The following is a 72,089-nucleotide window of genomic DNA, read 5'->3' as shown; positions in this document are numbered from 1 at the left end:
CCCTTGCTCCTTGTCCACTGCATTGTGCATTTGACAAACCGGCCCCCTGGCACCCCCAGGAAAGGAATGGCCGAACTTAGTCGGCGTCATAACCTTCAACCACAGACGTATGTCTTTCTTGTCCCACCGAATTGCCGGACGACCCCCCCTTCCTATGCCTAAACTGTTTGTCGTAACGGAGCCAAGCCTGAGCCCCCTACACCCTATAAGCCTCCCCAATCAAATCCAAACAACAAAAAAGAGGAGAACAATTCTCAGGCACCTTCTCTCCAACCACACTAGACAAAATATCGAATGCCTGAAGCCAATTAGCTAATCTGTGCGGAATCAATCGCCATCCTTTCTGGGCTCTTTGCTTTTCCAGACCCCCCTGAGGCAAGCGGGCTGCACAGCCACGGGGGCTTCTGCCTGGGGACACCCACCCCCCACAACCCCCACCGACTGCCTGATGCACCATCCATACTGATCCATCACTGTTGTTCCGGTCAGGGTGCCCGAGGTACTGGGCATAGCTGACAGCCTCGGGCGACGGGGGCTGCTGCCCAACAACCCCCCTCCAGGTAACTCCCACTGTCACCCCAAGAAGAGGAGGCAGACCGCCCGGCTCCATGACGGCCTGCCGTAACGTCATTGTTCATCGCCGACCCGGTGAGTGCAGGCCCCGCCTCCCGCTCTGCTCGGGGAGAAGGACTTGCAGCCACCACTGGACCCAGCCCGGCTCGTGGATTCCTCCCAGCCCGGGGCCTGCCCGCACACTTACCAGCAGGCACCCGACCCGGAGGGTCCCTGGAAGGGGCTCCGTCGCCAGCGCTGGGTCCTGGGATCTGCGTTGGGGTATAAATGCTTGGTGGCCCTTGACCGTCGCCTCGCATGGGAAGCGACACCAGCAGCCGACCCGCTGCTTCCACCGATGATCCCCGCGACCTGCTCCTCAATCCACGCAGCAGGCTGCAACTCCGCTGCAGCGTGCAGTCTCTCCAATCCAGCTGATATGGACTCCATGCCATCTGGGCATGGGACAGTCTCTGCGGCTCCGTAGCGGGAACTATTATGAATGAGTCACCGAGGAGGAAAAAACCTAAACAAGCTAAGCCCAGAAAAACCAGAGAGGTTGGTAACTATACAGATTGCAGATCCCTGATCCTAACCACACAACTAGCAGCAGCTGTGGAGCGTACCTACGATGAACCTAGATGCCTCGTCACGGCCGGAGGACTAAATAAGCCTAAAGCAAGAAAAGGGGAAAACTAACTGCCCCAGAGCAGACCCCAAAGGAATAGACAGCCCCCACACATGTATTGACAGTGAAACAAGATGAAAACAAAAAACACAAGCAGGAAAATAGGCTGAGCAAACGATGGGGCCCAAACTAACTAGAAAGGAGAGGAAAGGAAAGACACTGTCTGCAATCTGCCCAAAACTCTACAAAATAATGTCCAACACTTCTGATAACAAAATTAACCCTGAAGTCACTAGACTTCTCCCACTATATCAGCACTCTGAAATATTCTGAGGCAGAGCAAAAAGAGGCCAATCTAATAAGGGACAAAAAGAAAATTGGCAAATACAGATAAGTAAGAGTGGAAATTCAGCACAGCCCCAACCGGGGATGGCTGACAACACAAAAAACTGAATAGACCAACAAAATCAAGTGTGAACATTAGCAGAAAAACTTAGCTTGAGTTGACTGGAACAGAGCTGAAAACCAAGACCTGACAAGCAGAAGGAATCACCAGCACCAGAGTAGGGCGTCGGCTGTCTTAAATCCAATCTGAGATTCCTGAGGTCCAATCGTCATCCTCATTATCAGGTGGCAGAGCTCTACTGATTAAATCAGACCATATATATATGCTGGTATTTTGAGTCCATTTTCACAAAAATTATTAAGTATGGTGGAAGAGGCCGTGGACGTGGGCGTGGGAGGCCAGCAGGTACTAATGTTAGTGGTGGTACATCTGCTGGTAGTGCCAAAAGCACAATAGCAGCTAAGGCAGGAGGTGTTGAGCCTGCATCATCATCTGGCACAAGAAGGCATTTAAGGCTCCCTTTTCTTGGAGTAGGTAAACTGCTTTTAAAGCCGGAGCATCAGGAACTGGTTTTGCCTTACATTGCTGAAACAGCCTCCAGCTCTATCACCTCCTCTTCTGAAGTTTTAAAAATGTAAGCACTGAGTCGTCAATGCAGGCTTCTGGTCAGGAACCACCCCTTTCCTTGTCTCCTTCACCCCCACTAAAAGTGAAGGATGCAGCAGCCCACACTTCAGATTACTCCATGGAGCTCTTTTCACATGCCATGCCTGTGTTATCAAGTGAAATCCTGAATTCCCCAGTCCAACATGAATCGGAGACGGAGTGCACTGATGCACAGCCACTGCTAGATGATTCTGCTGGTACATTGACCCACCACACTACATTCCCCTCACACTCTACAGAGCCAGAATGTGACACTGATGAAACTCAGGTGCCCCTTCCCGCATACTATACCACCTTATACGGTGACACAGAGGAAGGTGCAGATGAAAGTGCCGGTTCCCTGAGCAGGTGGGGGGTTCTACTCGTGGGCGACTGCAGTGGCACAGGGCCCCTCATAGTACACAAAAGTGTCTTTGCCGGTGAGAGGGCCCACTCGCCATCAGACATACCGTCGTACTATGAGGGCCCTGTGCCAGTGCCACCACCCACGAGTGGGCCCCCCATGCTTGCTCAGGGCCATAGCACTTGCAATACTTACCTCTCCCTGCTCCACCGCCGCGACGTCTTCTGCCTTTCCTGATAGTGACATTCAGTTTAGAGAGCGCAATGACATCACGTCTGTATGCCCTCTACCAAAACAGTGCAAGTGCAGAGAGCTTGAAGATGGCAATGCTGAGGAGTCCAGAGTAGAGCAGTGCCCAGCGAGGAGAGGTATTTAATTTTTTTAAATGTTGGGAGCATTTTTGGGGGGGCAATATACACTGGAGAATGATATATGCGGCCTTTCATTCACTGGAGCATCATCCATTTGGCCAATCATGTACTGCAGCATTCCAAATGGAGGACATCAGACACTGGAGCAGCATTTACGGGGCCCATTATACACTGGAGCATAAGAAATGGGACCCATTATATATGCAGCATTATTTGGGCCCATAAGACAGTGGAGCATCTTCCATGGGGACAAACATATACTGTAGCATTATGTGGAGCTCATCATATACTGTATGGAACATTATATGGGACTAGAGATGAGTGTCTTTGCCTTTTTTAGGGTGGAGTCGGTTTTCATGAAACCCGACTTTCACAAAAGTCGGGTCAAACGAAATCGGCCGACTATAGGGAAAAGTCGGAGGCCGACTGAACCACGAAACCCAATGCAAGTCAATAGGGAAGCAAAGTCGGCAAGGAGTGGAGGACAGTAAACACACCTACAGTTCCAATTTCAATGCCAAAAACATCAATTCTTATTACTGAAGCTTGTCAACCTTAATTTACTTCATAATAATTGTTATGCATTGAAAACTGGTGGTTATTTGGCTAAAGTTGTGGGGGGGTAGGGCTGGCACCAGGTTTTTGTGTGCCCTGGGCCAAAGAGTGTTAGTGCGCCCCTTTAACACATACCACAACTCATGATGCTCCGAAATGACACAGAAATATAGGTATAGTACAATGACAAATACTTCACTGTACAATAGCTCAAAAAAAGGACAGTATTACTCCATACAGTATTATGGCCACCACATTGTGCGCCATACAGAATAATGAGCCCCATATATTTCTCCATACAGAATAATTGGTCACATATAATGTTCCATACAGTATATGATGAGCTCCATATAATGCTACAGTATATGATGGTCCCTATGGACTATGCTCCAGTGTGTTATGGGTCCAAATAATGCTCCATTTATAATGGGCCCCATTTCTAATGTTCCAGTGTATAATGTGCCCCATAGATGCTGCTCCAGTGCCTGATCTGCCCCATTTAGAATGCTCCAGTATATGATGGGCCCCATGGATGATGCTCTAGTGTCTTATGGGCCCAAATAATGCTCCATATATAATGGGCTCCATTTCTAATGCTCAAGTGTATAATGGGCCCCGTAAATGCTGCTCCAGTGTCTGATGTCCCCCATATGGAATACTCCAGTATATAATGGGCCTCATGGATGATGCTTCAGTGTATGATGGGCCCTAATAATGCTCCATTTATAATGTGCTCCATTTCTAATTCTCCAGTGTATAATGGGCCCCGTAAATGCTGCTCCAGTGTCTGATGTCCCCATTTGGAATGCTCCAGTATATGATGGGCCTCATGGATGATGCTCCAGTGTATGAGGGGCCCTTATAATGCTCCATATATAACAGGCTCCATTTCTAATTCTCCAGTGTACAATGGGCCCCATAAATGCTGCTCCAGTGTCTGATGTTCCCCATTTGGAATGCTCCAGTATATGATGTGCCTCATGGATGATGCTCCAGTGTATGATGGGCCCTAATAATGCTCCATATATAATGGGCTCCATTTCTAATGCTCCAGTGTATAATGGGCCCCATAAATGCTGCTCCAGTGTCTGATGTCCCCCATTTGGAATGCTCTAGTATATGATGGGCCTCAAGGAAAGGGGTTGCTCCTGACCAGAAGCCTGCACTGATGACTCAGTGCTTGCATTTTTTGAAACTTCAGAAGAGGAGGCGATAGAGCTGGAGACTGTTTCAGCAATGTAAGCCAAAAATAGTCCCTGATGCTCTGGCTTTAAAAGCAGTCTACCTACTCCCTGAAAAGGGAGCCTTACAGGCCTTCCGGAGCTACACCATGATGCAGGCTCAACACCTCCTGCCATTAGCTGCTATTGTGTTTTTGGCACTACCAGCAGATGCACCACCACCACCATCAGTACCAGGTGGCCCCGCACGTCAGCATCCTCTTCCACCATACTTCCTCATGTTTTGGAAAATGGACCCAAAATACCAGCAGATATATGGTACTGTATCAGAAGCGTACAGCTCTATACAGTCTAGGGATAACAGTAAATCTCCATATATATTTCATGAGTCATACACAGACGCTCACAGGCTCAGTATGGATTACACAATAAAATAAAAAGTTGAAAAAGTGTACAGTATCACCAAATTCAAGGTATATATAGTATAGTGTAAACATTCTGAATCTCCGTATATATTTCAGGAGGCAGACACAAATGCTCTCAGGCCCAGTATGGATTACACAAGAATATGAAAAGCTGTAAATGGGTAATGTAACACAAGCATACAGCTGTATACAGTGTTGGGGTAATATTAAATCTCCAAATATATTTCCGGAGTAACAGATAGACGTTCACAGGCTCATTATGGATTACACCAGAATCTAAATAGCAAAGAAGGTTACTGTATCAGAAGCATACAGCTGTATACAGTGTTGGCCAAATTTGAAATCTCGGTATATATTTCCGGAGGCACCCTCAGACGCTCACTTAGTCTGGATTTGACCATAATAAAAAATATTGTAAAAAAGGTACTGGATAACAAGATAGCAAGTATATATATTATAGGGTACAATTGAAATCTCCATATACATAGTCCCATAATCACTCTCAGACGCTTTCTCAGCATGGATTTGACAGTAATACTAAATGTCGAACAAAGGTACTGTATAACAAGATACAAGCTGTATCGAGTATTGGGTAAAAATTGGTATCTCCGATTAACCGTATATATAGAAGGCGTAAACCACACACGCTCACTCACTATGGATGATACCGTAATAAAAAATTGTGAACAAAGGTACTGTATCAGCACATACCAGATGTATTTAGTCTAGGGGTAACTGTAAATTTCCGTCTATACTTCCAAAGTCAGACACAGATACTCACAGGCTCAATATGTATTACACCAGAATTTAAAAAGTAGAAAAATGGAAAGGAATTCGAAGCGTACACCAGTATACAGTGTTGTGGTACTTTTAAATCTTCGTATATATTTCAATCTCAGTAAGCCAGTCCAGACTCTCCGCTACTGGAAACTGCATGGATACAATACAGATGGAAAGTCGAGTGTTTGCAGAAATTTGGGAATTACTCATCGCGGGAAAACCTCCCTGTAGATGTTGCAGAGGCGATGCAGACCCTCAACTATTGTGTCTGTGGAGACAGCGAAAACGGTTCTTTGAGAAGAAAGGATTGCTTTATCACAGTAGCGTGGATCACATCAATGTTACTCGTCTCCATCAAATTGTGATCACAGGGAGAGATGTAGACATTGTCCTCAATGCCTATCATTAATGCCAGCGCCACCCTCCTCCCCCAATAGATGCCAATCCGGGTCAAGAACTGGGTCATCAATCACCTCCTCTTCAAAGTCATTTGCACCTTCTTTACCTTCCTCTGTGTCACCGTGTAAGGTGGTATAGTATGCGGGAAGGGACACCTGAGTTTCATCAGGCTCAGTAGACTGCGAGGGCAATGTAGTGCTGTGGGGGAATGTACCAGCAGAATCATCTAGCAGTGGCTGTGCATCAGTGCACTCCATGTCAGATTCATCTTGGCCTGGGGAATTCAGGATTTGACTGGATAACCCAGGCATGGTATGTGAAAAGAGCTCCATAGAGTAATCTGAAGTATGGGCTGCCGCATCCTTAACTTTTGGTGGGGGTGAAGGACACAAGGAAAGGTGTTTTTCCTGACCAGAACCCTGCACTGACGACTCCGTGCTTGCAGGTTTTGAACGTTCAGAAGAGGAGGCAATAGAACTGGTGGCTGTTTCGGCAATGTATGCCAAAACCTGTTCCTGATGCTCTGTTCCTTTCCTACTCCAAGAAAAGGAAACCTTACAGACTTGTGACTGTAATGCTAACAGGCAGATATACAATACTGTTTGAGAATTGGACAGCTCAATACGGTGTATGGAGAAATGGAAATGTCCGTATATGTATTTAGTGAGTGTCACACACACACACGCTGACTCTATATAGATGTGACTGTAATGCAAAAAGCAGATATACAATACTGTTTGAGAATTGGACAGCTCAATACGGTGTATGGAGAAATGGAAATGTCCATATATGTATTTACGGAGTGTCACACACACACACACACACGCTGACTCTGTATAGATGTGACCGTAATGCGAACGGCAGATATACAATACTGTTTGAGAATCGGACAGCTCTATACGGTGTCTGTATGGAAAATGTTAAATCTCCCTCTATTTTTATACGGAGTGACACATGCTGTCTCTGTATAGTTTTGACCGTAATCAAACTGCAGATATATGAAACTGTTTGAAAAGCGGACAGCTCTATAGGGTGTAGGTCTGGAAAAATGGAAACTCTTCTCTGTTTGTTTTTCCAGAGTCACACACAGATAGCATGTATTTGTCCGTGATACCAGCCGGTACACGGTAGTGTGTGAGGAGCAAACACCGCTATACGGTGTATATCTGGAAATTTTTAAATCTCCGTCTATTTTTATATGGCGTGACACACGCTGTCTCTGTATAGTTTTGACCGTAATCAAACAGCAGATATACGAAACTGTTTGAAAAGCGGACAGCTCTATACGGTGTAGGTCTGGAAAAATGGAAAATCTCCTCTTGTTTTTCCAGAGTCACACACAGCTTGTATTTGTCCGTGATACCAGCCGGTACACGGTAGTGTGGGAGGAGCGTACACCGCTATATGGTGTGTGAAAAAATGAACGCTCGGTAACTGACCAGAACAAAATAATAAAAGTTGGAGGGCTTTGAAAAAAGCAGTTTGAACAGCAGTGTGCACACAGCAATGCAGCTATCAGGTAGCCTTAAAAGGCAGCCTAATCACCACCAGCGCAGCTGCACACAACAAAAATCCTCCCCTTTCACTGCACACTAACTGTACAGTGAAAAGCGCTATCAGCAGAAGCTATCTATTTCTTCCTTGCCTAACACTCTCCCTATTCAGAATCAACAGCAGCACCTCTCCCTATTCTAAGATTGGCAGAAGTAAGATGGCTGTCGGCGGTCACATCTTTTATAGCCACTGTGATGCCACACAAAGCCAGCCAATCCCTTCAATGCCCTTCTCTAAGATGGTGATGGCCGCTGCCCATGTCATCACGTTGCCCACAGTGTGCGTCCTCCATCATTGGCTGAGAAAAGGCGCTGGAAGCATTATTTGAAACGCGACTTTGGCGCTCGGGTCGGCGACCTCATTGCCGACCTCATGCTATGGTCGGGTTTCGATTGGCGAAACCCGAATTTAGCTAAAGTCGGCGACTTTTGAATTTGACCAACCCGTTTCGCTCAACTCTATATGGGACCAAATATTCTGTATGGAGAAATATATGGGGCTCATTATTCTGTATGGCGCACTAGGTGGTGGCCATAATACTGTATGGAGTAATATACTGTCCGTTTTCTGAGCTATTGTAGAATTTAAAATAGGTATCAGTCATGTCATGTAAGCAGTGAAGTATTTTTCATTGTACTATACCTATATTTCTGTGCTGTATCGGAGCATTATGAATTGTGGTATGTGTTAAAAGGGCGCACTGCCACTCTTTGGCCCAGGGCACCCAAAAACCTGGCGCCAGCCCTACCCCCCACAACTTTAGCCAAATAACCCCCAGTTTTCAATGCGTAACTATTATTATAAAGTAAATTAAGGTTGACAAGCTTAAGTAATAAGAATTGATGTCGTTGGAATTGAAATGGACACTGTAGGTGTGTTTACTGTCCTCCACTCCCTGCCAACTTTGCTTCCCCATTGACTTGCATTGGGTTTCGTGTTTCAGTCGGACCCCAAATTTTCCCTATAGTCGGACGATTTCATTCGACACGACTTTTAAGAAAGTCGGGTTTCATGAAACTCGACTCGACCCAAAAAAAGGCAAAGTCGCTCATCTCTACTTTTAGTCAGCAGTGTCCTGTTTTTCTCACCTGTAAAATGTAAGCTCTTGTGGTAAGTAAAATCCTCTCTCTCTTTCTCCATCGTATATTTTCCAAGTAATTACAAGTTTTCTAATATTGAAATTTTCATAAATGTATTCACTGCAAATCAAATCAATTTAACAGGCTGAAAATGGTAATGTTTTCTTTTGCCCTAGTGGCATCTAAATATTTTAATTGAGATATTTATTTACCTATTATTAGGCTAATTTGCTGTGATTCTGAACTCAAAAGAATAGACTCAATAAGAAAATTCTTGAATTTAAACAGAAAAATTTGAGGCGGCAAAAAAGCACAGCCACACATTATATAATTTGTATTGCAAAGTCACCAACATAAATTGATATGCTGCAGAACTTAATTTATGTTGCAGATTTTCTCAGCAACATGTGGATGAGATTTTGTGAAACCTCATTCACAATGCTTCTACTGTGTACACTGAAGAAATCTAAAGAAAATTAGCAATAATTAATGCTTTCCCAGTGTTATCAAGCCACAGGTGACAACATCTTCAATTGAATGGGTGTAAGGTGAGTATCTTGGTTGTATACTATTTTCTGTTTTTACAGGAGACAAGGGCTTCAATGAAAGGGATGTAAGGTGAATATAAAATAGTTTTTATTTTTATTTCCAATAAAAAGAGTCTTTGTCATTTATTTCAATTGAAAGACTTTATTCTGGCTATGTGTTTATTTTAAAACTTACTATGGGGTTAGTAATGGGGGTATCTTAGAGACCCTTCTCCATTACTAACCTGCGAGCTTGATGTCAACAGCCATAAAACAGCCATTACCCCAGTTGTTACCACACCAGGGCAAGTGGGAAGAGCAAGGAAAAATGCCAGAATTTAGGCTGGGGGGCAATATCCCTGTACCCTTAACAGCCTGAGAATGCCAGTTCTGAGCTGTCTGCTTTAGTTTGGCTGGTTGTCAAAAATGGGGGAGATCTCACACTACTTTTTAAATTATTTAGGTCTCTTCTTGATAATTAGCCATGGTAAAGCTGACAGCAGTTTCAGCCTGTAGCTGTCAGTTTTGCCTGGATAGTTATCAAAAATAGAAAAGATCCCACGTAATTTTTATTTATTTATTTATAACACAGGTGACGGCTGATGAAAACTCCCATCAGCAGTGCCTGCTCTTGCTGTTATCAGCAACAGCAGGCATAGGCTGATGGGATAAATACTCTCTTTTCATCCAACGCCTCTGTGACTGGCGGTAAACTTTTTACTGCTGGTCACAGTTGAAGGCTCACGCTGTCATCTGACAGTGTTAAAACCGCAGCGCTCTCATCGGTAGTAATAATCTTGCCGCTGCTGTTTCTCACACTGTCATGCAGATGAAAGTGTTGGAAAAACCCGATATTAGGGGTGCCTAACCCAAGCAGTAACACTCGAGAAGTCTGTGTTCGGAGTCCTTGCCTGAACACTAGGTGTTCAGTACAGACCTCAAACTTTACTGTTCGGGTTTACCCATCACTACAAAAGATCACTAAAATACATTTTTATATTGTGTTCCTCTTTCTATAGCAATTATTAAGTAGCCAAAATGTTTTTTTGCTAGAGGATGGGAATAGAAACAATTTGTACTGTCAGCAACATTTTTTCCCTGCTTTTTATTTTTTTACTTATTTCAAACTTTCTGCTCACCATAAAATCATGAAAGACCTTTCTGAGACATTTAAAACTGTAAATACATTTTTATATTGCTGATTTCCCCATTAATTGGGATTGACAGATTAACAAAAGTTACCAGATTATTCCAACCTTCTGGCTGCAAACTGGGTTTGTTACAATTCAGTGTCTCCTAATCCTTACCGGCATGTTGCGATCACATGCTCAGTGTTTCCCAAATATTACATAAGGTGCATGTTCAATGCTGTGCATATAGTGATTAGGAAGGCAAATATGGTAATAAACCATCTTAAGATTACTGTACTTGTTTTTATTATGTATACCACTCCTCACATGTAAAGCGCCATGAAATAAATGGCGCTAAAATAATAAATAATAATAATAATAACAGAAAGGGAGAGAATCTGCAATTAGTTAGGAAGGGTGGGGGAGAGGTGGAAAGAAAGGCACTAATTTTTCAGTGGGGAAGGTGTGGAGGCACTAATACCTCCAGTGTGAGAAGTTTGATATGAGGAGGAGCTATAATTCTTACAGTGTGAAAGGGCGTCATTTCAGACATTATCCGAAATGTGGCATATCTCTGATGTAAATAGCTTTTCTCCTAATCTAGGGCTGTTGTTGTTATGCAAATTTCAGGTTTTATGAGGGGTTTATTGGCTGACACCACATGACCCTAGGATCTATTTTCGTGTCTATTAGGACATTGGGACAAGGCAGCACGGTGGCTCAGTGGTTATCACTGCAGCCTTGCACAACATCTACAAGGAGTTTGTATATTCTCCCCATATTTGCGTGGGTTTCTTCCAGGTACTCCAGTTTCCTCCCACATTCGAAGACATACTGATAGGGAATTTAGATTGTGAGCCCCAATGGGGACAGTGATGAAAAGGTGGGCAAACTGTAAAGCGCTGCAAAATATGTTAGCGCTATATCAAAATAAAGATTATTATTATTTCTTTCATTCTAGGGTCAGACAAACAGATCAATTGTTAAGTTGTATCAGTTATGCATAAAAGACCCCAAATGAACCCATACTACAGTCATGGTAGAAAGTGTTGGCACCCTTGAAATTGTTCTGTGTATTGGAATAACACAAAAAAACAGGAAAAAAAGGCAAATTGGACATAATTTCACACATTCCCCAAAAATGGGCCAGACAAAATTGTTGACAGCTTTCCAAAATTGTGAGTAAAAAACTTTGTTTCGAGCATATGATGCTCTTTCAAACTCACCTGTGACAAATAACAGGTGTGGGCAATATGTAAATCACACCTGAAACCAGATAAAAAAAATAAAAAAAGGGAGAAGTTGACTCAATCTTTGCATTGTGTGTCTGTGTATGCCACACTAAGCATGAAGAAGAAAAAGAGGAGAGAAAAACTGTTTAAGGACTTGAGAACCAAAAGTGATGAAAATTAGTAACAATATCAAGGTTAAAAGTCCATCTCCACAGATTTTCATGTTCCTTTGTCCACTGTGCACAACATAATTGAGAAGTTTACAACCATTAGAACTGTAGCTAATGTCCCTGGATGCGAACAGCAGAGAAAAATGTATGAAAATTTGCAGCACAGGATAGTCTGGATGGTGATTAAGCAGCCCCAATCAAATTCCAAAGAAATTCTTGCTGTCCTGTAGGCTATGGGTGCATCAGTGTCACCGCAAACTATCTGTCAACATTTGAATTAAATGAAACGCTATGTCAGGAAACCCAGGAGGACCTCTCTGCTGACACAGACAAAAAATAGCTAGATTGCTGTTTGCTAAAATCTTTCTTGAAAAGCGTTTGTGGCAGATGAGACCGAGATAGAGCTTTTTGGTAAAGCATATCATTCTACTTTTAACTGAAAATGAAATGGGACCTACAAAGAAAATAACACAGTACCTGCAGTCAAATTTTTTGTTGCCTCTGGCACTGGGTTTCGGGTCCACTTAAATTTTTTGGATAGAAATTATTTTATCCAAGTACCCTATTTTATTATCATGCACTATTGCTATTTATTTGTTTACGGCAGATTATTTGCTCACTTGGTTTTTATCTTATGTTTTGCCTGCTTAGTGGCCAGTGTGAACATGCACCTACACATTGCTTGAATTCTAATTGATATTCCAGTTAATTTCTTAAGGGTTTTTTTTTAAGTTTTTGCCCTCTGGGCAAAGAAGGATGTGGGCTCCCTATTTTTTATTCTCATTTCTAAAGCTCCCCATGACTAGGTGTTCATTAGTTGTTGTCTCAGTCCTTCTCAGCCTCTATTCACATTTATGCAATTTGACGTATGGTAAGGTTCTAATACTAGAGGTTAATACTAAAGGTTAGGACTGTCCTTAATAGGTTCACCATGATGTGGTGGGATGGCTTTTACTTTTTTGTCAAAATTATGTTCACTGAGTCTTTTTTGTAATTATCATGCACTATTGCAATTTATTTATTTACTGCAGGGTATTTGCTCACTTTGTTTTTCTCTTCGGTTTTATCTGCTTAGTGGCCAGTGTGAACATGCACCTACACATTGCATGCTTAGCAACTTGTATTCCAGTTAATTTCTTTAGGGTTCTGCTCTAAGGTGAGTTCAGAAATTCGCTCCTTTTTTGGGAGACTTCCAGAAAATCCAGCACAGTACATAAATATGATATCTATATGTATATAAATACTTCATATCTTTGTATCTCAATATCTAATGTATTAGCCAGAAAAAAAAATACCAGTCCTCAATGAGAAGGTTTTTAGATTTTGAGATCATAAAATAAGTCACCATTACAATATGTAATTGTTTCGCACAGCAATTGCAAAGCACTACTTGTTATACGTGTCTTTGATTTAGGTTTGTGGAAGCCAACATCTGAAAACGATAGCTTATTCTCAGAGCGATGAACATGCTAAACCATCCATATGCTTCTGATGCTTGGATAAGTTGTCAGAGAGTGTGATGGAACTTTCTTAGCAGGCATGCAACTTAGTAGCGCTCAATATTCCATTGAGATATAGATTCCATAATAAATATAAAGGCTAGCTTTTTTCTGATACAGCCAGAAATTAATTAAATGAAAAAATTTTCTTGGTATATTTCCACTTGGAAAGAACCAAATATGAGACTTGCACTCAGGATATTATTTTTTTAAGTAATAGCTTAAGAGCGGTGTTAGATAACATATACCTACTTTAACATTAGTGTTAAAGAGTGATCTTTGACAATAAGGCTCTTTCTGCATATGCAACAACATTGCCATTTATTTTTCCAGAATGTATTTTAGAGATGTGCCAAAGAGCTGCTTGTTAGAACATTTTCATGTAATAATTTTATGTTTTACAAGATACAGTAGATACTATACTTTTCACATGGCCTACCTGACTTCTGCGCCTAGAGACATCAGTGGTAGCACCAAGTGGAGGAATTTTCCTATCTACATTACAGGGATGCATAAATATAGTCACTCAGACATGTGCCCTTACATTAGTGTAAATGTGTCTTTCCAGTGTGCAATACTTGTAAATCTAGAAAAGGGCAATGAAGCAAGGCTGTAATTATTTTAGCAACACGACAAGACTGACAAGCATAGATAGTTGCTGAAAAGGATAGAAGAAAAGAGTGAATTATCTGAAATATTACATGCAAATTCTATGATGGTGTGATATCTGATCAGTTAGAGAGTGGCCACAAGGACTCATAGAAGCACAAAACTATACATTTAGAAGTTTGGTATTGTGTAAATGCAAAGGAATATAAATTGTACAATACTAAATCTGATGCCATACATTGCCTTACATATTTAGGAAAATTAAGGCACAGATGATTGCTTAAAGTAACACAGGAAATTCAGTTTCTAGCTCCACTCCAGTCCCCTTCTGAATCACATGACTAATCTTAATCTTTGCCATTTGCCACAAGGTCTACTGCATAGAGTACTAGCTGCTTTCCTAATGTACCATATATACTCATGTATAAGTCGACCCAAGTATAAACCAACCCCCCTAATTTTGCCACCAAAAACTTGGAAAACTTATTGACTCGAGTATAAGCTGAGGGTGGGAAATGCAACATGCTCCATATTAATATATGCCCTATATAATGCTGCACAGAGGTTATTGGTGGCCCATAGCATGCTCCATATTAATATATGCCCCATATAATAATGCTGCACAAAGGTTATTGTTGGCCCATAAAATGCTCCATATATGCCCCATATAATAATGCTACTGCTGCGATTTAAAAAAAAATGACATACTCACCTCTCGTTATGGCATCCTTATGGCATGTCTGGCTCACCCTCCCCCAGTGCTACTCACCCTCCTGGCATCTGCATATCCAGCTCTGCTACATCTCAGTCCCGGGATCTGTATCTCCCTTCCTGTCTTCTTCCTGTGCTGTTCACATGGTACCGCTCATTAAAGTCATAAATATGTGGCTCCACCCCGATGAGAGTGGAGACACGTCCATATTCATGACTTTAAAGAGCGGTACCACGTGACCAGCACAGGATGAAGACAGGAATGGAGAGACAGACACCAGGACTGAGATGTAGCAGAGCCGGCTATGCAGATGCCAGGAGGGTGAGTATCATGTCTCCTGCTCTCCTTCCCTCGCTGGCTTTCAGGTGTATGACTCGTGTATAAGCCGAGAGGGTCTTTTTCAGCCCAAAAAAGGGGCTGAAAAACTCGGCTTATACACGAGTATATACGGTAAGTTTATTAGACTGAGAAACAAGGCTCCATACACCGTACTTAACATCGAGAAAGCAACTTCTGGTCCACACATTTCCAAGGTAATTTGATTTGAAGTTTTGTTGTCAAACAGTCAGATGTATCCCAAACAAAACCAATAAAAATTAAACCTCAACTAAAAGAAAAAGAAAAATAGAAAAGTTATGACTTTCAGACTAAAGAAATTTAAACCATTTTTTATGCTTTTTTTTAATTTTTTTTACTTGGTAAACATAAAAAATAACCATATGATTCCACAGGTCAGTACAAGTAAGCAAATACTAAACATGTCTTTTTTATGTAGCCTTTTTCCAAGACCAATAATGTATCTTTTTTATGGAACCTGTGGCTGGGTGATGGCTTATTTTTTGTGCTTTGAGCTGATGTTTTTATTGATATCATTATGGAGTAGATACGATGTTTTGACGGCCTGTCATTGCAGCAAAAAAGCATTATTTTGACGCTTTGATTTTTTTTTCATTACGCTATTTGTGTATACTGAGGCATTAGCAGATATTTTTCGGGGTGCAACTGAGCCCAAACACATCTGGTCTCGCATGAGGGGTGTTCACACTGGGATGCATTGAGAGTGTGCTGGCCAGCCCGCCTAATCGAATAGTAGGGGCGTGAATAATGTGCTAGCTGCACCCTGTAGTGCATTTGTTCCAAGATCTGGGCAGGTAAGTGTTGCTGCCTTTTTGTCTGCTGTTTGAATCAAATTTTTGGAGAGTTTGAGTCTTCTTTAGTGGCTTTGCTAATTAGTTTAGTGTAGGGACTCGTAAGCGTGGGGACTAGAGTTGAGCGACTTTTGGTTTTTTAGGGTCGAGTTTCGTTTCGTGAAACCCGACTTTTCCAAACGTCGGGTCGAGCAAGATCGGCCGATTATAGGGAAAAGTCGGGGTCGTCCCGAAACACGAAACCCAATGTAAGTCAATGGGGAATAAAAGTCGGCAGTGAGAGGAGGACAGGAAACACACCTACAGTGCCCATTTGAATGCCAAAAGCATCAATTCTTCTTACTTAAGCTTGTCAACCTTAATTAACTTCATAATACAAGTTACGCACTGAAAAATGGGGGTTATTTGGCTAAAGTTGTGGGGGGGAGGGCTGGCTGCAGGTTTTCATGTGCCCTGGGCGAAAGAGCGCCCCTTTAACACATACCACAACTCATCATGCTCCGATACGGCAGAGAAATAGCTGTATAGTACAATGAAAAATACTTCACTTTTTACATCTCATGACGAGGCCCATCTATTTCTCCATACAGAATCATTGGTCCCATATAATGTTTGAAACAGTATATGATGAGCTCCACATAATGCTACAGTATATGTTGGTCCCCATGGATGAAGCTCCACTGTCTTATGGGCCCAAATAATGCTCCAAACATAATGGGCCCCATTTCTAATGCTCTAGGGTATAATGGGCCCTGTAAATGCTGCTCCAGTGTCTGATGTCCACCTTTGGAATGTTCCAGTGTATGGTGGGCCCCATCTATCATTCTCCAGAGTACAGTGCTCCCCAAAAATTGCTGTCCCAACATTGAAAACAATCAAATAAGTCTCCTCGCTAGGGAATCCCTGTACTTGTCTGGACTCCTCGTCGTCCCCATCTTCCATCTCACTGCACAGTATTTCAACTTTGCAAGTGCTGTGATACTGAGCAAGCAGGGGGGCCCACTCGTTGGCGACGGCACTGGCACAGGGCCCCCGATAGTACGGTGGTGTGTCTGATGGCGGGTGGGCCGAACCTGCACTTTCATCTGCAGCTTCCTCTTTGTCACCGTGTAAGATGGAACTGTATATGGGAAGGGTAACCTGAGTTTCATCAGGGTCAGATTCAGGTCGTGTAGCGTGCGAGGGGAATGTAGTGGTCTGGGTCAATGTACCAGCAGATTCATCGAGCAGTGGCTGGGCATCAGTGCACTTGTGTCGCCCCCAGGAGTACGGTCGCCACAGTGGCATTACCTTCTTCCTAGGGAGTGTGATGTCATGCTTGGGAGCAACGAACGATCTCTCTAGCAGGTTAACTGATTGGGCGGCGTTATTCCCACGAGTCATGACCCTCCAAACAGCGTTCATGAAGGCAAAGTGTTTGTTTTACGTGGGCAGTATGGTTGCAAAGCTGAACCTTAAAGGAATGTCCAGAAGGGCACCACCAGGAGTGGAGCCTACGGTTAAATTCGACTCCACCTGGGAAACCTCAACCATGCCAGCTACAGAATAGATGCACACATTGCAAGCTTAATTCCGTTAAAGAACCAGACTCCGTCATGCCCCGCGGTCCGAGTCCGGCTTACTAGAGGGACACGTGAGGCTCTGGCACATGAGATTGGCCAATAACTGGTGTGTCATGCCCTTACATGTCCGTGGCTGCATGTGCGCTACACTGAAAAGGCCAGCGTTTGTCGCTTACAGGTGCAGATAACCCGCTGAACAACGTTAGTGATGGGGATCACTGATTACAATTATTACCCGCGAACAATGATTTCCCAGTAAGTGCAGGTCAACCGCAGTTCCGGAATTAGGCCTAACCGTCATTCCTGAAAAAATGAAAAACTTACGTGGGCAAACCACAGGTGCTGTAGCTTGCTTAACAGCTCGCCAGCCGTTCTCACGCCCAGTATGGATTACACGTGATTGCACAAAGGTGAGAAAGGGTACCGTATCCCCAGATAACATGTATGGATAGCGTACACATTCAAAATATATGTCTATACATCAGGAGGCAGGCTCAGACGGTGTTAGGCCCAGTATGGATTGCACGTGATTGCACAAAGGTTAGAAAGGGTACCGTTTCCCCGGATAACATGTATGGATAGCGTACACATTCAAAATATATGTCTATACATCAGGAGGCAGGCTCAGACGGTGTTAGGCCCAGTATGGATTGCACGTGATTGCACAAAGGTTAGAAAGGGTACCGTTTCCCCGGATAACATGTATGGATAGCGTACACATTCAAAATATATGTCTATACATCAGGAGGCAGGCTCAGACGGTGTTAGGCCCAGTATGGATTGCACGTGATTGCACAAAGGTTATAAAGGGTACCGTATCCCCGGTTAACATGTATGGATAGCGTACACATTCAAAATATATGTCTATACATCAAGAGGCAGGCTCAGACGGTGTTAGGGCCAGTATGGATTGCACGTGATTGCACAAAAGTTATAAAGGGTACCGTATCCCCGGACAACATGTATGGATAGCGTACACATTCAAAATATATGTCTATACATCAGGAGGCAGGCTCAGACGGTGTTAGGCCCAGTAAGGATTGCACGTGATTGCACAAAGGTTAGAAAGGGTACCATATCCCCGGATAACATGTATGGATAGCGTACACATTCAAAATATATGTCTATACATCAGGAGGCAGGCTCAGACGGTGTCAGGCACAGTATGGATTTGACGGCCCAGACTACACAGCGGAGGAGCAGGGAGAGGTAAAGATTGCAAATGCTGGGGCCCTGCCCAAGCAAGGGGGGCCCACTCGTGGGCGTCGGTACTGGCACTGGGCCCCTCATAGTACGGCGGTGTGTCTGACGGCGGGTGTGCACCACCACCATCAGAGACACTTGATTGCACTATGAAGGACCCTGTGCCAGTGCCCACGCCCAAGAGTCGGCCTACCCACCTGTCCAGGGCAACGGCACTCGCACGGTGTCATGCGCTAGGTGGTGACCCCGGCCATGGGGGGGGGAGGCAGCACAGTTAGGGAGTTTTAGAAAGTGGCATATGTTGGTGTTGGACATTCAGCTGATGCAAAAGGTGAAATAGGTCAAGTCCCAGGAAGAGGTGGACCAAAGCAAGCCATTTTTCTGTCACCCTGTGTCATCAGGGGAAGGTGGGACAAAATCCTTGGAAACCCATGCATGGTTCATTTTAATGAAGGTTAGATCATCCACATTTTGGGTTGACAGACGGGTCCTTTTTTCTGTCAGGATTGATCCAGCTGCACTGAAGACTCTTTCCGATAGCACACTTGCAGCTGGGCAAGCGAGCTCCTGTAAGGCATATTGTGCCAATTCAGGCCAGGTGTCCAGTTTAGCGGCCCAATAGTCAAAGGGGAATGACCTGTGTGGGAGAACATCGATATGGGAGGAAAAGTAGTTTTTTAACCATAGTTGACAACTGCTGTCTCCTGTCACTTTCCATCGATGCAGTATTACCAGTTGTGTGAGCGGTACTTGAAAAATCAGTCCACAACATTGTCATGAAACCCCTGTCTCCAACGCCACTTCTGCTGTGTGCACCACGAACACCTCTGCCAAGCTGCCCCCGGCCCGTACGGCTCGTGTGAGAACCATCACCGCTGCTGTGTGCTGGGAATGCCTCAAGCAACCGATTTACCAGAGTTGCTTGTTTATTAGCCAATATTAGGTCAAGGTTCTCCTGTGGCATGATGTTTTGTAATTTGCCTTTATAGCGTGGATCCAGGATGCTGGCCAACCAGTAGTCGTCATCGTTCATCATTTTGGCAATGCGGGGGTCCCTTTTTAGGATCTGCAAGGCATAATCTGACATGTGGGCCAATGTTCCCGGTGTCAATGATGCACTGCGAGTGCTGGTTGGAGGAGCACTTTCTGGCAAATCCACATCCCTCCAGTCACGCACAAACCCTGTACCAGACCTTGCCACGCCAACATTTTCACTTGCCCCACGAGATGCATCCTCCTCCGCTAAGTAATCATCCCCATCATCCTCCTCCTCCTCCTCTTCTTCCTCCACCTCGTCCAGGAGAGGTCCCTGAGCAGACAATGGCTGAATGTCATCAAGGATTCCCTCCTCCTCTTCCTCCTCATCAACATTGGCTGCAGAAGCCTGCTCCTTAAGGTGCTTCAAAGTTTGCATGAGCAGACGCATAAGTGGGATGCTCATGCTTAGGATGGCGTCGTCTGCACTTACCAGCCGTGTGCATTCCTCAAAACACTGAAGGACTTTACAGAGGTCTTTCAGCTTCGACCACTGCACACCGGTCAACTCCATGTCTGCTCTCAAAGTGCCTGACCGTGTATCCTCCCACAAATGCATTATGGCCTGCCTCTGCTCGCTCAGCCGCTCCACCATGTGCAGGGTGGAGTTCCACCTTGTTGCAATGTCGATAATGAGGCGGTGGTTGGGAAGGTGGAGCAATCGCTGCAGCTTCTGCATACGAACGGAGTGTACAGGCGACCGGCGGATGTGCGCGCACAGTCTTCGCACCTTCTGGAGCAGGGCTGTTAACTCCGGATAATTTTTGAGGAAGCACTGCACCACCAGGTTCAAGGTGTGAGCCAAGCAAGGTATGTGGCTGAGTTTTGAAAGGGCTATGGCTGCCACAAAATTACGCCCGTTATCACTAATTACCTTGCCTGCCTCAAGATGTACACTGCCCAGCCATGACTCAGTTTGTCGCTGAAAGTACTCGGCCAGCACCTCGGCGGTGTGTCTGTCGCCCAAACACATCATCTGCAACACTGCCTCCTGACGCTTTCCACTAGCTGCTCAATAGGGGGACACCTCGTGTGCAACAGTGGCAGCTGCAGATGGAGTGCTCGTACGACTGCGCTCTGTGGACGAGCTTTCGCTTCTGGAGGAGGAGGAGGAGGAGGGTCGAACGCCTACAGCCAACTGTTTCCTATACCGTGGGCTAGGCAGCACTGTCCCACCACCGCTGTCCCCTGTGGACCCTGAATCCACCACATTAACCCAGTGCGCAGTGATGGACACGTAACGGCCCTGGCCATGCCGACTGGACCATGCATCAGTTGTGAAGTGCACCTTTCCGCTCACTGACTGCTTGAGTGCATGGACAATGCGGTCTTTCACATGATGGTGGAGGGCTGGGATGGCTTTGCGAGAGAAGAAGTGGCGACTGGGTAGGTCATAGCGTGGTACTGCATAGGCCATGAGTTCGCGGAAAGCTGCGCTTTCCACCAACCGAAAGGGCATCATCTCAAACGAGATTAGTTTGGCAATGTGGGCGTTCAAACCCAGTGTACGCGGATGAGAGACTGAGTACTTTCTTGATCTACTCATAGTGTCTGGAAGGGTGAGCTGGACTTGAGAGCTGCATATGGTGAAAGTAGCGGTGGACAGGGCGGACTGAGAGAGGGTTGATGATGGTGATGGAGTTGGTGTTCTTTCTGATGGCCTAGAATCAGTCTTTTGTTGATATAACAGTGGGATTCCCTGACTGCTGTGGCCTTGCAACGACACCTCAACATTTGCTGCTGTGCTAACCGGTGGGCTTACAGTGGGGGAAACAATGTAGCGTTGCTGACTACCTTCGTTGTGATCAGTTGCACATGTGGCACTTGAGGTTTGGTGTTGTGTCCATGCTTGCAAGTGCATGCTGGATAAATGTCTAAGCATGCAACTGGTATTCAAATTTTTCAGATTTTTCACTCGGCTAAAGGTCTTTGCGCACTTCTTACAGATAACCTTGGCCTGATCATGAGGATTTTGTTCAAAAAAGTGCCACACTGCACTCTTCCTACTTTGGCAGACATTTTGCGGCCTAGCACACTGTGATCTTTTGACCCTCTGGACAAGCTGCCCAGCAACTCTTTTGATGTTTGGAACCTGTCTTTGGAGTGCTCCGGGCCTGCCAGATAACAGCTGTTGCGATGTCGATGTCTGCTGTGGATGCTCCTCATTTGAGCTATTGGAAGCAGCACCCTCTTCCCCCAATGGATGCCAATCTGGGTCAACAACTGGGTCATCCATCACCTCCTCTTCTATGTCATGTGCACCTTCCTCTGTGTCACCGTGTATGGTCGTATAGTGTGCGGGAAGGGGCACCTGAGTCTCATCAGGGTCAGAATCTGGCTCTGTACACTGCGAGGACAATGTAGTGCTCTGAGTGAATGTACCAGCAGAATCATCCATCAGCGGCTGTGCATCAGTGCACTCCATGTCAGATTCATCTTGGCCTGGGTAATTCACCATTTCACTTGATAATCCAGGCATGGTATGTGAAAACAGCTCCATGGAGTAATCAGTAGTATGGCCTGCGTCATCCTTCAATCTTGGTTGGGGTGAAGGACACAAGGAAAGGTGTGGTTCATGAACATGAGCCTCCAATGACGACTCAGTGCTTTTACTTTTTACAACTGAAGAAGAGGAGGCGATAGAGCTGGAGGCTGAGTCAGCAATGTAAGACAAAACTTTTTCCTGATGCTCTGGCTTTAAAAGCGGTTTGCCAACTCCTAGAAAACTAAGCGTTCGAGGCCTTATGTAGCCAGACGATGACGCAGGCGCAACACCTCCTGCATTCGGTCCTATTTTGCTCTTGCCACTACCATCAGATCCACCACCAACACCATCATTACCAGCTGCCAACCCCCGCCCAATTCCACGGCCTCTTCCACCAGCCTTCCTCATTTTTGGTAGAAATGTAGACAAAATCCAACAAACTATATAGTAATAGAAAACAAGGTACAAGGTGTCTATAGGACAGGGGAGATTTTGAATTTCTGCAGACACTTGTGGACACTGGACACTTTTGGATTGTGTGAGGCCCACTGATATCTGAGCGCTATGTCACAGGCTCGATGGCACATCTGTGACAAAAGTGACTAGAGGATAAGGGAGATTTTAAATTTCAGCAGACACTTGTGGACACTTGACACTTTTGGATTGTGTGAGGCCCACTGATATCTGAGCGCTATTTGACAGGCTCGATGGCACAGCTGTGACCAAAGTGACTAGTAGATAAGTAAGATTTTGAATTTCAGCAGACACTTGTGGACACTGGACACTTTTGGATTGTGTGAGGCCCACTGAATATCTGAGCGCTCTGTCACAGGCTCGATGGCACAGCTGTGACCAAAGTGACTAGAGGATAAGGGAGATTTTGAATTTCTGCACACACTTGTGGACACTGGACACTTTTGGATTGTGTGAGGCCCACTGAATATCTGAGTGCTCTGTCACAGGCTCGATGGCACAGCTGTGACCAAAGTGACTAGAGGATAAGTGAGATTTTGAATTTCAGCAGACACTTGTGGACACTGGACACTTTTGGATTGTGTGAGGCCCAATGAATATCTGAGCGCCATGTGATAGGCTCGATGGCACAGCTGTGACAAAAGTGACGAGAGGATAAGGGAGATTTTGAATTTTTGCAGACACTTGTGGACACTGGACACTTCTGGATTGTGTGAGGCCCACTGATATCTGAGCGCTATGTCACAGGCTCGAGGGCACAGCTGTGACAAAAGTGACTAGAGGATAAGGGAGATTTTGAATTTCTGCACACACTTGTGGACACTGGACACTTTTGGATTGTGTGAGGCCCACTGATATCTGAGCGCTATGTGACAGGCTCGATGGCACAGCTGTGACCAAAGTGACTAGAGGATAAGTGAGATTTTGAATTTCAGCAGACACTTGTGGACACTGGACACTTTTGGATTGTGTGAGGCCCACTGAATATCTGAGCGCTCTGTCACAGGCTCGATGGCACAGCTGTGACCAAAGTGACTCGAGGATAAGGGAGATTCTGAATTTCTGCACACACTTGTGGACACTGGACACTTTTGGATTGTGTGAGGCCCACTGAATATCTGAGCGCTCTGTCACAGGCTCGATGGCACAGCTGTGACCAAAGTGACTAGAGGATAAGGGAGATTTTGAATTTCTGCACACACTTGTGGACACTGGACACTTTTGGATTGTGTGAGGCCCAATGAATATCTGAGCGCTATGTGACAGGCTCGATGGCACAGCTGTGACCAAAGTGACTAGAGGATAAGTGAGATTTTGAATTTCAGCAGACACTTGTGGACACTGGACACTTTTGGATTGTGTGAGGCCCAATGAATATCTGAGCGCTATGTGACAGGCTCGATGGCACAGCTGTGACAAAAGTGATGAGAGGATAAGGGAGATTTTGAATTTCTGCAGACACTTGTGGACACTGGACACTTTTGGATTGTGTGAGGCCCACTGATATCTGAGCGCTATGTCACAGGCTCGATGGCACAGCTGTGACAAAAGTGACTAGAGGATAAGGGAGATTTTGAATTTCAGCAGACACTTGTGGACACTGGACACTTTTGGATTGTGTGAGGCCCACTGATATCTGAGCGCTATGTGACAGGCTCGATGGCACAGCTGTGACCAAAGTGACTAGAGGATAAGTGAGATTTTGAATTTCAGCAGACACTTGTGGACACTGGACACTTTTGGATTGTGTGAGGCCCAATGAATATCTGAGCGCTATGTGACAGGCTCGATGGCACAGCTGTGACAAAAGTGACGAGAGGATAAGGGAGATTTTGAATTTCTGCAGACACTTGTGGACACTGGACACTTTTGGATTGTGTGAGGCCCACTGATATCTGAGCGCTATGTCACAGGCTCGATGGCACATCTGTGACAAAAGTGACTAGAGGATAAGGGAGATTTTGAATTTCAGCAGACACTTGTGGACACTGGACACTTTTGGATTGTGTGAGGCCCACTGATATCTGAGCGCTATGTGACAGGCTCGATGGCACAGCTGTGACCAAAGTGACTAGAGGATAAGTGAGATTTTGAATTTCAGCAGACACTTGTGGACACTGGACACTTTTGGTTTGTGTGAGGCCCACTGAATATCTGAGCGCTCTGTCACAGGCTTGATGGCACAGCTGTGACCAAAGTGACTAGAGGATAAGGGAGATTTTGAATTTCTGCACACACTTGTGGACACTGGACACTTTTGGATTGTGTGAGGCCCACTGAATATCTGAGCGCTCTGTCACAGGCTCGATGGCACAGCTGTGACCAAAGTGACTAGAGGATAAGGGAGATTTTGAATTTCTGCACACACTTGTGGACACTGGACACTTTTGGATTGTGTGAGGCCCACTGAATATCTGAGCGCTCTGTCACAGGCTCGATGGCACAGCTGTGACCAAAGTGACTAGAGGATAAGGGAGATTTTGAATTTCTGCACACACTTGTGGACACTGGACACTTTTGGATTGTGTGAGGCCCAATGAATATCTGAGCGCTATGTGACAGGCTCGATGGCACAGCTGTGACAAAAGTGACTAGAGGATAAGTGAGATTTTGAATTTCAGCAGACACTTGTGGACACTGGACACTTTTGGATTGTGTGAGGCCCAATGAATATCTGAGCGCTATGTGACAGGCTCGATGGCACAGCTGTGACAAAAGTGACGAGAGGATAAGGGAGATTTTGAATTTCTGCAGACACTTGTGGACACTGGACACTTTTGGATTGTGTGAGGCCCAATGATATCTGAGCGCTATGTCACAGGCTCGATGGCACAGCTGTGACAAAAGTGACTAGAGGATAAGGGAGATTTTGAATGTCAGCAGACACTTGTGGACACTGGACACTTTTGGATTGTGTGAGGCCCACTGATATCTGAGCGCTATGTGACAGGCTCGATGGCACAGCTGTGACAAAAGTGACTAGAGTATAAGGGAGATTTTGAATTTCAGCAGACACTTGTGGACACTGGACACTTTTGGATTGTGTGAGGCCCACTGATATCTGAGCGCTATGTCACAGGCTCGATGGCACAGCTGTGACAAAAGTGACTAGAGGATAAGGGAGATTTTGAATTTCTGCAGACACTTGTGGACACTGGACACTTTTGGATTGTGTGAGGCCCACTGATATCTGAGCGCTATGTCACAGGCTCGATGGCACAGCTGTGACAAAAGTGACTAGAGGATAAGGGAGATTTTGAATTTCAGCAGACACTTGTGGACACTGGACACTTTTGGATTGTGTGAGGCCCAATGAATATCTGAGTGCTATGTCACAGGCAGAAATTGGCTAGTGTATCACAAACTACAAGGTGTATGTAGAATTGGGCAGAATAGGAATCTCCCTAGAGTGCAGGTCTGTAAGAACGGAACATGTCCTCGTTTTATTCTCACAGAGTGACACACTGATAGCTTCACTGTGGCTGTGATAACAGCCGTTACACGGTACTGTGTGAGGAGCGTACACCGCTGTATGGTGTGAAAAAATGCACGCTCAGTACCTCAGCAGGACAAAAAAAAAAATTGGGATTGCTTTTAAAAAAGCAGTTTGCGGATCAGTGGGTAAACAGCAATGCAGGAATGTCAGGAAGCCTTAGAAGGCAGCCCAACAGCCAACACCACTGATACACCACTATATGGCCTCCCCTTGCACTGCACACAGTGACTGATGTGTTGTACAGGCAAAATCGCTAGCAGCAGAAGCAGTTTTTTTTTCTTCTCAGCAGGACAAAAAAAAAAATTGGGATTGCTTTTAAAAAAGCAGTTTGCGGAGCAGTGGGTAAACAGCAATGCAGGAATGTCAGGAAGCCTTAGAAGGCAGCCCAACAACCAACACCACTGATACACCACTATATAGCCTCCCTTTGCACTGCACACACAGTGACTGGTGTGTTGTACAGGCAAAATCGCTAGCAGCAGAAGCAGTTTTTGGTGTCTTCTTCCCTGCCTAACGCTCTCCCTACAAAATCAACAGCAGCAGCAGCTCTCCCTATTCTGAGATCAGCATGAGTAACATGGCGGTCGGCGTGCACGCCCTTTTATACCCCCTGTGACGCCCCCCAAAGCAAGCCAATCACTTGCATGCCCTTCTGAAAGATGGTGGTGACCCGTGTCTATGTCATCACGTTGCCCACAGTGTCCGTGGATCCTGATTGGCTGAAAAAGAGCGCAAAACAAACTTTTGAAACGCGACTTTGGCGCATAAGTCGCCGACCTCGTGGCCGACCTCATCCTAGGGTCGGGTTTCGTTTCATGAAACCCGACTTTGCCAAAAGTCGGCGACTTTTGAAATTTTTCGACCCGTTTCGCTCAACTCTAGTGGGGACCCTTGGTGCGAGTTACGAGCTCATGTATTTTGGCCAAAATATCAGCTAATACCTCACTATTTTTGTATTTTTTGCACTATATTTTTCGGGGTGCAGCTGAGCCCAAACACATCTGGTCTCGCATGAGGGTTGTTTACACTGGGATTAGAGTTGAGCGACTATGGTCGGATCGGGTTTCATGAAACAAAATTTGTTTCAGATGAAACTGGTCCGACTAGGGCAAAAAAAATCGGAGTTTCGTCCGAAACCCGACCCCAATGCAAGTCAATGGGGAATAAAAGTCGGCATTGAGTGGATGAATGTCATCCACTCAATGCCGACTTTTATTTCCCATTGACTTGCATTGGGGTCGGGTTTCGGACGAAACTCCAACTATTTTGCCCTAGTCAGACTAGTTTCATCTGAAACAAATTTTGTTTCATGATCCCGATCCGAACAAAGTCGCTCAACTCTAACTGGGATGCATTGAGAGTGTGTGGCCAGCCCGCCTAATCAATTAGTAAGGGTGTGACTAATAGGCTGTGAACCAGACACTATGCAGTGTGAACCAGACACTATGCAGTACCTTTGTGTGAACAACGCCCTATGTAGACTTTTATTGTGCATTTGTATACTGGGCAGTCACCCCCTCCAGGAATGGGTAGGTGGAGAGTGGCTGTTGATCTGGTATTTTGCACCTGTGATGCTAACATCATACTTTATGGGCTGGCTGCACCCTGTAGTGCAGTTGTTTCAAGATCTGATGAGGTAAGTGTTGCTGCCTTTTTGTCTGCTGTTTGAATCAAATTTTTGGAGACTATGAGTCTTCTTTAGTGGCTTTGCTAATTAGTTTAAGATACATATGTGTATTTATTTTAATTGCTTTAGTTTAAATGGGGCAAAAGTGGGATCATTTCAAATTTTTACTGACTTCAATAGTCCCCTGAGGAGACTTGAAGCTGTGATCAAGCGATTGTATGTGCTATGTGCAGCAGAAATGAGGATCTCATATGAACTCCAGCCATGGGTCAGCATTCATAGGAGATTCAAAATGACAGGCACGGAGATCTTCTATGGACCCCCGGCTGTCATGACAATCCAATGGGCGAAACTTGTGATGCCTGTCCGGACGGTGAGTGTTAAATACCGGCATTTAAATGGTTAAAAGCTCCAGGGGGAGGAGGCTGTCAAAGGCACATGACAGCTGATCAGATCTGCTGTCATGTGTGGGGAAAGATGTGGACTCAGCATTGGAGCCCGCATTAAAGGTAGGGATACCCCAGATTATAAAAAAGACTAATTTATGTTCATAATGAATGGTCTGGTGACCCATATATATAGCCACACACATACAGTACATATATATATATTACATGCTTTATTATGTATAGTGCCCCCACTTGTTATGTACAACACCGTCTCTTACATATTGGATTATATCGAGCCCTGTTTTTAATTACATACCGTCCTGTCTTGTTAGCTGTATAATGCAATGATAGCTGGTGGAGCATGGGAAAGCTTCTTCTCTAATGGCGGAACTGATGGACTGGTAGTCTTGTCACTGGCTGCTCCGTAAGCAGTCATTTTATATCTAAATAGAGAGGGGACTATGTAGTAAAAGAGGGTGCTGTAAATAACAACATTAACAAGAATGCACTATTCAAGAGACAGCACTGTACATAACAGCAGAGGAAGCTATATAATAAGGGACGGCACCATTCATAACTATAGAGGATGGTACGTAATAAGGGACGGTGTTAAACATAATAAAAGATGAAACTATATAACTAAGGATGGTGTTATAAATAATTAGTGAGTACACTATGTACTAATGGACTGTGTTATACATAATAAGCACTAATAATGTCTTCCTCCACCTCCCCCTGTTACTAAGTCCATTATAAGTTCGACTTCCACTCATCCCAATCCCCCAATCCCCCACACCCCTCATTGTCCTCCTCCCCCCGCATCCCATTATTGTCCTCTCCCCACCCCATCATTTCCCATTCCACCACCTCCAACATTTCCTCCTCCCCATCACCCCCATTATTGTCCTTTCCACCACCACCATCATTGTCCTTTCCACCACCACCATCATTGCATTCTCCCCCACCACCCCATCATTGCCCTTTCCATCACTCCCATCATTGCCCTTTCCACACCTCCATCATTGCCTACTCTTCCACCACCTTCATCATTGCCATCTTCCCCACCACTCCCATCATTGTCTTTTCCACTACCTCCATCATTGGCCTTTCCACCACCATCATCCTTGTCCATTCCACCACCTGTCACTTCCTCCCCCCTCCATCCCCATTATTGCCCTTTCTACCACCTCCATGATTGCCCATTCCACCAAGTGCTTTATTTCATCCTCCTCCACCATCCCCATCCTTGCCCATTCTATCACTTCCATCATTTTCTCCTCCCCCACCATCCCCATCATTGTCCCCTCCATTACCCCATCATTGCCTTCTCCCATTACCCCCATCATTGCCCTCTCCTCCACCTACACACACACAGACACACACAGCACCATTCACCTCTCTGCACATTCCCCAGCAGCACTACGCATGCACGCACACACACCACCACTCATCTCTACACACACACGAACACACTCACAGCACAGCACAACTCACCGCTCCACAAGCTCTCCTGCAGTCACAGCATCTCTGTCCCTGCAGCTTCTTCTCTCTGGCACTGCCGCGCTGAATGATGACATCATCCAGCCGCACTGTGTCAGAGACAGGAAGCACAAGCAGGAAGCTGGATGGATCCTTGCAGCTCCGCTCTCCTGCTATTTTTACGTGTAGGCAGCAGAGCTGCAGGGATCACTCCCAGCCCACCGAACATGAGAGCAACCTGGCCAGGGGCCCCCCAGAGCCTTGGGGCCGGATAAACTGGCCAAATTGCCCTCATTATTAGCCACCCTGCAGGGCCCCCCTCCACCTCCAGGCCCCGATGCAGCCGCACAGGCTGCACACATGGTATGTCCACCCACGGTCTGGTCATTTGCCCCTCCACAAGCAGCCTTTTGATGTAGAGTATGTTATCTAGTGCAGGAGATGAACCTGTAATACTTTATTTTTGTAATGGCCACAAAATCATGCCCTTCAATGAAACCTGTCACATGAAATAATGCTATTAACTTGCAGATATGATGTAATTTGCAAGTTAATAGCATTCTGATCCTGCCCGATGCCAGCATTTAGAGCCCTGCTGCCTGGAGGAAATTAATTTTATTTTTCCCATAGCATTTGGATTTCAGTTATGGTGGTGGCACCAGGCGTTCAGTAACTGCCCTGTCTATGGAGAGAAGTTGCTGTAAAGAGCCTCTGGCACTGACTGACAGGAGGTTCAGCATTAGACCCGATCGGTCAGTGACGATGGCGTGGCTTCAGCCACCACTCTCCATAAACAGAGCGATAACTCCCCCATGACTGAAACCTGAATGCTACCAAGAGGAATACAGTTAATTTGTTCCAGGCAGCGGGTCTCAAAGTGCAGGTGTCGGGCAGGTACAGAACGCTATTAACCTGCAGATTTATCCCATATATGCAGGTTAATAGTGTTTTCACCATGACAGGTTCTTTTTAACACATTTGTTAAAATAAAGATAAAGTGGCCAATGGTTATAAGAGGCAAGCTATAGGACAGATAGTTATAAAGTATATTTAATAGAAAAAATGTAAAAATTACATAGTTGATACTGTTATCTTCAGTAATGAAATAATTTCATAGTACAAAATATAAAAGAATAAAATAACGTTTTATATCAGGTAGGAAACATTTGTTCCTTTCCCTTCTGTTGTAATTGTAAATGCTGTTTTGGCATCTAAATTCAAACATTTCTTTTCCTTTTTTCATGAAACAAATCCAACTCAGGAAACATGGATCATCCAACAGAAGTGGGGCATACTGGAATGTTACAAAACCTGAATGCTTTCCTAAGTGTTTCTGTGAAAAAGTAATCTTGTTTTTATAGGTTAATTCTCATGTATCCCTAGAAGTGTATCCAACACCTCATAAAGAAGTATGGCTTTCTAGAGTGTACAGTATCAGTTCACTTTTCCTCTTTCAATTTTATCCAAACAAAAAAATATTTAAAGGACTTTTGCCACTCACATACTTAAAGATCAGTGTTCTGCAGTGCCAAGTAATACTGTTCTTCTCTTTACTGGCTTCTCTTTAAAGGAATACTCTGGCTATTCCCTCTACTAGTATTAACACTTTCACATATACTACCATAATAAAATATACAGGTTTTACATTTTTGCTGCCCGAAGTATAATCACAGCATAATAGTAGACAAAAGCCTTTACCAGAAGTCTTTCAGAAGATATAATACAGTGGATACAGAAAGTATTCAGACCCCTTTACATTTTTCACTCTTTGTTTCATTGCAGCCATTTGGCAAATTCAAAAGAGTTCTTTTTTTTTCTCATTAATGTACACTATGCTCCCCATCTTGACTTCAAAAAACAAAAATGTAGAAAATTTTGCAAATTTATTAAATAAGAAAATACTGAAATATCACATGGTCGTAAGTATTCAGACACTCAGACACTCAGACACTCAGACTCTCATATTTAAGTCACATGCTGTCCATTTCCTTGTGATCCTCCTTTAGATGGTTCTACTCCTTCATTGGAGTCCAGCTATGTTCAATTAAACTGATAGGACCTGACCTCACAGCTCACAGTGCATGTCAGACCAAATGAGAATCATGAGGTCAAAAGAACTGGCCAAGGAGCTTGGAGACAGAATTGTGGCAAGGCACACATCTGGCCATGGTTACAAAAGAATTTCTGCAGTACTCAAGGTTCTTAAGAGCACAGTGGCCTCCATAATCCCTAAATGGAAGAAGTTAGGGACCACCAGAAGTCTTCCTAGACCTGGCTGTCCAGCCAAACTGAGCAATCATGGGAGAAGAGCCTTGGTGCGAGAGTTAAAGAAGAACCCCAAAATTACTCTGGCTGATCTCCACAGATGCAGCATGGAGATAGTAGAAAGTTCCACTAAGTCAACTACCACTGCAGCCTTCCAACAGTTGGGCCTTTATGGCAGAGTGGCCCGTTGTCAGCCTCTCCTCAGTGCAAGACATATGAAAGCCCAAAAAGAGATTGTTAAAAAACACATGAAGGACTCCCAGACTATGAGAAATAAGATTCTCTGATCTGATGAGACGAAGATACAACTTTTTGGTGATAATTCTAAGTGGTATGTGTGGAGAAAGCCAGGCACTGCTCATCATCTGTCCAATACAATCCCAACAGTGAAACATTGTGGTGGCAGCATCATGCTGTGGGGGTGTTTTTCAGCTGCAGGGACAGGATGACTGGTTGCAATTGAAGGGAATATGAATTTGGCCAAGTACAGAGATATCCTGGATAAAAACCTCTTCCAGAGTGCTCTGGACCTCAGACTTGGCTGAAGGTTCACCTTCCAACAAGACAATGACCCTAAGCACACAGCTAAAGTAACAAAGGATTTGCTTCAGAACAACTCTGTGATCATACTTGACTGGCCCAGCCAGAGCCCTGACCTAGACCCAATTCACCATCTCTGGAGAGATCTGAAAATGGCTGTCCACCAACGATCACCATCCAACCTGACAGAACTGGAGGAGAATGGCAGAGGATCCCCAAATCCAGGAGTGAAAAACTTGTTGCTTCATTCCTAAGAAGATGCATGGCTGTACTAGCTCAAAAGGCTGCTTCTACTCAATATTGAGAAAAGGGTCTGAATACTTGAGCAAAGGGTCTGAATACTTATGACCATGTGATATTTCAGTTTTTCTTTTTAATAAATTAGCAAAAATTTCTACATTTGTGTTTTTTTCAGTCAAGATAGGGTGCAGAGTATACATTAATGAGAAAAAATGAGCTTTTTTGAATTTACCATATGGCTGCATTGAAACAAAAAGTGAAAAAGTTAAAGGGGTTTGAATACTTTCTGTAACCACTGTATATTATAAAGGTATGTCTAATGTAGATATTTATACTGTTTTTTCTTTATAACTGTGCTTCACTATTTACTTCCATATCTTGTCTTGTTAGTCTCTCTATCCATCCATCTATGAACCTCAAGATAAAGATAAGAAAAGATATGAACTTCAAGATCAAGATAAGAAAAGAAATGTGAAATATGCAAAAAGGACCTAATTGCAGATTTGCAAACTAGTTGATTTTTGTTATATTTATTAGCTTTATTCACGCATGAATTGAAATAACTAGTTAAATAAATGTACAAAATACGTGGCTTTAGGTACAAAAGCGTTTGTTTTGTTTTAACAATTTTGTGCTGTTTTCATTTGAGTGCTTTAGAGTTAATATTATGGTCACAACTGAGGCAGATCTAGATTTTCCAGAATCGGGGGTAAGAGTTATGTTTGGCATCCACCTCCTAAATACAACTTAAGCAGTTTGAGTAGTCATCATTTGACCGGTCATACATGTTTTGCATACTTACAGTCACATGCCCGCCAGCTGCTCTTCCTATTTCTCTCAGTGATCAATTAAATAAAATATCCTATGCTTCATTAAGAGAAGTAGGAAGAGAAGCGACTTTCGACTAACATCTGAACTAATACATACCTCCCACTCTCAAGTTGCACCATTCCTCTGGAATGCTGTACCCCAAGAAATTAGGACTAACCACAACTTACACAGTTTTTGGCGCTCCCTAAATTCTCAATTTCAGCAAGAACGTTGCACATTCAGATTAGTGTTCGGATTTCCAAATTTTTTTCCTAAAAACCAAAAATATCCATAACTCTCCGCCGTTCAGTCAGGTCCCCCCGCTGCAATCCAGCACAAGGGGTTAACTAGTTTACAATTGGAACCAGTGCTAATGCTACAGGCCTGGCTGTAAACCACTGCAGAATGAATGAAATCTTGTCTGCGCAGGCACCCCGGCTGACCAGAGATGAACTGACTAGTGTGGGAAAGTTTCTGAACTTTTTCCCATGCTTCTGAGTTCACCTCAGGTCAGCCGGGTCTCCGCACATCCAAAGTGAAGTCAGCGGTAGTCACTGAGGCTGCGCAGACTCCCCGCCTGACCCTTGTGATGGATTGCAGTGGGGGACCTGACTGAACGGAGGAGAGGTATGGATATTGTTGGTTTTTTATTTTATTTTTTTTTTTACAGAAGAACAAGGGATTCTTTTGGATTTGCAGCATAATACATTTTGTCAAAAACTTTGTGTAATTATTTCATTAGACAGCAGAAAAAAAAGGCAGCAATGTATTTACCTGCCTAGGCCTCCAGCCAAATGCACTTCAGGGTGCAGCAGGCCCATGTGGTTAAGATGGCAGTAACACAGGTGCAAAAATACTGATGAGACAGCCACTCACTACCTACTAATCCATGGAGGGGGTGGTTGCTTAGTATATGATTACACAATGAGGACTTGTATGTAGCACTGTTCACACAGTTGAGATGCACAGCATCCAGGTTACCAGCCTATTAGTGACGCCCTTCTTTTAGATCAGGCAGGCTGCCCAGCACTATCAAGATGCATCCCATGTGAACAGGCACCACAGTTTACAAGACAATGGGCCTAGCTGCACCATGATATTAAAGTGCAAAAAAAAACCCACATATGAAATATGTGAGGTATTAGTCTATATTTTGGCCAAAGTATACAAGCTTGCAATCCAATGTCAAGGATCCCCACACTTGTGAGTCCCTAACACTAATCCATATCAATAGACAGCAACTAAAAGAGGACTCAAATCCTCCAAAAATACAAAAGACAGCAGAAAAAAAGGCAGCAATGTATTTACCTGCCTAGTTCTCCAGCCAAATGCACTTCAGGGTGCAGCAGGCCCATGTGGTTAAGATGGCAGTAACACAGGTGAAAAAATACTGATGAGACAGCCACTCACTACCTACCAAACCATGGAGGGGGTGGCTGCTTAGTATATGATTGCACAATGAGGACTTGTATGTAGCACTGTTCACACAGTGGAGATGCACAGCATCCAGGTTACCAGCCTATTAGTGATGCCCTTCTATTAGATCAGGTGGGCTGCCCAGCGCTATCAAGATGCCATACTAGTCTGCCTATTGTTAGTTTGTTTTGCTCTCCGGTTCATGTATAAAATTTCTGTGTATGCTAGACTTAATTTGTGGTATGTGCCATTTTTCACTGAGAGGCCATGGGGATTTAGTGAAGTGATCCTGGAGTAGTCACATCGGCCAAGTCACATATCATTGTTTTTGGGGTCCACACGTCTATAAGCTGATTGAGTGCACTGAAGTCATTTCTAGGTACCACAAGTTGTGGGACAATAAGGGTGCTATAGATGCTGATTAGGGACCATTAGGGGCCTGGAGAAGTGGGCATAAGTAGTGCTGCACATTAGGAATACATTAGTCATCAACCAGAGAGGGGATAGTCAGAAAAGGGGAATATAGGCAACCAAGAGCACCAGGAGGGTTGCAGTGCATATGAGATAGTGAAGAAAAGGAAAGGTAAAGTTGCTGTGAAAGATTCAAGTAAGTTGTTGAAAGGTTTAGGAATAAAGATTGGTCCGCTAGATTCTTCCCTCTGGGAATTGGCTCTAGTTACAAGTATGGGTTGGATTACTGACAATAAGTTGTTTAGACAAGCAAAGGCATGGGCGGAGGTAGCAAAGGAAATGAAAAGAGAAGGTTGTTTTGTTAAGGAAGAAACTCCGAAACGAATAAAATAAATAAAAAAAGCAAAAAAGCCTCCGCCATATCAATCTCATCTCATGGCTCCTGCTCTGGCAGACCCAGAGGGATGGGTGTGTGTGTGTGGACAGTTAAACCCCGATTGGCATGAACAATGTTCTGCCTGCAGGAGGCCATGACCCCACAGGGGGATAGGACTTTATCCTGTCATTTACACCCAGACTAGAACACATGATCCTGGGTACAATACCAAGGTAATAAAACCAGAAGATAGTTTAATAATGCTAGAAGAGGGGGATTATCACACTCCATTACCAACCTCCAGACTATGGATGCAACCTACACTGCAGGTATGACATCCACCCCTAGATTCCAGGCTGCACCTATGACTACCATCTTCCACTACAAACCATGGGGTCCAAAAGATCACATGACGCTAATCAAGGATGGCCCAGACTCATTTGACTTACCAATGGCCTTTTACAGATGGACGGTAGGACTAAACAACACCTACACATGCACATGGGCAGATTTAGAGTCCATCTTGAGGGGAAAAATTGGTGATGGGAGAATGGAGCCAGTCATGGGGGAAATAATCAGAGTGGGGAAATCATACCATTCAGCTCTTGAATTAGGGACGCAGTACGCACAGTCTGTAGAGTCAGGGATGCACTTTTTGAAAGATCTGCATGCATGGTGCCAAGCGAGGGTAGGAGAATCCACAATTTCCCTTCTGGATGTGGTACAGGATCCCAAGGATACAGTAGACCATTTTGGGGAAATCTAAAACTGAGGCATACGGATTTGGGCTATGAGGGAATAGGAGATGTGGGAAGAAAACTTTTCCATGGAGCTTTTATAGAAGGTCTTAGACCGCAACTCAGACAAAAGGTTCAGGCTGCTAAGCTCGATTGGAGAACCTGGCCAATAGAAGATTTAGTATGGGTGGCAAAAGAGGTTGAACTAGATCAGAAGTTGAAGCCAGTTCAGATAATATATGTTTCCAATAATGTTCAAAAAGGCCAGAAGGTTAATTCAGCCAGAAAGGATCGTCGAAAGATTGAGTGTTATAACTGTGGGAAGAAGGGGTACATTAGCCGTCAATGCAGATTACCTAGGAAAGAGGAACAGGCCAGGACAGATGTCCCAATCCAAAACCCACAATAGGAAACAGGCAGCCCCATAGCCATCTACCCCATTAGAGCACCTTCATAATTACACCCAAGACCACAAGGGCTAGTCCCAGATGGTAGAAAAATCCCATTTCTGGTGGATATGCAAGCAGCAAAAACAGTTATCCACCAGGAACATGTCAGATCATCTGAAATATCAGATGATACCCTCTAAACCCAAGGTTTTGAGGGACTGATCCAGGAATGTCAATTGATCCAGCCATTGCCCCTTCCACTACTTGACAACACTTGTCTGACCAGGTTATTGGTTAGTGACAAATAACCTGTTAATTTGCTAGGTTCTGATGTACTCCAAGCAATACAGGCACATATCATATAAAAACTAGATGGTACAGATAAACTGACAGCTGGGATCCCAGAACCCACATTGTGTAAAGTTTTGGCGTGTTTGCACATATCTGACTCTGCCTCCCCACCTGATGTTGAGGTACTGGCACAGATCCCTGACACACTATGGGCAAAATCTAAAACCGATAATGGACGGATTCCAGTTCCTCTAGTAATGATTCATTTGAAGCAAGGGGCAAAGTCCCCTCAAATTAAACAGTATCCACTAAGTGCCACCCAGGAAGAGGCAAGAGGGAAAAACATTACAGACCTAATTGCTTCTGGCGCCATAAAACCTACAAAGTCTGTAGCAAGCACTCCTTTATTTCCAGCAAAGAAAAAGGGCAAGAAAGGGGAGCCAGTCAATTACACAATGGTACATGACCACAGAGCCATAAATGCCATCACCGAACTACTCACACCAGTGGTACCCAATTCACACACCATCCTGTCACATATCTCATCAACAGCGGCTTGTTTCAGTTTCATTGACCTGGCAAAAGCCTATTTTTCTGTGCCTCTACATCCGGACTGTCAATACCTGTTTGCTTTCACTTTCAGGGGCCAGGAGTATACGTGGATGGTGTTACCACAGGGAGCTCATAATTCCCCTACCTTGTATACCGCTGCACTGCAACTTGTTTGGCAAGACTGGATTATTCCACATGCTGAGGTTGTTCTACTACAGTATGTGGATGACCTACTCCTTTGTGCCCCAAACATAGATGTGTGCTGCAAAGCCACAATCTCACTACTCCAACACCTTGCTTCCAAGGGGAGAAAAACATCCAAGGAAAAACTGCAGTTTTGTCAGCTGAAAGTTTTTTTTTTGGGACATTGCATATCACAAGGAGCATGCCATTTGGCAGAGGATAGGAAAAAGGCAACCAAATTGTTAAAGCCACCCACAGGGGTTCAACAACTATGCACCTTCCTGGGGCTGGTATCATATTGTAGGCCTTGGATTCATTCTGCATCCTTTTTCATGCAGCCACTATATGATTGTCTAAGCACACAACCTTTCTACCTCACTCAAGAAGCACTAGATTGCTTTTACTCACTCAGACTTGCAATCACCTCTGCTCCAGCCCTAGGCACACCAGACTATGCAAAACTCTTCCTCCTTTATTGTACAGAAATGCAAGGTCATGCTACAGGGGTCCTAGCCCAGAAACATGCGCAATAGAACAGGCCTGTCTCATATTACGCAGCCCGGTTTGATTCTGTTGCAAGAGGAGTACCATCATGTGTTTGAGCAGTAGCAGCTGCCTCACTTCTACTAGACAAGGCATCACAGATTGTACTGGGCTATCCAGTAACCATCTACACTCCACATGATATACATAGCATCCTCAGCCAGGTCCTACCCAAGCACATTGCTATGGCTAGACATCTCAAACTTCAATGTGCACTTCTAAAGCCTCCCAGTGTAACCTTAAAAAGATGCATGACTTTGAATCCAGCTACTCTAATTCCAATTTATATAGTGGATTCATAAGGGGGAGAAGACAAGGAGGGACAAGGAAAACCACTATTTCTGCTTAATTTGACAAAAAATGAACTATTTGAAGCATACCATGACCATGACTCTATAGCTCTTATGGCTTAAGAAACTGCAGGATTCTCACACGTTTCTGATGTACCTCTCACTAATCCAGATGTTGAGCTTTTTGTAGATGGTTCGAGAAGCTTCGGTGAGAATGGTCGGTTCTACACTGGGTATGTAGTGGTCACATAGCATGAGGTAATAAAAGCAGATCCACTCCCCCCTCACATGTCTGCACAGGAGGCAGAGTTGATGGCACTCATTGAAGCGCTTAGGGGAGCAGAATGTAAGTGATACAACATATACACTGACTCCAGATATTGTTTTAGGGTGGCCAGTTATGATTGAGTCACCGAGGAGGAAAAACAAAAACAAGCTAAGCCACAGAAAACCAGAGAGGTTGGTAACTAAGTGGATTGCAGACCCCTGATCCTATCCACACAACTAGCAGTAGCTGTGGAGCGTACCTACGATGATCCTAGATGCCTCGCCACAGTCGGAGAACTAAATAAGCCTAAAGCAAGAAAAGGGGAAATCTAAACTGCCCCAGAGCAGACCCCAAAGCAATAGACAGCCTCCAAACATGTATTGTCGGTGAGACAAGATGAAAACACACAGATAGAAAAATAGACTGAGCAAACGATGAGGCCCACACTAACTAGAAAGGACAGGAAAGGAAAGATGCTATCTGCAATCACGCACAAAACCCTGCCAAAAAATGTCCAACACTTTCTGATAACAAAAAACCCTGAAGTCGCTAGACTTCAATCCCATATATCATCACTCTGGTATATTCTGAAGACAGAGCAAAAAGAGACCAATCTGATCAGGGACAAAAAAGCAAACTGGCATAAATAGAGACATAAGAATGGAAATTCAGCACAGCCCCAGCAGGGGCTGGCTGACCACAAAAACTGAGTAAACCAGACCAAATCTCATGTGAAAAAATAGCAGAGCACACTTAGCTTGAGAAGGCAGGAACAGATCTGGAAACCAGAACCTCAGGGCAGGAAAAAATCACCAGCACAAAATTAGGGAGTCGGCTGTCTTAAATCCAGTCAGACATTCCTGATGTCCACTCACAGTCCTCCTCCTCAGGTGGCAGATCTCTGCCATTTAGATCAGCTTCATTACCTACTGTCACCACTAGAGGGAGCCCGGATGGAGAACTCACGACTCCTCTGTCAACACAGCCAGCTTCACCACCCTCACCAGAAGCCAGAGGTAAACCAGAAAATGAGTTCACAGCAGTGGTGCATGACTATGGTCCTATATGGAGGGCAAGGGATTCCCTTACATCAACAGGCACTTCTGTTAAAAATGAGCACCTCATCAAACAGTTAATGGAGGCGTTGTTGCTCCCAGAAGAAGTTGCCATTTTAAAGGTAAAGGCACACACAAAGCTCACTACTGATGAAGCACAAGGCAATGACAAGGCAGACCGAGCAGCCAAAGAAGCAGCAAGGAAGCCAAGGCAAAACAAGACCCCTGAGGCACCTCCACTGATCATGGTGAGCACTGAGTGTAACCAGATAGACTTGAGCATCTTGCAGGCTCTGACTCGGCAAGCCACTGAGGAGGAGAAAAAGGTCTGGCCGAAAGCTGGAGCTCAGACACATCAAGGTTTGTGGAAGGTGGGACAGCAGGTATGCCTGCCAAGAGCCTTGAACCCTGTGATGGCTCAAGCAGCTCATGGTCCAACGCTCCTGTCCAAAAATGCCATGTGTGCTCTGGTAGATAAGCAATGGGTCGCCCCTGGGTTCACAATGGTTACTACTTAGTTTACACAGGCATGTCTGACATGTGCACAACACAATCCAGGAAGTGCAGTGAAGGTACCACAAAAGCACACACCTAAGCCTCTCTACCTGTTTCAATGACTGCAGATTGACTTCATACAACTACCCAAGGTAGGAACATATGAGTATGTCCTCATGCGTGTTGATCTCTTCTCAGGGTGGCTGGAAGTCTTCCCAATGTCAAAAGTCACTGCAAGGGTCACTGCAAAGAAATTGTCAGAAGTCTTCTGCAGATTAGGACTATCTGAAACCATAGGGTCTGACAGAGACCCAGAGAATCGAGAAGGAACCCATTGTCTCCAGCTTGGAGATTGGGTAGTGGTCAAAAGACATACAAGAAAACCACTGGAGCCAAGGTTTGATTGTCCCTTCCAAGTTCTCCTCACTACAGCCACATCAGTAAAGCTTGAGGGAAAACCTACTTGGATCCATGCTAGCCTCTGTAAGATCCTGGAGTGAAAGAATGATGATCCTGTTCCTGATGATGCTGGCAACCTCATCTCAGGAGGGACAGATGGCTCAGATAACCCAAAATGATATGGCAATAACTATGTGGTTTGATACTTCTGAGAAATCAGCTACTTTTAGATTTGATTTCTGTAAAAGAGTGAAATGCCAATGGAATCTTAAATTTGGTAGGAAAAGTAGGAATGCTAACTATAAATTTCTTACAGAGACTGAAGGGGCTATAATATATGTTTGTGTAACTAGACCTGGAAATGAAAATGGTAACTCCTGGTGAGACGTAGCCTGGACCACGGGAACCTCATGGGGATATAAGCCAGAGGAAAATATGACTTGCATTAGCTCATCAGGAAAGCCCCTTCTTGAGAGGATGACAATTGCTAAAGTTAATCCAAGATGGAATTATGATACAGAGCTCCTGACCTGGAGATCATCTTGTAAACCTCTCCTTATAACTATATATGAATCCTCTCATGGAGACGAAGTTCTTTATCTGTTATGATTATATGTCCCGGGTAGAAGGGCTCAGTTGGGAAAATTTTGTTTGAATGCTATTCATCAACACGACGATGTAAGTGAGGAGGAGAGCCCCCAGGAGTCAACAAACGAAAAATAAAAGTTCAAGCTCCCGATCGAAGAATCATAAAGGCATTGGAGGGTCTTACATGTTTGTCTGATGAACTAAAAAAAAAAAAAAAAACAGTTACCTTGTTGTGGTGGGATAGCATTCACGCTACTTTTGATCAAAAACAGTATCACTAAAAACTCTGTATAAATTAGATGTACTTTTGCTTTTACTTATTTAGTTACAGCAGGGTTTTTGCTCACTTTGTCTTTTGCAGGTTTTATATTTTATGGCCAATGTCAACATGCATTTATATGCTGCATGTGTATCAACTCAAACCAAGCTCTAATTTTGTGTTTTTCTTTGTATTTTTGCATTCTGTGCAAGTTGGGGTGTGGCCTCCCTCTCCTGAGCTGGAAATTGCATATAAGGCTTCCTCAGACTGGTGTCTACTGTTTGGGACCCAGTCCTTTTGTCTGCCCTTGTTCACACATTGAGGTCAACTTTGACACAGGGCAAGGTTTTTAATATTAGACAGTGTAGGACTATCCCGAACAGAGTTACCGTGTCGTGGTGGGATAGCTTTCATGCTACTTTTGATCAAAAACAGTATCTCTAAAAACTCTGTATTAATTAGATGCACTTTTGCTTTAACTTATTTAGTTACAGCAGAGTTTTTGCTCACTTTGTCTTTTGCAGGTTTTATTGTCTGACGAACTAGCAGAAAATTCGGGTATCGACAATGTGTTCTCAGAATGGCTTGAGTCATGGTTTGGAAGATGGAGTCATCTGATGTCAAGTCTCTTCATTTCTCTGGCAGTTGTGGCAGGGATGCTTGTTACCTGCGGATGTTGCTGTATCCCTTGTATCCAAGGACTCCTCCAAAGACTGATAGATACATCCATTATTAAAACTATGTACATGGAATTGAAACATCACGATGATGAATGTGATAAAATACTATAATTGAGAATAGGATATGATCTTCCCACCTTACGGGAAATTCTGTGAAGAAAGTAATGGGAAAGGCCGACACTGGCATTAGGCTTTTGATAATTCAGATAATATGAATAAAGACTTACAAGCCTTATCATGATAAGGCTTAACTGTGTGGACTTTTCAAACTTCACATGATCAACGCCTGTTTGCTTTTGCCTGTAATGAAATGTCACGACAATCCTGCTGACAGGTTCCCTTTAACAGGCATTGTCATATGACTTAGGATAAGAAATCAACCCAGATTCCTCATTTTTGTTTGTCCCTCATCAGTGCACAGAAGGAGGTCTGATTTGGCTAAGTGAGATGCCTCTGATATGTGGTTTAATGGGAAATAATCCCCTTATGGCTCATTAAAGGGTTTATATTGACCTTTTAGTAGTTACAGTTTAAGTTTCGCTACCCTCAATAGGTCACATTAGAAAGGACCCATTACAATTTAGGTGGTCCTCTTACTCTGTGAAGAGGTTATTGTCTAACACCATTTTGGCACTTTCCCTAAAGGAAAAATGCTCCCCCTTACCAAAAAAGAAACAAATATATAATAGAAATACATAAATTAAAAGAAAATTAAGGTGCAATTGATAAATAGGTAAAAAAAATACCAAAAACTAGAGGGAAAAAAGCACAAATGTAATACCATAATTAATTGAGCCTGAAGAGGGATGATTTTTAGGTAGCTTTTGTCATGATCCAGGATGGGCTTTGTCTTTGGCCCGTCCTGGTCAGACAGGGGTTAATTGTTTCTGCCTCTCTCTGGAAGAGGGCGGCTATTTAATGCTCACTTGACCTAGGTCCGGTGTCAGCTCTACTCCTGCCCTCAGCTGAGTTAGTGGACCTCGTGCGTACGTGTGCCTTGTGCCTGATATCTTGCTTGCTTGTTTGGTTTTGATCCAGTTCTGTCCCTGTTACGAGTTCTGCCTGTCCCTCTTGTACTGCGCTATCTCTCTGTGTATGACCCTCTGCCTGTGACTTGACTATTCTCTGCTCGTCCCTCTGGTACCGCACAGCCCTCTCCGTGTACAAACCCTCGCTTGTCTGACCTGCGTTTTCCTCCACTACAGTTTCCCTGCAGTAGGTACATTATATCATCTGCAGCAGTAGGACGCTAAGCCCCGCCCCCTGCAGTCACATGATCTAGGTCCAGGGACACCTTACTATTTTCAGTGCCGCAGGTCCTGTCTGCTAGAACCGTCACTACTGTATTGGACCCCGCTCTCTCCCATATTGGGGGTAAGTCACCCTGCTCGGCGTGGCAGTTTGCCGACGATGACAGGGTCCTGACATTTGAGTCCTGACATTATAACTGATCGTTACCATTTTTTTTTCTCTGCTCCCTTTCTCCTGTGTGTGTGATGGATCCTATGCACGCTCTTTCTGAGCAGGTAAAGCACCTGACTCAGATGTCTCAGAGACTCCTGGGGGAACAACTCGCCTTGGCTCAGTCTCAGCAGATGTTTGCTGACACTGTGCAGGGGGTTTTATCATCGGGGGCTCGGGATGTTACATTAATTTCCCCTGAGTTTCCGGTTGAGTTACCAAATACCTTTTCTGGAGATAAAAGGGAATTCAAAGTGTTCAAGGAGGGCTGTAAGCTTTTTTTTTCATTGAGACCACACTCTTCTGGGGATGAAAGTCAGAGAGTGGGGGTCATTATGTCTCTGTTAAGGGGAGCTCCCCAGGCTTGGGCTTTCTCCCTTCCGACCACTGCCCCTGAGCGTATGACTATGGATGCATTTTTTTAGGCCCTGGGGCATATTTATGATGAGCCTGATCGGATGCGTATGGCTGAGGACAGGGTGATGAGTGTGTGCCAGGGGAAGCACTCAGCCGGGTGATTTTGCTCAGAGTTCAGGCGCTGGGCTGCTGAGGTCCGCTGGAATGATGCTGCCCTCTGGGGTTTGTTCCATAGAGGCCTGTCTGAACATCTGAAGGATGCCTTGGCTCTCCACCCTCCGCCTGATTCCCTGGAGGACGCTATGACACAAGCCATCCCAATGGATCGCAGGCTACGGGCCAGGGGAGTGATGCAGATTGAAATCCCCGTTATTTTCCCAAGGAAGGGGAGCCAGTCCTACATTGGAAACCATGGAGATGGGAACCATCGACGTCAAGGAGAAAGAAAATAGACAACGGCGCTTGGGAAAATGCTGTTTTCACTGTGGTGATTCCGGACATTGGAATTGGAAGTGGACAGGATTGCCCCTCCTGTCCACTGACCAGCAAGCGACTGAGCCCGGGTGATTGTCGTGGAGGTCACCCAGGCTCTCAGGTACCTTTTTCTCCATTTTCAAAAATGTTATTGCACGTGGAACTTTGTTGTGGAAGTGTTTCCACACCCACTTCTGCTTTCGTGGATTGTGGATCGTTGTTGAACTTTATTGACTCTGACTTGGTGTCCAGGTGTAAGTTAGGGACAGTTAGGCTGGTGACTAGTGTTGAGCATTCCGATACCGCAAGTATCGGGTATCGGCCAATATTAGCTGTATCGGAATTCCTATACTTAGTTCCGATACTTTTTTCATATCGAATACCGGAATCGGAAGTTCCCATAATGCTAGGAGCCCGCTCGATTTGATTCAGCCAATGGGGATCCTCAGAAGTGTGGGCACATCCTGTTAGGCATGTAGGCATGTTAACTACTGGCATGGCTGTGATTGGCTGCTGAAATGATGTCATGATGCACTATAAAAAGCGCTGCAGCCGCCATTTCTGGTCACTCTGTTGTGAATTCAGTTAGGGACAGGCTGCTGTTGAAGACTGTGAGGGACAGTTAGAAATAGCGATTCCACAAAACATATAGTGCTTAACCCAGGCTACATAAACCACCACTGTAGCTTGCTTTTCCCTAGCAGCGCTGTTTTCACAGCTGTCTGCAAGGGCTGTGTGAGTGCAGACCCACGCTGTGTAGTGTGTCCTGCAGGCACGTCTAATTGTAGGCCGCCCAGCGTGTGTCTCTGCCTCATACACATTTTTCTTTTATTGCTGCTTTTTTTTTCTCCTGTATAGTGTGCTTCCATACGTATCCATATACGTTGGTTGCAAACACTAAAGGAGTGGACAGCGGAGCCTTTCAGCAGCCTTTCAGTGCTATAGCCCATTTCTCTGCACTGTTTTTGGCTGTCTGATAGGTCTCTTTGTGTGTGAGTGCAGCTCACGTTGCAGTGTGTTCTACAGCCACCGCTAGCTGTAGTCCGCTCAGCGTGCGTCACTGCCTCATACATAGTCCTTTTTTTGCAGCTAATTTAGCCAGATTTTTGCTCCTATATTAGTGTGCTTCCAACCGCATCCATTGTCATTGGTTGGTTGCAAACACTATATAGGATTAGATAGAGGAGCCTTTTTGCTGGCTTGTGCCCTTCAGGGCCAGCCAGACTAGTATCACCCTATTTTTTGGAGCCTCATCAATTGCATTGTAGGTTAGCTTCCTGCATTGTAATCGCTCCAAAAAGTTTGTGATACTATAGCTTTCAAACTTTGGTCACATCCTTTCCTTTCCCCCCCAAAAAAAAAGGAAATAAAGTTCACCAAACACTCCACTTTACAGTTGTCTAGGCCACATTAGATCATATTAAAGTGTAGTACACACACTCTTAGCCAAATTAGTGTTTCTTATACTGGTTAGCAGGTGTTCAGGAATAAGAACACTAAGCCACCCCTTTTTTACTTTTCTGCCTATCTTTATCAGTCTACCAAGATGAAGAAGGCAGGGAGTAAGGCACGTGGTCGTGGCCGTGGAGTTTCAGCAGTGAGAGGACGGGGGGATTCAGCAGGGAGAGGACGTGGGGATTCGGTGTCTGCTGCGGCCACCAGTGACCCGGCATCCCCCACTTTTACCAGGCAACAGTCCTTCATGCGCAGCTTTGTAGGACCTCGCCGTACCCCACTGCTGCGTGACGAACAAATTGAAGCCGTTGTCGGATGGATGGCAGCTAACGCATCCACTTCAATGACTTCCGCATCCTCCCAAGGCCAGAGCACTGAAGAGCAACCATCTGTCTCTTCACCACCTGCCAAATTGCCCAGGCAGTCTGAGAGCCCTGGACAGGAGCCATCTCAATCTTTACTTCTGTTCTCAGAATCTGTTGGCTTGGAAAGAGGTGGCCAGCCAAGCAGTATTCTAGAGCGTGAAGAAGAGGGAGTATGCAGTGATGCGCAACTGCTTTGTCCCTCTGAATCTGAAGAGGCGGGTGGGCCAGTGCCTATTGTCAGCACACCTCAGTGCTCATATGATGATGATGAGACTCAGTTGCCAATTTCTGGTGCGTACGGTGCTGGCGAGACAACCCAGGACCAGCCGGTGCTTGAAGAGGGGAGTGGAGATGATGAGGTCCTTGACCCATCATGGCGTCAGCCACAGGAAGGTGGTGGGAGCAGCTCTGAGGAAGAGATTCCCCGAACGGCCAAAAGAGGAGGGAGAGGGCGGGGGCAGACTTGGTTGCCTGTAGCCTCCACTTTGGTACCCGTGAGGAGCAATCCTCTTCCAAAACACAAAACGGGCGCTCCCAGGACTTGCAGTGCGTGGTCTTTTTTTGACACAGTTGCAGATGACATTTGCTTTGTCAAATGCAAGCTGTGTCATTAGAAAGTGAAACGAGGGAAAAATGTGACCAACCTCAATACCACAAATATGTGGAAACATGTGCGTACCAAGCACGAGGTGGAGTTACACAGACACACTGTAGATGTAGGCCAACCTTCAGCAGCACCTACCACCTCTTCAGCTCGTGTTGGGGCCTCTTCCTCCAGCTCACACACAGCTGGTTCGGCTTCCTCACTGGAACGCCATGGAAGAACCACTGCCACTGTTGTCCAGAGACCCAGTGAAATTCCACCCACTGAACCACGTTCGCAGTCATCAGCACACTCCCAGGCCACTCACCAGCAATCGGTAGCACAGGCATGGGAGAAAAAGCGGCCATACTCGGCAAACCATCCCCGAGCACTGGCTCTGAATGCCGGCATTGCCAAACTACTGGCCCTTGAGATGCTGTCATTCAGGCTGGTGGAGACTGACACCTTCCGGAACTTTATGTCATTGGCAGTTCCACAATACAATGTGCCCAGCCGCTTTTATTTCAGCAGGCAAGCTGTCCCTGCCCTGCAAAAGCATGTGGAGGGAAAAATTAAAAATGCGCTACTAAATGCCGTCAGTAGCAAGGTCCACCTGACCACCGATGCGTGGACCAGTAGCCATGGACAGGGACGATACCTTTCCCTCACTGCCCATTGGGTCAATGTTGTGGAGCAGGGTACAGATCTGGAGAGTGGCTCTGTACGAATTCTGCCAACTCCAAGGATTGCAGGAATGCAGTCTGTACATATTGAGTCCTCCTCCTACTCTAGTTCCTCGGAATCAGCACTGCGTGAGCCTTTTCGGCCAGATATGAGCACAGGTGTGGCCAAACGTCAACAGGCCGTCCTTAAATTAATTTCTTTGGGGAATCGGAGCCACACAGCACAGGAGCTCTGGAATGCCATCAAGCAGGAGAGCGATTTGTGGTTTGTGCCAGCGAATCTCCAGCCAGGTTTGGTAGTGAGTGACAATGGCCGAAATCTAGTGGCAGCTCTGGGCCTAGGCAACCTCACTCACATACCATGTCTGGCACACGTGCTCAATTTGGTCGTGCAGAGCTTTCTGAGGGACTATCCGGATCTTGATGCACTGCTGCACAAGGTTCGCCTAGAGTGTGCTCACTTGCGGCGTTCCAGCATGGCAAGATCGCGCATTGCATCTCTGCAACGCCGATTCCGCCTGCCAGAACATCACATCATATGTGACCTCCCCACCAGGTGGAATTCAACGTTACATATGTTGGAGCGGTTGTGTGAGCAGCAGGCAGCAGTAATGGAGTACCAGCTGCATCAGGCGCAAACAAGTCGCACTGTGCGCCGGACACACTTCACCACCACTGAGTGGGCCACTATGAGGGACATCTGCCAAGTTTTGCGTGCCTTCGATGACTCCACGCGGATGGCCAGTGCAGATGATGCACTAATCAGCATGACTGTCCCCATCATCTGTCTGCTTCAAAAAACCTTACAAGCACTAAGTGAGGAGGTTTTTGAAGAGGTCGAGGATGAGCAGTCAGAAATGCCATCTGCTTCTGGCAAGTCTGCGCAACGTGCTTCCACACAAAGGCCCAGGCAGGGGACACTTAGTGAGGAGGATGACGAGGAGTCAATGGAGGAGGAGGAACACATCTCTCCAGAGGAGGGAGGTACACAAGGCTCTAGTAGTCAGTGTGTACAGAGAGGGTGGGGTGATGCTGAGCAGGCAGAGATGCTGCCTCAAGCTGGGGACAGCGTTTCCGGTCCAGTTGGCAGTCTGCAGCACATGGTTGATTTCATGCTGCAGTGCTTGTTAAATGACCGCCGCATCGCCAACATTCTCCACACGGCTGATTATTGGGTGTACACCCTCCTAGATCCTCGCTACCGGGACAACTTACAAAGCCTCATACCACAGTTGAACCGGGAGCGAAAAATGCGGGAGTACCAAGAAACACTTGTGCAGGCCATCATGTTCTCCATTCCCCCCACAAGTGTTGCTGGTAGTGCTTTTCAAAGCAGCCATGTGGGTAGAGGCAGTGGAGGAAGCTCTGCACAAAGAGGTAGCAGAGGCAGTGCCGCAGGACAAGGCAAGGCCAGTATGGCCCAAATGTGGAAAAGTTTTGTGGGACCGCCACAAACGGCTACACCATCACAGACGGCTCCAGTCAGCAGGAGGCAACGTTTCCGTCAGATGGTGACAGACTACTTGTCGTGCCCTGTTAGTGTTCTCCCAGATGGCTCTTCCCCGTTCAAGTATTGGGTCTCTAAGCTGGATACATGGCCAGAGCTTAGCCAGTATGCATTGGAGGTGCTGGCTTGCCCTGCTGCCAGTGTATTATTGGAACGTGTCTTTAGTGCTGCAGGTGGTGTGGTAACAGACCGTCGCACGTGACTATCCGCCGATAATGTTGACCGGCTTACTTTTCTGAAAATGAACAAGGCCTGGATCTCACCTGAATTTGCCAGTCCTCTTCCAGAATAAATAATTGGCTGGCAACAGGATCCAGGTCTCCTGTTGTGTTCATGTTTCTATGACCTGAACTTTATTTCCTGGGCTACAGCAACGCCCGTTGTTGCTCAGAAGTGCTGTCCGCACAGACAAAACACTCGCTCATGTGTAAGTGGGGTTCGGTAACGTCAGCTGATCCCCTGCTGTGTGTATGGCAAAGTGTCCTGCTCCCTCCACAGTCAAACAACCTCAGATTTACACCTGGCTCCAAGTAGGCCTTGGCCTACTACCTGATTTTCCCTGGGCTCCGACACCGCCAGTTGGTGCTCAGAAGTGCTGTCCGCACAGACAAAACACTCGCTCATGTGTAAGTGGGGTTCGGTAATGTCAGCTGATCCCCTGCTGTGTGTACGGCAAACTCTCCTGCTGCCTACAACTTCTGACTACCTCTGATTTAATATGTTCTCTGATTTGCCCTCTGTCTCCACTCTGTTTTGAGTATTTCCTCCGGCCTACAACACCGCCTGTTTCTGCTCTCAAGTGCCGTCTGCACAATCCACACTTGTTCCTGTGGTACCTGGGTCCTGTAACATCTGCTCATCTCCAGAGTTGAGCACGGCAATGTCTCCTGCTTTGTCTACATTCCCACTACTTGTAGTGGAAATGTGGACAGAGCAGGAGACATTGCCTGACTCACCTCTAGGGAGAAGCTGCTGTCACAGAACCCCAGTAACACAGGAACAATTGTGGGTTGTGCAGACGGCATTTCAGAGCAGCAACTGGCGTGGTTGGAAGCCAGAGGAAATACTCGAAACAGAATGAAGACAGAGGCCTAATTGGAGTACGTTGACAGTTAGTAGTAGTCTAGAAACAATCGCAAACTGCCACCAAGTAGGCCTCGGCCTACTACCTGATTTTCCCTGGGCTCCGACACTGACAGTTGTTGCTCAGAAGTGCTGTCCGCACAGACAAAACACTCGCTCATGTGTAAGTGGGGTTCGGTAATGTCAGCTGATCCCCTGCTGTGTGTATGGCAAAGTGTCCTGCTCCCTCCACAGTCAAACAACCTCAGATGTACACCTGGCTCCAAGTAGGCCTCGGCCTACTACCTGATTTTCCCTGGGCTCCGACACCGCTAGTTGGTGCTCAGAAGTGCTGTCCGCACAGACAAAACACTCGCTCATGTGTAAGTGGGGTTCGGTAACGTCAGCTGATCCCCTGCTGTGTGGAGGGCAAAGTGTCCTGCTCCCTCCAAAGTCAAAATACCTCAGCTTTACACCTGGCTCCTAGTAGGCCTCGGCCTGCACCATGATTGTCCCTGGGCTTCAACACCGCCAGTTGGTGCTCGGAAGTGCTGTCCACACAGAAAAACACACTCGTTCATGTGAAAGTGGGGTTCGGTAACGTCAGCTGATCCCCTGCTGTGTGGAGGGCAAACTGCTGCTGCCTCCAAATTGTAACTACTTCAGATTTAAACATTCTCTGATTTGGCCTCTGTCTCCACTCTGTCTCTAGTATTTCCCCTGACCTCCAACACCGCCAGTTCCTGCTCACAGTTGCCGTCCACGCATTCCACACGTGTTCCTGTGTTACTGGGGTTCTGTAACTTCAGCAGATCCCCCAATGTGTGTCCGCCACTGTCTCCTGCGCTGCCCACCTTCCCACTGCAAGTGGTGGGAATGTGGACAGAGCAGGAGACAGTGGCAGACACACATCAGGGGATCTGCTGACATTACAGAATCCCAGTAGCACAGGAACACGTGTGGATTGGGCAGACGGCTGCTGTACGCATAAACTGGCGGTGTTGGTGGTCACGTGAAATCCTGGAAACAGAGTGGAGACAGATGCCTAATTGGAGCACGTTGACAGTCTGTTGTAGCCTACAAACAATCTAAAACTGCCACCAAGTAGGCCTCGGCCTGCACCCTGGTTCTCCCTGGGCTCCAACAACGCTAGTTGGTGCTCGGAAGTGCTGTCCACACAGAAAAACACACTCGTTCATGTGAAAGTGGGGGTCAGTAATGTCAGCTGATCCCCTGCTGTGTGGAGGGCAAACTGCTGCTGCCTCCAAATTCAAACAACGTCTTATCTTAAACTGCCTCCAAGTAGGCCTCAGCCTACAAAATGACTATCCCTGGGCTCCAACATCGTCAGTTGTTGCTCGGAAGTGCTGTCCACACAGAAAAACACACTCGTTCATGTGAAAGTGGGGTTCGGTAACGTCGGCTGATCCCCTGCTGTGTGGAGGGCAAAGTGTCCTGCTCCCTCCAAAGTCAAAATACCTCAGCTTTACACCTGGCTCCTAGTAGGCCTCGGCCTGCACCATGATTGTCCCTGGGCTCCAACACCGCCAGTTGGTGCTCGGAAGTGCTGTCCACACAGAAAAACACTCGTTCATGTGAAAGTGGGGTTCGGTAATGTCAGCTGATCCCCTGCTGTGTGGAGGGCAAACTGCTGCTGCCTCCAAATTGTAACTACTTCAGATTTAAGCATTCTCTGATTTGGCCTCTGTCTCCACTCTGTCTCTAGTATTTCCCCTGACCTCCAACACCGCCAGTTCCTGCTCACAGTTGCCGTCCACGCATTCCACACTTGTTCCTGTGTTCTTGGTGTTCTGTAACGTGAGCTGATCCCCCAATGTGTGTCCGGCACTGTCTCCTGCGCTGTCCACCTTCCCACTGCAAGTGGTGGGAATGTGGACAGAGCAGGAGACATTGGCAGACAAACATCAGGGGATCTGCTGACATTACAGAACACCAGTAACACAGGAACACGTGTGGATTGGACAGACGGCTACTGTACGCATAAACTGGCGGTGTTGGTGGTCACGTGAAATCCTGGAAACAGAGTGGAGACAGATGCCTAATTGGAGCACGTTGACAGTCTGTTGTAGCCTAAAAACAATCTAAAACTGCCACCAAGTTTGCCTCGGCCTGCACCCTGGTTCTCCCTGGGCTCCAACAACGCTAGTTGGTGCTCGGAAGTGCTGTCCACACAGAAAAACACACTCGTTCATGTGAAAGTGGGGTTCGGTAACGTCAGCTGATCCCCTTCTGTGTGGAGGGCAAAGTGTCCTGCTCCCTCCAAAGTCAAAATACCTCAGCTTTATACCTAGCTCCTAGTAGGCCTCGGCCTGCACCATGATTGTCCCTGGGTTCCAACAACGCTAGTTGGTGCTCGGAAGTGCTGTCCACACAGAAAAACACACTCGTTCATGTGAAAGTGGGGGTCGGTAACGTCGGCTGATCCCCTGCTGTGTGGAGGGCAAAGTGTCCTGCTCCCTCCAAAGTCAAAATACCTCAGCTTTACATCTGGCTCCTAATAGGCCTCGGCCTGCACCATGATTGTCCCTGGGCTCCAACAACGCCAGTTGGTGCTCGGAAGTGCTGTCCACACAGAAAAACACACTCGTTCATGTGAAAGTGGGGTTCGGTAACGTCAGCTGATCCCCTGCTGTGTGGAGGGCAAACTGCTGCTGCCTCCAAATTGTAACTACTTCAGATTTAAACATTCTCTGATTTGGCCTCTGTCTCCACTCTGTCTCTAGTATTTCCCCTGACCTCCAACACCGCCAGTTCCTGCTCACAGTTGCCGTCCACGCATTCCACACGTGTTCCTGTGTTACTGGGGTTCTGTAACGTCAGCAGATCCCCCAATATGTGTCCGCCACTGTCTCCTGCGCTGTCCACCTTCCCACTGCAAGCGGTGGGAATGTGGACAGAGCAGGAGACAGTGGCAGACACACATCAGGGGATCTGCTGACATTACAGAATCCCAGTAACACAGGAACACGTGTGGATTGGGCAGACGGCTGCTGTACGCATAAACTGGCGGTGTTGGTGGTCACGTGAAATCCTGGAAACAGAGTGGAGACAGATGCCTAATTGGAGCACGTTGACAGTCTGTTGTAGCCTACAAACAATCTAAAACTACCACCAAGTAGGCCTCGGCCTACACCATGATTGTCCCTGGGCTCCAACAACGCCAGTTGGTGCTCGGCAGTGTCTTTGGCACGGGGACTCCCTGTTGCCCAGCCTGGTTCCAGCACGCCTGCTGTTTCCGGGTAGTGTCAAGGTCACTATGCCACCAATCCGTTGTCCTGTCGTCTTGCGGCCGGGTTAGCCGACTCTACGGTGCCTGCAGTTTAGGTGACTCCTATGTGGGCTGCGGGAACTGGCACTGAAGGCTGGATCCATAGTGCCAATGGGACATGGACCCCCTGTAGGACTGTGGGTTTCAGTAACTGCGGCCGGCTTGCGGCCTGGCTACTTTGCTTTGAATGGGTACCTTCTGCTACCCACCCGGGTTCCAGCACTGTCTGCTGGTTCTCGCCAGAGCCTTTGGCCTAGGTGCCTCCATCTCGGTATCCGAAGTCCAGCACCGTCAGCTGGTCCTTGGTAGTGCTTTCTAGCACAGGTACCTCCTGCCTAGTAACCGTGGTCCAGCACCGTCAGCTGTTCCTCGGTAGTGCCATTGGCTCTTGTAGCTTTTGCTACCCATCTGGGTTCCAGCACCGTCAGCTGGTTCTCGGCAGTGTCTTTGGCACGAGTACTCCCTGTTGCCCAGCCTGTTTTCAGCACGCCTGCTGTTTCCGGGTAGTGTCAAGGTCACTATGCCACCAATTCGTTGTCCTGTCGTCTTGCGGCCGGGTTAGCCGACTCTACGGTGCCTGCAGTTTAGGTCACTCCTATGTGGGCTGCGGGAACTGGCACTGAAGGCTGGATCCGTAGTGCCAATGGGACTTGGACCCTCTGTAGGACTGTGGGTCTCGGTAACTGCGGCCGGCTTGCGGCCTGGCTACTTTGCTTTGAATGGGTACCTTCTGCTACCCACCCGGGTTCCAGCACTGTCTGCTGGTTCTCGCCAGAGCCTTTGGCCTAGGTGCCTCCATCTCGGTATCCGAGGTCCAGCACCGTCAGCTGGTCCTTGGTAGTGCTTTCTAGCACAGGTACCTCCTGCCTAGTAACCGTGGTCCAGCACCGTCAGCTGTTCCTCGGTAGTGCCATTGGCTCTTGAAGCTTTTGCTACCCATCTGGGTTCCAGCACCGTCAGCTGGTTCTCGGCAGTGTCTTTGGCACGGGTACTCCCTGTTGCCCAGCCTGTTTTCAGCACGCCTGCTGTTTCCGGGTAGTGTCAAGGTCACTATGCCACCAAGTCGTTGTCCTGTCGTCTTGCGGCCGGGTTAGCCGACTCTACGGTGCCTGCAGTTTAGGTGACTCCTATGTGGGCTGCGGGAACTGGCACTGAAGGCTGGATCCGTAGTGCCAATGGGACATGGACCCCCTGTAGGACTGTGGGTTTCGGTAACTGCGGCCGGCTTGCGGCCTGGCTACTTTGCTTTGAATGGGTACCTTCTGCTACCCACCCGGGTTCCAGCACTGTCTGCTGGTTCTTGCCAGAGCCTTTGGCCTAGGTGCCTCCATCTCGGTATCCGAGGTCCAGCACCGTCAGCTGGTCCTTGGTAGTGCTTTCTAGCACAGGTACCTCCTGCCTAGTAACCGTGGTCCAGCACCGTCAGCTGTTCCTCGGTAGTGCCATTGGCTCTTGTAGCTTTTGCTACCCATCTGGGTTCCAGCACCGTCAGCTGGTTCTCGGCAGTGTCTTTGGCACGGGTACTCCCTGTTGCCCAGCCTGTTTTCAGCACGCCTGCTGTTTCCGGGTAGTGTCAAGATCACTATGCCACCAATTCGTTGTCCTGTCGTCTTGCGGCCGGGTTAGCCGACTCTACGGTGCCTGCAATTTAGGTGACTCCTATGTGGGCTGCGGGAACTGGCACTGAAGGCTGGATCCGTAGTGCCAATGGGACATGGACCCCCTGTAGGACTGTGGGTTTCGGTAACTGCGGCCGGCTTGCGGCCTGGCTACTTTGCTTTGAATGGGTACCTTCTGCTACCCACCCGGGTTCCAGCACTGTCTGCTGGTTCTCGCCAGAGCCTTTGGCCTAGGTGCCTCCATCTCGGTATCCGAGGTCCAGCACCGTCAGCTGGTCCTTGGTAGTGCTTTCTAGCACAGGTACCTCCTTCCTAGTAACCGTGGTCCAGCACAGTCAGCTGTTCCTCGGTAGTGCCATTGGCTCTTGTAGCTTTTGCTACCCATCTGGGTTCCAGCACCGTCAGCTGGTTCTCGGCAGTCTCTTTGGCACGGGTACTCCCTGTTGCCCAGCCTGTTTTCAGCACGCCTGCTGTTTCCGGGTAGTGTCAAGGTCACTATGCCACCAATTCGTTGTCCTGTCGTCTTGCGGCCGGGTTAGGCTACTTTCACACATCCGTTTTTTTAAATCCGGCATGATGCGGCGAAATTTGTGTAAACCGGATCCGGAATTGGATCCGGTTTTTTCACATAGAATGTAATGATCGCCGCATCATGCCGGATGGACATGCGGCGCCTCCGGGTTTTGCCGGATACGGCAAACATGCGCCGTCCGGCGTCTGCAAAAAACGTTGGCTGCAACGTTTTTTTGCAGCGCCGGACCGGCTTTTTCAACTGCGCATGCCCGGGCACTGTGAGTTTTAACCCCACAAGTGCCCGGCGCGCATCTCTCTCTCTCTCTCCCCCTCCCCTTCTCTCTCTCTCTCTCTCTCCATACGCTCCATACCTTTCTTTGGCTGGCTCTCTCGTCCCCCTCTGTCTCTCTGGCTGCTCTCTCGTCCCCCGCTGTCTCTCTGGCTGCTCTCTCGTCCCCCGCTCTCTCTTCGGCTGCTCTCTCGTCCCCCGCTCTCTCTTCGGCTGCTCTCTCGTCCCCCGCTGTCTCTTTGGCTGCTCTCTTGTCCCCCGCTGTCTCTCTGGCTGCTCTCTCGCCTCCCGATCTCTCTCCGGCTGGCTCTCTCGACCCCCGGTGCTGCGGCTCCTTTAAATGTCCTCCAAGCCGCATCAGGGGCCGCATGTACATCCGGTGTCACCGCTGCAGGCCGGATCCGGCGGCCCGGCTATTCGCCGCAGGCCGCCGGACCCCTGACACCGGATGTCTGAAAGAGGCCTTAGCCGACTCTACGGTGCCTGCAGTTTAGGAGACTCCTATGTGGGCTGCGGGAACTGGCACTGAAGGCTGGATCCGTAGTGCCAATGGGACATGGACCCCCTGTAGGACTGTGGGTTTCGGTAACTGCGGCCGGCTTGCGGCCTGGCTACTTTGCTTTGAATGGGTACCTTCTGCTACCCACCCGGGTTCCAGCACTGTCTGCTGGTTCTCGCCAGAGCCTTTGGCCTAGGTGCCTCCATCTCGGTATCCGAAGTCCAGCACCGTCAGCTGGTCCTTGGTAGTGCTTTTTAGCACAGGTACCTTCTGCTTAGTAACCGTGGTCCAGCACCGTCAGTTGGTCCTCGGAAGTGCCATTGGCTCTTGTTCCTTCTGCTACCCATCCGGGTGCCAGCACTGTCTGCTGGTTCTCGCCACAGCCTTTGGCCTAGGTGCCTCCATCTCGGTATCCGAGGTCCAGCACCGTCAGCTGGTCCTTGGTAGTGCTTTTTAGCACAGGTACCTTCTGCTTAGTAACCGTGGTCCAGCACCGTCAGTTGGTCCTCAGAAGTGCCATTGGCTCTTGTTCCTTCTGCTACCCATCCGGGTGCCAGCACTGTCTGCTGGTTCTCGCCACAGCCTTTGGCCTAGGTGCCTCCATCTCGGTATCTGAGGTCCAGCACCGTCAGCTGGTCCTTGGTAGTGCTTTTTAGCACAGGTACCTTCTGCTTAGTAACTGTGGTCCAGCACCGTCAGTTGGGCCTCGGTAGTGCCATTGGCTCTTGTTCCTTCTGCTACCCATCCGGGTGCCAGCACTGTCTGCTGGTTCTCACCAGTTTTTCAGCCTTCTTGTACCTTCTGCTACATTTCCAAGATCAAGTTTTTTGAAATTGTCTTTGGTAATCCTTATTGATCTCCATGACGACGACCCTGATGACGACGACCCTGAAGACCACACCAAAGAAGACCAGAAATATGACCCTAAATAATAAGACCAAGAGGACAAAGAACATGAAGACAACCACCAAGATACAAAACAAAAGACAGAAGATCAAGAAGCAGAAGAAGCAAAAGCAGAAGAACAGAAAGCAGAAGAACATTAAGCATAAGACTAAAAATCAGCATATAAGAAATCAAAATTATAAGCAGAAGAAGACTAAGCAGTAAATGGGGGTGAGTCCGTTCCTCCTTGTGGTGCCCCTGGAAAATGCCTGCTGCTGCAGGCCAAACTGAATGCGGACAAATCCTGTTGTAAATCTTTAGTGACAGGCAGAACGTAAGGTGTAATCTTATAACTTTTATAGATAAGTACTACAGGAATGCCTGTCACCATAAGAAAATGAAGACAAAGAAGAATAGGAAGAAGATGAAGAAATAGCATATTAAAATTAATAATAGCTGAATAAGAAGAATATGAAGAATGGAAAAAAAATTAATGGGAAGAAGATGAAGAAGAAGATGAATAAGGTGAAGAAAAAGTTGATGAAAAAAATGCTACTGCTGTGGATCATGAAGGAGAAAGTGTGGGAGAAGTACAAAAGAACGTGAAGAGCATGGAAGTTGTGAAACATACATATCTGACAAAATATAAAAAAGGTTAACATAGTCAATATCTTTTTAACTCCGAACGTACTGAAAATAAAAATTGGAATTAATGCTATGCCATGTGATTTGAATAAACCACTATGCTTTTAATGTCTCCTCCACCTCCCACAATACATTCTACATGATTCTTATTTGTTTTCAATTATGTAGAATTAGCCAACAAGGAAATAAAGGGCTTTTTTTAATTCCGATACCGGAAGTCCCATTGACTTGAATGGGACTTCCGGTATCGGAATCGGCGATACCCGATATTTTTTTCGTATCGGGCGATACCATCCGATACGATATTTTTGGGTATCGAACGGTATCGCTCAACACTACTGGAGACTCCTATCCACGTTGTTGCCATTGACAAAACACCACTGGCTAAGAATGATGTCATATTTCTTACAGAGGAGTTTCTCCTTAATGTGAGTTCCTTGCACCAGGAAAATATTTCATGCTTTGTTATGGACAACCTGCCTGCGGGACTGGTGTTGGGGTTCCCCTGGTTACATAATCCAGTGATTAACTGGGAATCTCAGGACATTGTTAAATGGGGTCCCTATTGTTCTGAAAAATGTCTTGCTACTGTGTCTGTGTTGTCCGTGAGTCTGGAAGGTATTCCGGAGTACCTAAAAGACTATACGGATGTTTTCTCCAAAAGGGAGGCTGAGGTTTTACCACCGCACCGCCCATCTGATTGTGCCTTTGACCTGGTTCCAGGTGCTAAATTGCCCAAGGCCCGCTTGTATAACCTTTCGGGTCCCGAACGGGCTGCTATGAAGGAATACATTTCCGAGAGTCTCCGTAGCGGACACATTCGTCCTTCTGTCTCTCCCGTGGTGGCGGGGGTTTTTTTGTATAGAAAAAAGATGGTGGTTTACGCCCATGCCTCGATTTCCAAGAGTTAAATAAGATAAGTGTGAAAAATACGTATCCCCTCCCACTTATTCCTGATTTGTACAACCGGTTGTCCGGAGCTAAGTTGTTTTCGAAATTAGATCTACGGGGAGCGTATAACCTTATCCGAGTCCAGGAACGAGATGAGTGGAAAACTGCTTTTCTCACTACTGAAGGATTGTTTGAAAATTTGGTCATGCCTTTCGGTCTGACCAATGCTCCAGCGGTCTTCCAAAATTTCATAAATCATGTATTGTATTCTCTGATTTTATTGGACGTTTTATGGTGGTGTATTTGGATGACATACTGATCTACTCTCCTGATAAACAGGCTCACATTGGTCATATTCGAGCAGTCCTCCAAAGGCTTCGGGAGAACTGTCTCTTTGCTAAACTAGAGAAATGTTTATTTTTTGTACAGGAACGGTCTTTTCTGGGGTTCATTGTGTCTGCTGAGGGGTATCGCATGGATCCTAATAAGGTGCAAGCCATTGTCGATTGGGTCCAACCTTGTGATTTAAAAGCTCTGCAGCGTTTCCTAGGATTCGCCAATTATTATCGCAAACTTATAAGGGGGTTCTCACAGGTGGTTAAAACCCTCACAGACATGACTCAAAAGGGGGCCGATATCAAGAATTGGTCAGCCGCAGCGATAGCGGCGTTTCAGTGTTTAAAAAAATGTTTCATGTCTGCTCCGGTTCTTATTCAACCGGACCCGTCTGAACCACTTATTGTTGAGGTGGACGCCTCAGAGGTGGGGGTGGGGGCGTTATTGTCCCAGGGACCTGCCACTTTGACTAATTTGAGACCTTGTGCCTTTTTCTTGAAGAAATTCTCCCCTGCGGAGAGAAACTATGATGTTGGGAGTCGAGAACTTCTGGCCGTGAAGTTGGCCTTTGAAGAATGGAGGCATTTTTTGGAGGGGGCTGTCCATCCTATAACAGTAATTACAGACCACAAGAACCTAGCTTACATTGAGTCAGCTAAAAGGTTGACTCCTAGACAGGCTAGATGGTCACTTTTTTTTCCCGATTCCACTTCTCTATCACTTTTCGGCCAGGATCCAAAAATGTCAGAGCTGATGCCTTGTCACGCAGTCTAGATCCGGTTTCCCCCCCCAAAACCTCCATCCTCCATTCTTCAGCCCGGGGTGGTGGTGGCAGGTATTTCTAATATGTTGGAATGGGAGATTCGGGAAGCCCAGTCTCTTGCACCTCCGGCTAAGCCGGTGGATAAACTTTTCGCACCAGCTCAGTTTCGTCTCAAGGTCCACCGGGAGTTCCATGACTCAGTTCTGGGTGGACATCCAGGGATCTCGGCTACCTGGAAGGCCATTGCTAGAATATTCTGGTGGTCTTCTTTAGCCTCTGATGTTGGGGAATATCTGTGTGTGATGTTTGTGCCCGTGCAAAAACCCCCATAACCGGCCGGCCGGGGAATTGGTACCACTGCCAATTCCTGAGAGACCATGGACTCATTTGTCCATGGATTTCAACACCAACCTTCCCCCACCCAAAGGTAATACCGTCGTTTGGGTTGTGGTGGACAAGTTTAGTAAGCAGGCACATTTTGTACCTTTGGCAGCTCTACCTAATGTGGAAACGTTGTCCAGATTGTTTGTTAAGCATGTGGTGCAGTTGCATGGGGAACCCTTGAATGTGGAGTCTGATAGAGGGGTACAATTTGTTTCCAGATATTGGAGGGCATTTTGTAAGAGGTTGGGTATTGGTCTGTCCTTTTCATCCGCTTACCATCCAGAGACTAATGGGCAGACCGAGCGGATCAATCAGTCTCTGGAGCAAATTCTGCACTGCTTGACCTCAGCCCGACAGAATGATTGGTGTACTGCATTACCTTTGGCCGAGATTGCATTTAACAATCGCATTAACCAGTCTACAGGTACATCTCCCTTTTTCTGCAACTATGGGTTTCATCCTCATTTCGGAGAGTTTTCCCGTTTGGACTCTGGGTGTCCTGGGGCGGATGAGACTATCCAGCATTTGGGGGAGGTATGGCGGGAGGTCCAGAGTAACATTACGAAGGCCCAGGATAAATATAAGATTTTGCAGACAAAAAACGGTCCGCGGGGCCGGTGTTCCAGATTGGGGATAAGGTATGGTTATCTACCAAGAATATTAGGCTCAAGGTCCCCTCTGCGAAGCTTGGACCTAAGTTTATTGGTCCCTATGAAATTACCGAAGCAGTTAACCCAGTGGCTTTTTGGTTGTGTCTCCCGCCATCTCTACGGATCCCCAATGTTTTCCATAGGGCCCTTTTGAAACCTGTGAGGTCCTGTGGGGAGGGATCATCGTCTTCCCCACCACCAGTTTTGGTAGATGGGTAGTCTGAGTACGAGGTGGAGCGAATTATTGACTCTAGGTTGGTCCGTCGTGCCCTTCAATATCTTGTACATTGGAAAGGCTACGGTCCTGAAGACCGGTCGTGGGTTCCTGCTCGATCAGTTCATGCGGATCGGTTGGTCCGGGCCTTTCACGCCAAGTATCCTGAGAGACCCGGGGGTCCAGTGGCCCCCCATTGAGAGGAGGGTACTGTCATGATCCAGGATGGGCTTTGTCTTTGGCCCATCCTGGTCAGACAGGGGTTAATTGTTTCTGCCTCTCTCTGGCAGAGGGCGGCTATTTAATGCTCACTTGACCTAGGTCCGATGTCAGTTATACTCTTGCCCTCGGCTGAGTTAGTTGACCTCGTGTGTACGTGTGCCTTGTGCCTGATATCTTGCTTGCTTGTTTGGTTTTGATCTGGTTCTGTCCCTGTTACGAGTTCTGCTTGTCCATCTTGTACTGCGCTCTCTCTCTGTGTATGACTTGTCTATTTTCTGCTCGTCCCTCTGGTACCGCACAGCCCTCTCCGTGTACGAACCCTTGCTTGTCTGACCTGCGTTTTCCTCCACTATAGTTTCCCTGCAGTAGGTACATTTTATCATCTGCAGCAGTAGGACGCTAAGCCCCGCCCCCTGCAGTCACATGATCTAGGTCCTGGGACCAGTGCCGCAGGCCCTGTCTGCTTGAACCGTCACTACTGGTTTGGACCCCGCACTCTCCCATAGTGGGGGTAAGTCAGCCTGCTCGGCGTGGCAGTTTGCTGACGCTGACAGGGTCCTGACATTTGAGTCCTGACAGCTTTTTTATTTTAGCAAAAATGAAAAGTCTGTCAAAGCAGTGTGTTCATAAACCTGCTCTTAATATTGGGTCCCATCCATTTATATGGTGAAGTCTCAGTGATTGACATAAGCTTTGCATTAAGAAGCTTGAAAAGGGTTTGATGCAGTCCTAGAAGACCTCAGAGAGCTCCAGGGCAATTGGAGGCTTTGCAATATTTGCAATTCAGGGATTAGCCATGAATCATTATTTTTTTCATTTTGGTGAAGTTGGCAATTTTAAACAAAAAAAAAAAATTCTTATCTCTAGAACACACATAGAATTATACAAGCTACATATTCATGACAGCCAAAATACAATATAGACGTGATTAAACCCTTATGCCTTTGGTAATTAATCCTTTCATCTGACATTTTTAAGCTGTATAGGATTTTTTCCTTAATGCTGCAGTGTATGTAACATTGTATAAATAAAACTTCATCTGAATTTAAGCTTATAATACTTACAGACATATAGAAGTCCTGTTATCTGTGTGAAGAGCAAATACAGACACGCTTAAACAATATAGCTTGCTTGCACCATGACAAAGACATTGTATATATAATTTGACATTTCTCCCTAGCACTTAGTATCATGAACAAGTCATTCTAATTACCATTCAGGCCTGGCTGCAATGTCTGAATGTACTATACTATTTTGTAAGAAATATATGAGTGAATGGCACTCTGCATTCTCAGGTACAAATGGTATCTGAGGACAGGCTTCATGCATTCATGCATTAGGTAAGATCATCTAAGAAAGAACAAAAATAGAATATAAGCAGTAATATAGATCCAGACCACAGGACAATCGCACGACTAGTGCGAGTTGCTCTTTTTTCCATCTACCAAAAATGCACTCAATGCTAAAAATGTGCAAATGTATTTTTGAGGCAGTAAAAAACAAGAGTTTTTCAAGTGGAAATGATTTCAGAAACTTTTTGGGGGGATAATGTGAAAGATGTTTCACTTTCAGAAGTAAGCTACTTCTGAAAAGCTTTGTTTGGTAATGCGTTTTTTTACAGCCTTTTAATTGGACATTGGCTACTTTGTAGTGGATTTAATATGGAGACACTGAAAAAAATTGACACGCATTCTCTTTTCTTCCATGAGGTATTTTTTCATACCTCGAGTGAAAATAGACACTCAACGCACTGAACGTATGAACAACAGGGAGGTTTTACAGTGGAAATGAATAGGAAGACTTTTCCAAGTCTTTTTTTTAACCCCTTTACCCCTGAGGGTGGTTTGCACATTAATGACTGGGTCAATTTTTACAATTCTGATCACTGTCCCTTTATGAGGTAGTAACTCTGGAACGCTGGTTATTTGTGAAAAAAAAGGAAATTTGTGAAAATTATGAAAATTTCGCAATTTTCCAACTTTGAATTTTCATGCCCTTAAAACAGAGAAATATTTCACATAAAATAGTTAATAAATAACATTTCTCACATGTCTACTTTACATCAGCACAATTTTGGAACCAAATTTTTTTTGTTAGGAAGTTATAAGGGAAGTTAAACAGCTGTTTATCATTTTTACAACATCATTTTTGAGGGGTCTATATGATAGAAAATGCCCAAAAGTGACACCATTCTAAAAACTGCACCCCTCAAGGTGCTCAAAACCACATTTAAGATGTTTATTAACCTTTTGGGTGCTTCACAGGAATTTTTGGAATGTTTAAAAAAATTAACATTTAACTTGTTTCACAAAAAAATTACTTCAGATCAATTTTTTTTATTTTACCAAGGGTAACAGGAGAAATTGGACACCAAAAGTTGTTGTGCAATTTGTCCTGAGTACGCTGATACCCCATATGTGCAGGTAAAACTCAACTGAACTCAAAATTGGCTGAAATTGAGATCGGATGTCATGTCACGTTTGGAGAGCCCCTGATGTGCCTAAACAGTGGAAATCCCCCACAAGTGACACCATTTGGGAAACTAGACCCCCTAAGAAACTTCTCTAGATGTGTGGTGAGCACTTTGAACCCCCATGTGCTTCACAGAAGTTTATAACGTAGAGCCTTAAAAATAAAAAATATTTTTTTCAAAAAAATGAATTTTTGCCCCCAATTTTTATTTTTACCAAGGTTAGCAGGAGAAATTGGACCCCAAAAGTTGTATTGCATTTTGTCCTGAGTATGCTGATACCCCATATGTGGGGATAAACCACTGTTTGGGTGCATGGCAGAGCACTTTGAACACCCAAGTGCTTTACAGACGTTTATAATGTAGAGCTGTAAAAGTAAAAAATCATATTTTTTCCACAAAAATTATCTTTTCACCCCCAATTTTTTATTTTCCCAAAGGTAACAGAAGAAATTGGGCCTTAAAAGATATTGTTCAATTTGTCCGGAGTACGCTGACACCTCATATGTGGGGATAAACCACTGGGCACATGGCAGAGCTCAGAAGGCAACGAGGGCCAAATTATACTGCTATGGTTTGCAGGTGCCATGCCTCACTGGGAGAGTCCATGAGGTGCCAAAACATCAGAACCCCCCATAAATTACCCCATTTTGCGAGCTCCACCTCTCAATGAATTAACCTAGGGGTGCAGAAATCATATTGACACCATGGGTGTGTCACAGAATTTTATACCATTGGGCACTGAGGACAAAATAACTACATTTTCACCACCAAAATTTTGCTTTAGTCAACGATTTTGCATTTTCACACAAGAAGTGGGTAAAAATGGCAACAAAATTTGTCCCACAATTTCTACTGAACATGGCAATACCCCATATGTGGCTGTACAGTGTTACTTAGCCATGTGGAGAGACTTGGGAGGAACTGAGCACTATTTGCCTAGTCAAGTGAATGGGTCTGTGCACATGTCCATTTTTTAATGTCAGCATGGGCCACAAAACATCCAGCACATGTGCATATGCATAACAGACATGGATGGCATTCATGTGACACGCATTGACACCAGGGAAGAAGTGTTACAGTAAGCGCTGTTCCCAGGCACTGGGTGCTGAAAATGGCTCTCATCATTCTCCCCTTATCTGCAGGTGATCGGCGCAAGCATGGGAGAATGATGAGAGTTACACTAAGTAATAAAAGAGACAGCAGACGGCGTCTGATTGGACTATTACTCCCATCAGCCTACCCCTGCTGCTGCTAATAACAGTGACAGCAGTAGCGGCGGATGTGAGTATTCATCTGACGTGCCTGCACTATAAATAAATACAACAATTAAAAAAAAAAACAGTGTGCATTCCCCCCTATTTTTGATAACCAGCCAAGCAAAACTCACAGCTAGGGGCTGGTATTCTCAGGCTGGTAATCTGGTGGTGGGTTTGATGTCACCGTGTCACCAGACAATACAAAGGTGACATCAACCCCACAAATATAAACCCCACTTGCCACCGCTACAAGGCAAGTGGGAACAGCCGAGCAAAGTGCCAGAATTGGCGCAACTAATAAATGTGCCTTTTTTGGGAAGCTGTAGGCTGCTATTTTTAGGCTGGGGGGCCAATATCCATGACCCCTTATTAGCCAGCATGGGCACGAAAACCAATGCAAGTCAATGGAGAGAAAAGTCGGCAGTGAGTGGTGGACTGTAAACACACCTGGCATGAATTTTAACCCCAGAGACGGCAAAATCTCTCTCTCTTCTCTCTCTATCCCTTCTCTCTCTCCCTCTCCCTCTCTCTCTCTCCCACTCCCACTCCAGCTACGCTCCCGCTATGCTACGCTCCGGTTCTCTCATTGGCTGAAAAAAGTCACGTGCAAGCATTCGGCGAAACCCGACTTTGACACTTGGGTCGCCGACCGCATGGCCAACTTCACACTGTGGTCGGGTTTCGTTTCATGAAACCCGACTTTGGCAAAAGTCTGCGACTTTTGAATCTGACCGACCTGTTTCGCTCAACTCTAATAATGGCCAATCCTTCAGGGTAGTTGTGTAATGTGAATGGGTTCTCTGACTGAGCAGTGTGTTCAAACATGCTCATTCTTGGTCCATGCAGTCATTTAAGGGTGCAAAAAAAAATTCTCAGAACATTTTCTAAAATTGCGTCATTTAAATGGAGATTGTTCATTCAACAAATTGAAAGGAGGGGTGGAAACTGAAGTCCTAAATAGGGTTTACCATGTTCCAAAACAATAAATAGTTCAGTAGCAGTTGGAGCATTGGAACAAGTGCATATTCACAGATGGAGCAAGATTAATATTCTTTTTTTGGTGTCAAGAGAAATGTTTTTATGAATGATGAATGCATTTATTTAGCATTCAAATGCCATAACTGACACTAGTTGTTTTTAACACTGTAAAGATATATATCTTTGTACTGTGTTAGCCAGTAGATAGAAGAATATTTAGAAATGAGAACCCTCAGTGGCTGATACCTTTAAATGGCTAACTGAAAAGATGGTAACAGTAGTCTTGAAAGCTTGCAATGTGTTACCATCTTTTCAGTTAGCCATTAAAAGGTATCAACCACTGAGGACTCTCAATTCTAAATATTCTTCTAGTTATTTTTATGACACTTTCATTTTACAATATCAATGCATGATGTTCAATGTTGCAATGTAACCTTTGCTATTAAACCATTTAAAGGGAACCTGTCAGCTGATACATGCTGCACAAACCATGAGCAACATGTATCATTCACTGGCTGTATTTGCGTCTCCGAAACTCTGCAGTGATTCAGCTAAAAACATACTTTTAAAAGCCACCGGGGACAAAGCCACACTGTTGACTAGTCAAACAGGTGGGTGCTTATCAGCCTCTCTCCACCCGCTGACACTAGGCAGCCTGTGCCCTTGTGTGCGTATAGGCAGAAGCTTACCAGACACTGTCAAAGGGTGGTGAGAAGTCACTTGGACCCGCCAGTGGAAGTAGTCAACAATCAGCTTCCGGTGGCTATTTAAAGTAAGTTTTTCTCTGAAACACTCAAGCATTTCTGAGACAAAACATGAATGGCTGTGATCGTACAGCCAATGGCTGATATATGTCACCCACAGTTTGAGCAGCATGTATCACTAGACAGGTTCCCTTTATTGCGATTTATCCTATATATAAGCTTGTCTAACGTCGTTTGTGAGTTATGATGTCATTGTTCATCGTTTTGAGACAAAATCAGAAGTGGCTCTAATAGGAGGCAAAAGTATTATTCCCTCCCACATTCCTTTTGAATCCAGGCTATGGAACAATAAAAACTAGAAAAATATTGCCACAAATGCTCTATGTGTGATTCCAACCTGGAACATGCTTCCTTGCAGCCACAAAAAAATTAATTAGAATTCCACAGAACTGTATTTTGGTGTAGTATATTGGAAAGTAACACAATCTTACAAATGAAGACAAATAATTATATAACCCTTAGTAAGCTCTACAAGTATACATTCAAAATTGATTTAAATGTCTCAATAATGTTTCTTTAGAGCCAGATAACTCAACAAACAGTTTCACAAATGATATCACAAAATAATTTAAACATAAACATACTGAACATTTAATGAGTTTGGGGAAAAAAGAAAACCCATAAGAGAGCTGCACAAAGTCATTACTGGGTAAAAAAAAAGGAAGATATTATGGAAATATAACATACGCTTAATTTACGGTGAAATGCTATAATCCAATTTGAAATTATACAAATTCAATAAACATGATTATGTGATGCTGTATTACTTTATTACGTTATATTTACTGCCAATAAAGCTGTCACAAAATAGAGTTATTATCTATTAGCTATGTCTGGTATTGCAGCAATTACATATTTAGCTGAATAAAGGTGAGCACCAATGCCGCATATTGTCTACCTCAACGCACTATTTCCCTGTGGTGTCTTCAATAAAAAATTTTTTGCATTGAAAATCAAAATTTCCCAGCGTGCAGCTGTTTTTTCTTCACTGCATATTGTCTATCAACAAAAGTATCATTGTATATTGGGAAAAAAATATTTTTTCTTATTTTTTAAAATTCTTGTTAAACACTGTACTGGAGTATCTGGAGAAGAATAACCTTATGACCCAATATCAACATGGGTTTACAAGGGACCATTCCTGTCAGACTAAGCTGATAAGCTTTTACGAAGAGGTAAGATCAGGACTGGACCAAGGGAATGCAGTGGACATGGTGTACATGGACTTTTCAAAAGCTTTTGATACGGTGCCACACAAAAGCTTGATGCATAAAATGAGAACAATGGGGATAGGGGAAAATATGTGTAGGTGGGTTAAGAGCTGGCTCAGGGATAGGAAACAAAGGGTGGTTATTAATAGAGCACACTCGGACTGGATCACGGTTAGCAGTGGGGTACCACAGGGGTCAGTTTTGGGCCCGCTTCTTTTTAGCATATTTATTAATGACCTTGTAGGGGGCATAGAGAGAAGAATTTCAATATTTGCAGATGACACTAAACTCTGCAGGGTATTCAGTACAGAGGAGGACAATTTTATATTACAGGAGGATTTATGTAAACTAGAAGCTTGGGCTGATAAATGGCAAATGAGCTTTAATGGGGATAAATGTAAGGTCATGCACTTGGGTAGAACAAACAAGATGTATAATTATGTGCTTAATTGTAAAGCACTGGGCAAAACTGTCACTGAAAAAGACCTGGGTGTATGGGTGGACTACAAACTCACATTTAGTGGCCAGTGTTAGGCAGCTGCTGCAAAGGCAAATAAAATAATGGGATGCATTATAAGAGGCATAGATGCTCATGAGGAGAACATAATTTTACCTCTATATAAGTCACTAGTGCGACCACACTTAGAATACTGTGTACAGTTCTGGTCTCTGTTGTATAAGAAAGACATAGCTGAACTGGAGAAAGTGCAGAGAAGAGTGACCAAGGTTATTAGGGAACTAGGGGGTCTGCAATACCAAGACAGGTTATTACACCTGGGGTTATTTAGTTTGGAAAAACTAAGGCTTAGGGGTGATCTTATTACAATGTATAAATATATGCGGGGACAATACAAAGACCTTTCTAATGATCTTTTTACTCTTAGACCTGTGACGGGGACAAGGGGGCATCCTCTACGTCTGGAGGAAAGAAGGTTTAAGCATACTCACAGACGCGGATTCTTTACTGTAAGAGCAGTGAGACTATGGAACTCTCTGCCATATGATGTTGTAATGAGTGATTCACTAATAAAATTTAAGAAGGGACTGGATGCCTTTCTTGAAAAGTATATTACAAAAAAAGTCCCTAGTCTCACTTTATGCCATTGCTGTGTGGGAATTTCCCACGCAGCAATGGCATAAAGTGAGACTAGGGACTTTTTTTTTTTTAAGTGGCGGAGGAATACAGTGCGGAAGGATACCTACCTTCCGCCATTGGATTCCTGCAGCCAGTAGAGAACGGCAGCATCAGCTGATGCTGCAGTTCTCTACCCAAGATCGTCGTGGGACACACTCGTGGACTGCTTCGGATCGTGGGTGAGTATTTTTGTGGTTTGTTATGTTAATATTTATTCCATAAAAGACAATGGCTTCGGGGAACAATGTGACAAGTATTGGTAAGTATGTTGCTCTATGTTATATGTACTGTATGTCTATGTATGTATTGTATGAATGTATTGTATGTAGTATGTATGTAGTATATATGTGGTATGTATGTAGCATGTAGTATGTATGTAGTATGTATGTAGCATGCATGTAGCATGCAGTATGTATGTAGCATGCATGTAGTATATATGTAGTATGTATGTAGCATGTAGCATGTAGTATGTATGTAGAATGTATGTGGTATGTATGTAGCATGTAGTATGTATGTAGCATGCATGTAGTATGTATGTAGTATATATGTAGTATGTATGTAGCATGTAGTATGTATGTAGCATGCATGTAGTATATATGTAGTATGTATGTAGCATGTAGTATGTATGTAGCATGCATGTAGTATGTATGTAGTATGTATGTAGTATGTATGTGGTATGTATGTAGCATGTAGTATGTATGTAGCATGCATGCAGTATATATGTGTTATGTATGTAGCATGCATGTAGTATGTATGTAGTATGTATGTAGTATGTATGTAGCATGCATGTAGTATGCATGTAGTATGTATGTAGTATATATGTAGTATGTATGTAGCATGTAGTATGTATGTAGCATGCATGTAGTATGTATGTAGCATGTAGTATGTATGTAGCATGCATGTAGTATGTATGTAGTATGTATGTAGTATGTATGTAGTATGTATGTGGTATGTATGTAGCATGTAGTATGTACTGTATGTAGCATGCATGTAGTATATATGTGTTATGTATGTAGCATGCATGTAGTATGTATGTAGTATGTATGTAGTATGTATGTAGCATGCATGTAGTATGTATGTAGTATATATGTGGTATGTATGTAGTATGTATGTAGCATGCAGTATGTATGTAGCATGCATGTAGTATATATGTAGTATGTACAGTATGTAGCATGTAGTATGTATGTAGCATGCATGTAGTATATATGTAGTATGTATGTAGCATGTAGTATGTATGTAGCATGCATGTAGTATGTATGTAGTATGTATGTAGTATTTTTTTTTTTTAACATTTAACACATTAGCCGGATGATGGGACTACTACTGTCCCATCATTGGCTAATGTGTCAATCACTGTCATGGTAGCAGGCATCGCCAGATGGGACTTATAGTCCCATCGGACAATGCTTGCACAGACCCCCGGACATCAGCACAGCCCCCCAGCAGGCCGGCACAGCCCCCCGGCAGGCCGGTACAGACCCCCACAGGGTGCACAGACCACCGGCAGGCCGGCACAGCCCCCCGGCAGGCCGGTACAGACCCCGGGCAGTCCACACAGCCCCCCGGCAGGCCGGCAGAGACCCCCGGAAGGCCCGAAATGACGGCGCATCATGATGCGCACACACCGCGCATCATGATGACGTCAGGCTGTCAATCAACTTTGAACTTCCGATTCGGAATTCCGATACAGCAAGTATCGGCCGATACCCGATACTTGCGGTATCGGAATGCTCAACACTATTTGTGAAAAAATTGGAAAATTGACAAAAATTTGGAAAATTTCAATTTTTAGGCCCTTAAGCCATAGAGTTATGTCACACAAAACAGTTAATAAATAACATTAAGATTACATCAGCACAATTTTTTTAAAATATAATCATATTTTTTAATGAAGTTAGAAGGGTTAAAAGTTGACCAGCAATTTCTTATTTTTCCAACAAAATTTACAAAACCTTTATTGATAACATCACATTTGAAGTTACTTTGAAGGGTCTATATGGCAGAAAACACCCAAAAGTGAAACCATTTTAAAAACTGTACCTCTCAAGGTGCTCAAAACCACATTCAATAAGTTCATTAACCCCTCAGGTGCTTCACAGAGGCTGAAGCAATGTGGAAGGAAAAAAATGACCTTTTTTTCACGAACATTTTAATTTACATTCAATTCTTTTTATTTTCACAAGGGTAACAGAAGAAATTGAACCCAAAAATCTATTGTGCAATTTCTCTTGAGCACCATGATTACCCATATGTGGGGGAAAGCTACTGTTTGGCCACACGGCAGGGCTTGAAAGGAAAGGAGCACTGTTTGACTTCTTGAACACAAAATTGACTGGAATCGAGATCAAACGCAAGGTCGCTTTTGGAGATCTCCTAATGTGAATAAACAGTGGAAACCCCTCACATATAATCCAATTTTGGAAAATAGACCCCTCAAGGAACTGATATAGATGTATGGTGAGCATCTTGTACCCCCAGGTACTTCACAGAAATTTAAAATGTTGAGCTGTGAAAATAAAGTCACAAAAATTTTACTTTAGTCCCATTTTTTTTTATTTTCCCAAAAGTAACAGGAGAATATAGACCCCAAAAATTGTAGTGCAATTTATCCTGAGTACACCATTTCACCATATGTGGGAGAAATCTACAGTTTGTGTGAATGGCAGGGCTCGGAAGAGAAGAA

This window comes from Dendrobates tinctorius, unplaced genomic scaffold, assembly GCF_039654945.1.
Source record: "Dendrobates tinctorius isolate UK_male_01 unplaced genomic scaffold, ASM3965494v1 ptg000250l, whole genome shotgun sequence".
In the NCBI taxonomy this organism is placed as follows: Eukaryota; Metazoa; Chordata; class Amphibia; order Anura; family Dendrobatidae; genus Dendrobates; species Dendrobates tinctorius.
Note: the sequence above shows the minus strand (reverse complement) of the source record.